Here is a 72,089-nt window from a genome sequence, read left to right on the forward strand (position 1 = left end):
TGTGTGGGTGATGTGATTACTGATTAGTGTTTGTCGTAATTATTGTTGTTATTGCCTTCGATTCAAGACCAAACCAACACAAATGGGAGCAAACCTTTTTGTGGTATTTCTGATTTGCCAAATGTAATTAATAACATCTTTTTCTTTTCTCTAACAGATGTAGTAATTTATTTGCATCATTATTGGCAAAGCTAACTAATTTTCATTAATTCAGTTATTCAGCAATCGCATAACCCAACTATGTTGCTTAGTTGGTTGAATTTATGTCATGGTAATTACTTGCTTATTAGAGTTTTTTTTCTTTTAAATAATAATAACATAGTACTAGTAACTTTTTCTAACAAGGAACTAAACAATTTAAGGTTTTGATTGAAAGTAGTATATGTTTTTAATAATTTTTCATGAAATCAAAAACTTCTCTAAGAAAATATTTTTACGATTGTAAACAAATATAAATTAATTTTTACTTTTTTTGAAATATTTACAAGATGATTACTATTTTTATTTTACATGTCGCTTTTTTTTAATATGGAATAACCTAACCCAAAAGAAATCTTGCTTGGCTAATTTTTATTATTTTTGTTTTAATATCGTCAAAGCTTGGTACGGGCATCCGAGAATAAAAGAATGGCATGGGTAAAATGATCATTTTAAAATAAATATTTAGACTCATCTAGCATCATCCTTGATTTTTTAAAAAGATAGAGTGCGAATCTAAATGTGTTTAATATTTGTATTTTAATTTATTTTAAGTGTGAAATCCATCTCAATTGATATAATAAAATTGTTTCCTTACATATCTTTTTAGATTCTACTTTTTACATTACAAAAGATTTTTTGTTTGCTTTAGTTTTTAGTTTATTCACGGGTATTGGAAAGTTAAATCTTGAAAACTTTTGAAAATATATGAATTGGAAACTAATAAAGCAAACGTAGAAAGATCCAATAACATGGTTTTAATTACAGTGTGTATGTTGTAATTTTTATTCATTATATCATGATTTACAAACTATAAATCATAAAGGATTTGTTATATATATAAATAAAAAAGCCGAAAAGTGTCTGAAGTAATCTTTCCTCTAGTTTACCTGATTACGAGATTTAGTTTTCCACACATTAAATTTAGAACTGGAGACTAAAATAGGTTCAAATGTCGTACATACTTTTCAGATTATTTATGCTCTGGCCAAAAAGTATTAGATTTGTATATATTAAACTTTAAGTCATGATATGGATGAAAGATAGAATGTTAAAATAGTGTTTATAGTCAATGCCTAAAATAGGAGTCTAAATTATAGTAACAAACATTATTTTATACAAAAACATAAACAAGCGTACATTTAAATTGGGTGTTCATAAGAATTATAAATAACAAACATTATTTTATACTATAACATAAGCATGCGTGCATTTAAATTGGATGATAATAAGAACAGGCACATTTAAGTGCCATATCTTATCTTAAAAAATTGTAGATATTCTCATTTGCATTCATAAAATCCCAGAACAAACATACACCTAAAATCTTGAAATTTATAACTTGAATTTATGCAAGTTGAATTTTAGAAGAGCTTGAACTACATTTTCATACATTTACACCATAACTTAAAAACGGTACGGAAGCACACTTATGGCTAGTTATTGGAAGCTAGGCTAAAATATTTGTTAAATCAAATTAAATATTTCTTCCCCCAGAAAACATATTTTTTATGACAAATTTATATTTAGACTTTAGACTTCAAATAATTGATTTGATATATTTCTTCTACTTGGAAAAGGACAGGGGAGTTAATTGAATCCGGTTAGGAACATCGACTGAAGGCATTGCATTTCATAATTTCCGTTGTGTACACAATTCAAATCTCTTGTCTTCAAGCATTGTGGGATAGTCCATAATGCTCTAACCAAATTCTAATTAGGAGAAATCCAATTTTCCACAGTGCTTCTATAGATACTGTTACTCTGGTACCCAACAAAATGATTAGAAATTTTGAATTGAGATAAATAAAGGATAACGAAGCAAAAGAAAGGGAAGACATGCTACAAAGTTATAGCTAAGGATTTTGATTCTTTCCAGCATTTTCCTCTCCAACCTCCCTCCATTTTTTTTTTCTATTTTTCTCTCCATCATTTCTTCATTATTTTTGTTCTTTGTGCTGCAAAGGCAGAACTCAGAATCCAACTTGGTTGGCTAATGCATTGAAAGATTTAGCTTCGGGAGTTATGGCATGTAAGTTTACCCTTGTATTTGTACCGCTACTGTTTTCATTGTTTGGTGCAATCCTTAACAACAATAAGGATTGAGCAAGGCTTCTAACAAGGATTCATTGCAATTTGCAAATCATGAGCTTAATACGAGCGACGAAAGATGAAGCCAATAATTGAGATTAATTTAGACATCTGAAGGCTCCAAATCAATTCCACTGAATTTTAGAACAAGTAGGCAAAACGACTTTTGTGTGTGTCCAAGAGGTGCAGCCATCAGGTTTTTATTCCCAAAGCAATTTGGTCCAATTTATCCAAGCAGCCACGATGCTAGATTGATGTAAGAAGCCTCTATATTCGATGGTGGTGTGACATGACATGATAACGTAGAAGCCAAGAACCTCATTGATATTCTGTTTGTGGGATATTCGGATAGGGAATACTTGCATAATTTTTATGTATCCAAGTTAGATCCATTTACCTTGTATATTATAACTATTAATATACATTTCATCAATGGTTAATTGATCAATAATTAACTATGATTGATAATGACCTAATTTATTGGCCTAACTCATCCAACTTGAATGTACCGTGTTTATGCAATATTTTTCCATTTGGAACTATAAGAATCATTTCAAAGGGAGAATATTGTATCCATTGCTAATTCGACTGAATGTATATGATAATGGTTGACTTTTTCCCCCCACCCCGTTTTGATTTATGGATGGTGATTTGGGAACATTCCTGTCTTTTGTACTTCTTTTTTTCCAACCATATGCCAAGTGAAATAAAAATTATCTATTTTAGTTATAGTATAAAAATAGATTTAGCAGTGAAGCAGTCAGAGATCTAATTTCACCCGATTGAACTTCATTTGGCTGAAACTTAGGCTTTTTTGGTTCAATGATTGTCATTTGTCTCAAGAAGCCCCTTTGTGAAATGTAGTGACCCTTCTGAAAACGAAGATAAAGTAATAGGAAAATATCTAAAATAGTATAGGGGTGAGATATCTCAGTTTAAAGTAGAAAATCAAATTAAAAACTGTAATGCTTGGTACATCAATTAGGCTTTTCATCGATCTATGATCTATCATAGCTAAAGTGGCTAATACAAGAATATTCTAAAACATATTATAATCGAGAGGGCATCTATATATTAATTTATAACAAAGGAGGTGTAGGGAATAGAATGGAATAACAAAAAAAGGACAAAGAAATCTGGTTGGTATTCAATTTATATGAACTAATCAACACATGTTTAAGCTTATGTTTCACAAGTTAATATGTTTCTTCACAGATATCTTACACAAGAATCAACCCTATTAAAAAAACGACTCGACACTAAATGTATATTCTCATTGTGCAAAACTTTGAACCGTAATCTATTATTTTGCAAGAATAAGTTCCTTATACTAATTTATTTCAACTTCAGATAGCTTTATATGCTAATACTTGCATCACATAAAATTAAAAAATTTGATCAAACCAAACACGACACTTGATCAGTCATCGTTTTAATCTGTTTTTCTTAGTAATAAAACGTGGTGAAACAAATCTGTTGAAAGGACATAAAATTTAGGTTCGGAAAGGTTTGCTGTTTACGGATAGAGGAATTTAAAACAAAGGTTTAGTAGATGAATTTAAACCATTTACCTCCCTTATCCTATTCTATTTTTCTTTTCTTTTAATTAGTAAGAATCAAAGACACAAAAAACAGAAATCATAAGAATTTACAACAATTCAGACATTATAGATTAATTTAGATTCTTTAGCCTATTCTTAGATTGCAGTATTTTTTTTTCAGTCCAAAGGGGTTTAACTTTGTACGAGTTTCAAGTTAAAGCCAAGACCCAGGATCAATTTTCAAGTAAAAATCTGAGACTAATTTAACATAACACAACAATGAATTTTAGATTCGCGTCCTTCGATTTTCTTCAATAACAGAAATGTATCCACGTCATGAGAAAAGGAGATACATTTTACAATGCAAAAACATACATATATCTTGAATTATATAAAAAATATCTTGTTTATTAAAAAAAAGATCATATCTTACTATTTAAGAAAAAGAGAATCTATTGGAAAACCACCACCAATACCACCCACCGCGTAATGCTCTTGGATTCCGTATTCCCTTATTTGTCTTCTTCCTTTCTATTTGATTTTCTTCCATTCCTTCAAATTGGCATTTCGAACCATGCCACAGAAGATTTAAATCCTCTCATGTTCTTTTCCTAAATTACGAGATAAAAAGACAACAAATAAGTTTAATAGACCCTACACACGTGATAAATAAGTCTTCCTATAGTTATTTGTCTTTCTAGTTTATACTCACACTAGGAACATGAAAAGACCTAAGTGGCCAAATCTGTAACAAAGCACCCGACATTAACTTGAATTTCCAAACTCCACATAGCCCCAAATTAAAGTATTTGAACCTCTAAATTATTTTTAAGCCCTTAAAAAATGGGGTTGGTGACAAGTTTGTCATACTTCCCTTTATTTTTCATTTAGCATTTTTAAGTGTACCAAACCAACCCCAAGAGAGAGAGAAAATGAAAAAATGTGGAGGGTCATAAACTTTCTACCTGCATTTTATTCAACACAAAAAATGCCTTCCATTCCCCACAAGCTAGTGGTTGTCACAAAAATCTCTGAACAAACTATCCAACTCCACAGAATTGCAGGTGAAAAGGGGGGGAATAGATGGTATGTATGATATACTTCTCCTGAAAATGTGGGGGAAAACAAAATATCCAAAAGAAAAAAGAATCAAACTTCAAGTAGTTTAGTTGTGTAAAGGCTCTGCGGAAGCCGGGAAGGAATTCAATGTAGTATCATCTTGTTTGGATGAATCTTCTGTAGCAGCTTTTGCATCAGAATGCTGAAGCTTCTTGTCACTTAATTTAGAAGGAGATGTCTCAGGTGGTTGTACATTTGATAACCCCCTGGTGAGAGGAGTATCAAGTACATTCATAGCAGGTGAGGTCAAGCCATAGTTCTGAGGGATAGTCAAAACTGGATGATCAAATTTGCATGTTGGGCCAAACTTACACATTCCGTAGATTCTGTAATAAGAGCATACAGCTTGCCCCTGCAGATAACCAAGATATGAATCAGGAATATAAACACTAAAAAAACCATACATGGTAGCCAAAATGAACTACAAAATTACCTTCTTAGGATATTAGGAATGACATAATACATGCTTTGATTTTTTACACCGTCATATAATTTCGAACTATCATGTAAATTCATTAACTTTATATTTAAAAGTCATACTAGGGATGATTTCTGATGGTTGACAGTGTAAAATCTTTTATACCAACCATACATGTCTATTAAACTCATTGTTTAAAGTAACTAGGCATCAAGTAGAAGCTGAACTTACAGGTCGCACAGGAAGGCCGAGTGGATTTATCAATGATTGAGACATTCTTTCCTTTGGGTGGTGGAACTTGCAATCAGATCCATATTTGCAGGTCCCAGTGCTCATAAAGTATCTGCATTCTGGTTGATCAGGCCTATTTGGGAGAGCAGAATTTATTGCCTGCCCACCAAAGAGTGACTCGCCCAGATTCATGTAGTCATAAACAAGATTAGATCCAAGAAAACCGTTCGGCATTGCAGGGTTCATATTTCCCTATTTTGAGAAACAAAGTCACAGTCAAAACAAGATTTTAATTCAATTTGCAGAAAGTACCATTAACTGTATGTACTATGTAGTAACCACAACCCAACATAATTAATTATCACTAAAATGCAAGATGCTCTGAAGATTTCCTTAAGAAAAAGGCACATTCTGTTTCAGATATTAATTGGTATATGACTCTATGTATGCCAAACCTGCTTGGCAATTAATGAAATAAAATAGATGGAAAGTGTAAGAGTAACAGTATTTCCATACACAGATCACTTCCTCTAAAGTTCCTTGCAATGTCATTTGTTAATAGAATATGGTAACAATATTTTATAATCTTCGTGCAATTATTTATCTAGATGTGTCAATCAGACATCAAAATTCAAGGCGCTTCCAAGTAAATAGCTATTGCCTAATGCTTCATGCAGTGATTCAAAACTAGTATGTATGGAGTAACATTTCAGTAAGATGGAAGAATACAATGTTGAATTCCATTTTTTCCCCAAACATTCATGCAGAGAAATAATACCACTCAGATAACTGAGAACAGAAAAAACAAAGACCAGGGCAACCAGCTAATGTATGGATAAACAGGACATTCAGCATCCTTAACTAACCATGTAGTTGTTCCAGCTCTGCACAGGTATAACACCTTGCGAAGAAGACAGAAAAGGAGGCACATAAGATTGAAGTCCTTGTCCAGATAAATACGACATTCTTGGTACTGCTGACCATGCAGGAAACCCTCCAGCATATGGTAAACCTGATGTAGGAATAATTGTTGAGGTAGGAGTAGGAGATCCAGCCAATGGGTATGCTCCAAGGGAAGCATGCTGTGGATGATGAAACTTGCATGCAACACCAAACTTACAAGACCCAGTTCTCATGTAATAGGGACATGATTTTTCTTCCTAAAAGAAAGTACCAAAGAATGTTAGAAAATTTGCAATGATTTCATTCATCAACACAGTGACAGTAATCAATTAAAAAAAATGCTACAAGTGCAAAAGGATGCAAAAACCTGACGCATGGGAAGGCCTAAAGTATTGAATGACACAGGAGCAGCACCTCGCCTGTCCTTTGGATGATGATATTTACATGTTGATCCATACTTGCATGTCCCTGTCTTAAGAAAATACTGCAATGCGTATTTCAAACAATACCACAAGTTACTCAAATTGAACAGCACTCGAATTGTATAATAAATCTCCCATGAAGATGGATTGTGTAGTATACAAAATTCTTCAGATTATACTACAGTTCCTGAACCCGATATTTTTACTATAATAGATGTTAAACTTAAGTTCATATATTTATTTCCTGTCCTGGTTTGAGTATTCCATAGCTGGCATCAAATAAATTTTTACATCATCATCACAATAAAATCTGGTAAATAAGTTCTAAAGGACAAAGACCACATAATACATGACCACTAAAAATAAAACAAATCATCAATAGAAAACAAATTGGTAGTAGTTATACACTGACAGCATAACTACTCTATTTTTGTCCAGTTCATTAGGTATCCTACTTCAATTTGACATTTTCTTTCCCTTCATTTATTGGTTTGATATCTGTGCACTAGTAATCACTAAGCTAAACAATTCAAATTGACCAGATTTATTACTTAAAGGGACCACAAAAAAAGACAAACATAAAAGCAAGTAAAGCTTCTGCCAGAGTGACATTGCAAAATATGAAAGGCATATCTTCTTATGGAGTCTTCTACAAACACAAGAAATGTTACCTTTTATTACAACCCCCCTCCCCCCCAAAGTTTATGTTAAAGGGAAACAAATATATTTTATTTCACTATAATGTTCTTGCATAAAACACATCCCCAATTCTGTTCTGACTCATGAACCAACAACTATCCCAAAGCTTAAGTTGTTAGGTAAAGACACGTGAATGGTTTTATATTACATCCCTAATAAAATTCAACACAAGAAAAATGTCACAAAACAAAATACATTTTCAGTCATCAAAATAAACATACCTCACAATCAGGTTGCCCGGCCCTCTGAGGGAGTTCTTCACCATAATGAGTACCCTGAAAATCTAATAAAGTATGAGAAACTTCTATTTGTTTGCATATGATAAAACTAACAAGTAGATTGAAGATTAAGATACAATAGAAACAAACTAAAAGATTGCAATTACACAAACTCTTACAATACAGAAGAATGAAAAGGAAAATAAAGAAAAAGCTCTTACAATTGAAATATGAGCAGGGTGATGGTATCGACAGTTAGTTCCATAACCACACATTCCAGTTCTCAAATAATATAAGCACTCAGGTTCACCGGGTCGATCGGGATATTGGGTAGATTGAGCTGCAGCATCTCTATCCCAATTATCATTGATTTTCAAATGTCGAATTGCTTCTACAACACAGATCAGAAACCAATCAGGAAAAGTCTGTCCAAAGTCTCGTTTGAACAAATTTATGCAACACAACTACCTAGATCAGAAACTTAAAATTTTCACCTCAAAAAGCACACTATTGTTGCCTAAAAGATTTTAAGATCAAAACATGCAGGCGATCCTTAGTTGCATCATTAAAAAAATGTGCATCAATTTATGTAAACCCATGTATGATCAAACACGTAACACCTTAGTTGAGGAAGGATAACACGAAATGAGAAACTATGCCATGTTTCCAAAAAAAAATCTTCATAGGTCTCTCACAATACATTGTGTGAATCATCAGAATTCTCCAAATCAAAATCATCGTACCATAAAGAGAAAACCATGAATGATATCATTAATGAAACAAAAATCGTTGAGTAAAGACAATCTAAAATTCCCTAGCAAAACAACACAAAGCCATCATCATTGAACGATGATCAGAACAATTTAAACCATGAATCATGACCAAAAAAACAAAAAAAAAAAAGGAAAACCAATCACCAGAAAAATCTGCACCACCTTCAATGTTGTCACCAGAATCAGCATTCCTCAGAACCTGCCTGTTTTCTGGCATCTGGTAGCGTTGAAATGATAACAAAAGACTCTTTTTTTTTTTTTTCTTGTTCGATCAAACCCAGAAGACCCTTTGAGCCTTTAAGAAGAAAAATCAGCGCACGACACTCTCAAATTAACTCACCCCACATGGTAAAATGATCATCAGGAGACAGTGAAAATTGACCCAAGACTAAAACAATAAACTAAAATAATTTTTTTTCCTGGAAAATTAAAATTAAAATATATTGAAAACAAAAGAAAACAAAACAAAGGTACAAAGCGAGAATCGCAGATAAAAATTGAGAAGAATCAAATGTGAAATCTTAAAAAGAGATTTAATAATATTCCAATTGGATGAAAGTTGGCGTCAAATTAGATTAGAGTTTTCCTGGCTGTGGTTCTGCAATCTTCGGAACATTTTGGATCTTAGAATGTGGAACCCGACAAGTTAATAATAATAATAATGTTAATACATACAGTGTAATACTAAAGTAAGGTTCTTTCGCCCGTGTACGAACAATAAATTCTCTGTACCATATTACCCTCCACGTGGCTGCTCCATAACATGTTTACGTGAACCAAGATTTATTACTGCCACTCCGGCGCGTGCACTGCAATCACTACTACAAATTTGGATTGTTAAGAAAAATTAATTAGCCTGAAAAAGTAGATGCCAATTATGGAATTGGTAAGTGGCATTAATTTTTTCTCACGTTTCCAGATTAACCACTTTAATTCCTTTCATAAATTGAGGTCTCCAGCTTTGGCTTCACATTCAAACGGTGATAATAATTTTCAACAGACATTTTATAAAATAAAATAAAAAATTGAACAGACAAGTAATAATAGGAGAATATTTTTTAGTGAGAACGTAAAAACATAAATAATAATCACATCTTTTGAGTGATAAAAATATCACAAATAATTCTTTATTATTATCATCATAATTATCATCACATCAATATTAGGGTCTTTGTAACAGTCACGGCATTCATTGCAATGATGTGAAGATGAAATAATAATGAATTAAAGATAAATTTAAAATGACATAAAAATTAATATACTTATTTTTTATTTTGTGGATTTTTTAAAAATTTGATTTTATTTTATTTTGTGGATTTTTTAAAAATTAATATATAAAATTCTTTTGTTGTTAATTTCATATCTTAATTTTCCTATTTTAAATTGAATGGGTAGAACAACATTATTCTCGTCCTGTTTGCACAACAATGCTGTCAAAACAAAATATTGTTTTTAAAAGTAAATGGTTTATAAAGTAATCGTATAAAGCTTTTTTATATTGTTGTCTAATTATGAATTAATAATATATAATAATTTCTTAACTTTTATTATAATTATAATTATTTTAAAAAATAGACCTGACATAAATTTTTATTTTTATATTAGTTCACAATATTACCATAAAACTTTTTATACTTTTACATTAATCTCTCTTTTTTTAATAAGAAGGAACCACAAAGTATGATCTTTGAGACATGGAGAACCAAAACATACAATATTTTATTCTGTAACGTACTAGCATTATCACCTGAATAATGCATAAGGTATTAACCCAAAAATTAGTCATTAATTTTTTTAAAACTTTTGATGGTTTAAACGTAATATATCATCTAATGTATGTAAACCAATATTAAATATATGCATAAAAAACAATATTAAATATAAAGTATTAATATTGTTATTTTAAATATATTTTTGGGATATGAAAAATATAATTTTTAATTAGTATTTTGAAACTTTCAATTTAATTTATATTTAATAAAATAGTACATTTTTATTTCCTCGTCAAATATTTTTAAAAATTAAATGATTTTGTATTTTATAAAATTATTATGATTATTTTTACTCTAATTATTTATTGACAATGCAATAAAACACTTGTTTAATTAATTATATTAAATTTATAAATTAAAAAATATTTAATATATAAATATTTTTAATATTACATAAATAATTATAGTAAAAATAATTTATATATCAAAATGAATATAAAAAATTATGAAAACATTTTACATATTAATTTATAAAATTTAATTATAAATTAGTAAAATAAAAATAAAATATGTAAACTATTCAAAATAAAAACATATAAAATAAAATTAAAAAAATGTATATTTTAAATATTTCTTAATTTAAAAATTTTGATAATTTGAAGAAAAAATTTAATGACTCTTGACTTATAATATTAATGAGTTAATTAAATAAAATAAATGTGTTAGTAATTTATTATCTGAATAAAGAATTATGAGTTTGATTTTTATTAAAATATTTTTTTATTTTTCATTTCATTTAATTTTAGAAAGATTAAATGATTTGATTTAGAAATAAAAAATTAAAATTATGAATTTAAAATTATTGGGATCAAAATTATAATTTCACTTTTAAAAGAACTGAAAGTAGATTTTTTTTAAAATCAATCTAAAAAAGTAAAAAGAAGAGTGCGTGAACTTATGCACAGTGCCACACTGAAAGAAAGTGAAACTTCATCTCTGTGATGTGCAGAATTTTTTTTTTTAATTCATATTTCAGTCTTTTTTTATTCATGTGTAGAGATTTGATTATCATGCGCTTTAAAAGTAATTATTTATTTTTAAGATTTTGAAATAAATGTTTTTAAAAAATCGCATTTAACGAAATAATCGAAACATGTTATATTTTTTAGAAACCCTCACAATTGTCTTAAATACACTTCATGAATTCATAATCGTAGTTCTAATGAAATTATAAAAAAAAAAAAAAAAAAAAGAATACTCCATAATAGTAAGTAAGAAGTTGCTGATGAAAATAATGGCGCGACACATTTTTAAAATTTAATTGTTTTGGAGATTTAACGTTATGAAAAAATATACATAAAAAAAACGTTATGAAAAACTATCGTTTTCTAGTAATGATCATTCAATTGTTTTTTAGTGATCTTTATGTAGCGTTAGATTTTTTTTTTACAGATGTAACTTTAAATTTCTAATTCCAAAAATATTTGCATTTATTTTATCTATGACCAATGATATTAAAATATAATCAATTCAAATTGAATTATTACGAGCAATAAAATTTCTCTCCTAAATTTTCAGTATAGGTGTTGATGGGTGTGGCCGTGTGGGTGTGGAAATAATAATAAATAAATAAAAATATTGCTTATTGAATGCTTTTGTGAACGTGTGCGCATGTGTGGACTGTGGAGATTAAAAAAATATTGATTATTGAATGTTTATACCATAAAGTGGGTAACATTAATAAAAATAATAGATTCAAATATTTTTGGTAATAACTTAGATACTCCTCAATTCTTCTATAGTGAGATAATCCTTGTTGAGAGTATTAAACAGACTAAGTTAAAACATTCTATAATATTATAATTTTTCATCCGGTTTAGTAGGAGTACTAGATAATAATTAAAAAAATATCTTAAAATGCATAATAATGATAATAATAATAATAATAATAATAATAATATTATTATTATTATTATTATTATTATTATTATTATACATATTTAGTTTTTACATTTACCAAAATTAGTCTCTTATTTCACATGGTTTTATTCCCTATTTGGTATGAGAGAGATGGATAAGGAGAGGATGGAAATAATTTTAGGTTGTTTGTTAAGAACAACTATAACGAGAGTTGTTCCTCTATGACACTTCAAAGAGAAATTCAAGCTCATTAGAAAATATTTGTGTGGATCCTATTTCAATTGAGAGTTGTTAGCTGCAGCCACTAATGCTCTTGATTTTGAGAGGGTCAGCATAGTACAAAGGAGTATAAAAAATGAGTTATAAGGAACATCATTTGACAAATTTTAGTGAGTTTTTTTTTATTTTTTGAAGTAACAAGTTGATTGGGTTATTTAAAATGATAAACATGATTTGGCATTATAGGGAAATATAAAATATGTAGTAAAGAGACTCATGCGAGTTTTTACACTAGAGATGTATCAATAATGAAAGAAAGCAGAAATATTTTTTAAATATAATGATATTCGTTGTACCATTTCTAACATATTTTCACTAATATTTCTATCTCTTTCCTCATACTTTATTTATTTTTTAAAACTAACTATCATTATTTTTTACTTTATTTCTCACCTATTTTCATTCATCCTTCTAATTTTTATTTATTTTATTTCTCTTATCTCCCAAAAAAAACATTAGTCTTAAGTACAAAATTAATAGTATGTTGTTTTATTAAATGTTAGCACTAAAAATAAACAACTTATTAGAGATTAAAATAAAAATATGATGTTTTAAGAATTAAAAGCATGTTTAATCTTTAATCAGATATGATTCTATCATTTAATAAAATTACTCTCGTTGGATTTTATTGAACTATAAAAAATGACATTTTTATTTTTAAAATTACTCTTGTTAGAAGATTTTGACCGTTCAAGTTACGATGGATTCGTGTAAAACGGTGAAACAATCGAAGGTCGTTACAAGGGTAGAAAAGTCATTTCAACAGTGCCATAGTAAGTAGTAACTTCTGGAAAAAATATCACAAATTCACAATGCAGCATTGAGTATCGGTGTTGCGAAAAATCGTCGCCGTTAAAGTGATATAGAAAGCTAAGCTTGGATACACGCCACGTGGAAATGAATCAGCCATTGCAAAAGTCAGTGGTAGGCCCATCGTTTCTTCATGTCGGCAATTGTCCATTTAAATTTAAACTTAGGTTTAATCTATTTAGTAGGTATAATTTTCAAACTTATTTATTTTAGTTTTTATAATTAATAAGTAAATCAAAATTTATATTTTAATTTTTATAAAAATTTAAAAATTAAAATTCTTTAACTAATTAAGGAAAGTTAAAAAAATTTAAGAACAGATATCTTTTGAAAATTAAAATATAAATTTTATAGAGTAAAAAATCTACTTATTAAATTTTAAAGACTACAAAATTTAATTATTAATTATAAAGAGTAAAAAAATAAATTTAAAAACTATAAAAATTAAATAAATGATACATGCGATTTTGCATCATCAATACACCTATGATGCGATAATAATTCATCATTAATATTTTGCATAGAATATTTTATTTCTTATAAATACACAAAAATTAAAAATATTCATTATATAATCTCAATTATATTTTCATTATTTATTTATCAATTAATACATAATTGTTCCAATTTAATTAATAATTTTGAATATACAATTAAGTTACTACATATTTAGAAGAAAAATTTATTATTTGTAATGATTCTATCCCGTTGAAATATGATTTTCTTGGTAAAGAATATCCGTATCTTTACTAAAACATTATAATTCGACAACAACGTAGGAAAATATTACTACGTTTAAATAATGGTATATAAATTAGTAAATGCATTTTAAAATAATAACAAATGCATTACTCATTCTTTCATGTTCTCCTTGGGCTAAAAAGGCTAGGTCGTGAATCTAAACAGCTTACATCAAAGTCAGCCAGAATTTCGTGAAGGAAACACTAGAATTAGTTGGGCTTGATAGAAACCTTAGAGATTTAATTAATCAATGCATTAAGTCTGTTATTATGGTTATGAATATGATTCTCTCTCTCTCAACAAAATTCGGCACTTCAAAAGGAATTAGATAAGGGGATCAATTGATCATACATCCCTCTATTTGCTTGGGCTAGCATGGAAAAATTAAGCTACTATATATTGAAGATGGGGTTGCCTCTAATGATTGGTGTCCTTTTAGAATGGGTAAAGGTGGTCCAAATTTATCCCAATTGTTTTTTTACCGATGACATTATCCTTGTGGGGTAGGCATAAACCAACAAGCACAAGTCATTAACATCATTCTTCACCTTTTTTGTTCATCCTCTAGTCATAGAGTTAGGTTGCCTAAATATAAAAGTTTTGCTCTCCAATAATGTGAGCTAGCACCAGCAGGAAGCAATTGTTATTAGTGAGTATATTGATCCACCAAAGATACAGGCAATGATTTGGGAGTTCCTATCCTTCATTTCTTTTCTAAAATTAAAGAAGTTTACTATTGGAAAGTCAAAGCCTTATCCTTTGTTGGCAAGATAATACAATTACTTAAGGTGAGTGGAGCTCTTGGATATAGAAACCTAAAACTAAAAACTCTTCCATACTATCTCGGAAACTTTCTTACAAATGATGAAGGTAGGCATAGAAGAATGTCTTATAGCTTTATCTTTTCCCCATATGCCGTAATGTCCTTAAAACTACTATACGCAGCTTTTGCGTGCGTGACTGTGAAGATGTTGTTGCATCCTTACGGACCAAGCCTTAATGCTTCTCAGCATTGGAGCTCATTCTTCACTTCGGTTTAGATGCTTGATTGTCCCAAATCTTGAAGAGAGTATCCTTAATTAGAGCTTGGTCTTTGGAATAGACACATGGTTTTGGTTGAAAGATAGAAACTCCATTTTTTCCTAATAAAATTCATCTGGATAGGAACCACTCATACTTACCATATGCCTCACTAATGTAGCTAGGTACCACTCATGCTCACCATTAATTTCACAAAGTCTTATAAGAGAAATATACTCCTTCCATTAGTATTTATATTCGCAATGGTATCAACAAGTCGTTGGATTGATTAATATTGAATTTGATTTTTTAAGTAATATTTTGAATTCGAATTTTATGAATGAAAAAAAATATTATTAAAAAGATTTTTTTTTATCAAAATAGGTTAATTAGATTCTCCAATAGAAATTGTCAACAATAAAGTAAGTAGATATTCTATATTGATAGTAAGATATAAAAAAAAATCATTAGTAGAATTAATAGGAAGTGACATTTGCAATGAATACCTGAGTACATTTTGACTATACTTCTTATATCGATGATAACTGTGAAATATAAGCTAATTTGATAGTCAATTTAGATTAATGAGTAGGTGTAATTTCTTTACTTTATTATTGTTTTTAATGAAATAATGAAGAAATTAAACATCTTTGCTATTTTTTATTAGCAAAATTCAAAAGAAGAATATTTCAAGTGCTTTAAAAGAAAAATTGATGCAAAAATCGGAAGAAGAAGCCTTGAAGAAAAATTGAAAGAATTGGAAAGTCAACTTAGGACGCAAGACAGACCCAGCGTGTAACACACGGTTAGTGCAAAAAAGGCCCACGAAGAAGCCCAAAGACGCACTTAGCACGAAAGCTCGAAGTCAGCGTAAAAATTAAGCTACCTAGTGCCTATATAAGAAGGAGGAAACAGAAGAAAAAAAAACACAGAGTCTCAGAGCTTTCAAAAGCCCAAGGTTTATCCCCTTGGGGAAACCCTCTTTCGTTAGCCATTTTCCTTTTCTTATTACAGTCATCTATCACCGTCTTCTATCTACATTACCCCCCTAAAGTGTAAAAGCTTCTCAAGACTATGAGAGGTTAAACCCCCTCAGTTGGAGCCTAACAGTCAAAACCCCTTGTAATATAACTGTTCTTTTTATCTATTAATGTAATTTCAATTTCTATTGTTCTTTCCTGCTTTTCATTGTTATTGTGTGGTTTGGCTATCCATGCATCTGTTTTTAAGGGTTTGACCATCCATACATCTTTAATGTTGTTTATTATTTCATCTTTGCAAAGAAATTTGGGAGAGAAAATACATAAATTAGGCTCTTCAACATGAGGGATTCGGGTTAAATATATTAGTAGATGTGGATGAAATTTGGGAAGACATTTAATAGAAAAAAACATTAATATTACATCAAGGATAATTAGGTATGTTAGACCCCAACATTATCATATTCTGAATTCATCTTCTGCATCTAAGCTATTGTTTAATTTTTTTATTATCTTTTTCCTTACCTTATTTCAAATTTCACATTTATAATTCTTTGTCTCTGTTTAATAATTGGATTTGCATCACTTATTAAGTATAATCAAAGTTCCTGTAGATTCAATAATTGGACTTCCATTTTAATCTTTACTACTTGTGATAAAATTGATATATTTGTCAATTGGTTAACAAATCGATTATAATATAAATTAATTTTTATGGATAAAAAAAAAATTGCTTCATTCAAAAGTAATTTTTTTTTAGATTATGATATTCTGATTAACAAACATTCAATTGATACAAATTTAAATAAAAAATACTCTTCATTTTTCAACTTCTCTTGTCATAAATTATCTTACTATCCTACTATGTATCAACTTAGTTCTATGGCTGATGTATCTTTTTAATGGAAGTATTAATTTATATTCTTAATTATATCTAAGAGTATTGTTGGAAAAAAATAGATTAATTTTTTCAAAAAAATATTATTTTGAAACAAAACAAAAAAACTAATAAGACTATTATTTTAAAATAAAAAAATAATACCCGCGTATTTAGAAAAGGCAATCCCATAGCTTATTACTAGGTCACCATGGGTCACTATGGAGATTTTCATGATCGTATTATTACTGAATTTCATGTTTTTCCCTTCCATTTTAGAAGAGGATCTTTTTTCTGTATTTGGACTTTTAGTCTCATATTATAAATCGATTATATATGTTAATAATTTTTTATATTTTCACTCAATTATAATTGAGTTTAATGTGATGTATTTTGTCATTCAATAAAATCAATGTTAATATGATAATTAATTTTGCAATGATTTTTTTTTACTAAAAATTATTTTTGGTTGTGAGTAGAATGTGATAAATAGTAAAAAAAGAAAGTGTAAATTTCATGTGTATTTAATATTTTTATATTTTATTTTAATTTAAATATTTTTATTCTTTTAAGAATGAGTTTGATTATGTGAAAAATAAAAATATTTAAATTAAAAAAAGTAACTATGTAAGACCTATACTATTTTTTAAAAATTTTATAGTTAATAGCAAATTTTTTCAATCAACCAAACACCTCTCAATTTTGGTGCTTAGTGAAAAAGTGAGCGTGCGAAGAAGGAGGCAACGCAGCTTTCAGTCTCACAGCAGACAACGTAAGGTTTAGTGGTTCTGCGCTACGTAGGAACAATTGAAGAAGACCAATAGAAAAGAGAAACGCGTCAACTTCTCCAAATGAAAAGTTGAATCTAGCAACACTAAAAAGATGAATGCAAGTCAAGAAACTACCATGTGTCGCAGTTCAACACTGCCACGATTCACTATGCCAGTTCAATTTTACTTGTTTCAAAAGGATAAAATAAAATAAAGAATAAGAGGGAAAAAAACTATATATTAATAGCATAAAATACTTTTTTTATGCGTAAAATAATTTAAATTATCATTTGATTATAACTTTATAATAAATTTATTTATTTTTAGAAATGAGTTTGGTTAATTAATGTTCTTAAAATATTAGTTAATAAATTAAAAATTAAAATATTTATTGTTAAACTTGTTGGAAAAAACAAAAAAATTATGGATAATATTATTTTACGTATTTTAATAAGAAAAATCTTCTTTTAATTTTTAAATTTTATTAGATAAATTTTAATTAGTGTCCTTAAAACATGGGTTAAAGAATTAATTTTTTTATTTTAGTTTTTTAATCAATATATTAAGAATACCTAAAAAGTTATATCAACTCCTAAAGAAAAAGTAATATTTTTATAGGTAAATATTAATTATTAATATTGTTTCTTTTTATTAATAGGAGATTCAAACTTGTAATTTCTTTTCTCTTCTTTTATCACCACCAATTTTATATGTAAAGAAAAAAATAATATATGATGAATGAAAAAACTAGATGAACGAAAATATATGAAAAATAAATTTGTTTAATTTAAGTAAAAATGAAATCAAAACATCAAATTGTGATAATGTTTCACTAATAAAATTAATGATTTTAATACTAATATAATATTTTTATTTTAGATAGAAATAAAATATTTATATTAACATAAAAAAAAACAAAATTAAGACTAGAATAAAAACAATAACTTAAAACAAAATAATCATGGTAATTTAATAATTTAATAAATTATGTGAGCTAAACATTAATATATTTTGTATTTAATAATTAATTTATATATAATAATACATTTAATTACATGATATGAATTGAATGAAGCTAAAAAAAACTGTTATCCAATCTATATATAATCATATATTAATTAGATTAAGTCAAATTTCACAACAAGTACTTTAAAAACTCAACTTATTATAATTGGATAGTATTTAATTACGTGTTTAGTCACAACGACTCCAACATTATTCTTCACCTTTAAGCTCATTTTGATTGAAAACTAATTTGTGTTTTGGTTGAAGAATACAAAAATGCATTTGAACTTACTTGTTTTTATTTTTGAAAACATTAAAATGTTTTTAGCCGTCTTGTTTTTTTAGATAAGGGGAACTTTCTTGATTGTATGACTATAAGAAATTTTTAGTTAACTTTACTTCATTTACTATTATTATATCTAAAATATCCTTCTTAATTAAGGTGTTAGTTTTAATATTTTTTTTAATTGGTACTAAGTTTCAATAAAGATAAATTGGAAGAAAATTTATTAATTTTTAATTCATATTTATACAATTAAATATGATTAAGGAACTTTCTTCATCAACATGAATATGTTTTTTTTTTCTTATAATTGAGATTGAAGGGAGTTTGTTGAGTTTTATCAAGAATTTATATCTATGATTTATTTATTTTTCTTTTTATCATTTATTATTAAGTCAACTTTATATCTTTTATAGGATATATTTGATTTAGACTTAGAGAATAAAAATAAAAAAGATAAAAATAAAACATAAATATTTGAATTAAAATAAAGAGTAAAGAATTCAAATTCCCACAAAAAAAATATATAAAATTTCTTTTCAATAATATTTGATTTCTTCCTACCAAACACATCATTAGATACTACTATCACACACACAAACACACGGTCCACGGAAGTCAAATAGAAATTACAAATTTTAGTTTCAAATATTTTGATTCTTAACATTTATAATTTCAATCCTTTATTAATTCGCTATTTAGTGGATGATTGCAACAGAGTCATACTAAAATTAAATAGAAACCGACAGTGAGACCCACGACAAGAGTTTAGTTCTTTTCTTTATTTGATTCAAAGAAGGCAGTTCACACTGGGTCAAGGAACCTGTTGATGCAAATTAATGAAACATTAAGGTCAAGTAAATTAGCAGCATTTTCAAGCAGGAAGTTAAATGTCACATTCACAGGTGTATATATTCTTCTATTATTTGCCATTAGTTTATATGTTACTAATAATTATTATTGATATAAATTTTAAAATAATTATTATAAAAATAAAAAACTTAATTATTATATATTGTATTTTATTATTAGATAATACGATAAAACAATTACACTATCACTATATAGTTTTTTTCCTCGTGCAGCGGTAAAGTTGTGTCTTGGTGATTTGTTGGTCATAGATTCGAATCCGGAAACAGCCTCTTTGCATATGCAAGGGTAAGGCTGCGTACAATATCCCTCCCCCATACCTTCGCATAACGAAGAGCCTCTGGACAATGAGTACGAAGTTTTTTTTATCTAAAAAGTATTAGTATTTTAAATTTCTAAACTTAAGCACAATCTTTTGCCAATCCTAGCTAGAGATGCCTCTCTAACTCCAAAAGCAAAGTGTACATTACATGTTTACACACAATCTGCTGACCCAAACCAAAGGGGGATCGAGCACCTTATCATTTTTAGTTCAACACTAAATGTTGTTGCTAAAGGAAATAAGGATTGGTTGACATCTACAAGGGTGTGTATACACGTGCTAGAGGTAAATATTAAAAGAATAAAAATAAATATTGTGATGAAAAATAAGAGACGGAAAGATATAAGGTATATGCATGTAAAGTTTAGGGGTATAACTGTATAAGAAAATAAATTTGTTGCCAAAAGAAGTTGATTTTCTACAAACTGCTTTATTTCCGCCTGTAAACACCTTTATCGCCACCATATTTTACAAACAATTCTTAGTTTCTCACCCTTCCAGTCAGAAAACCTGGTTACAATAATTTCTATTTTTTGTTACAAGGATTTTGAATGTTTTTTTTATAAACAGACTGATGCTCAAACCTCAAAGCAAAAAGAGTGTGTTTGCTTAGGTAAAAATTGAATGAGAGTAAAGGAAATGGAAATAAAAGAATATTTTTAACTTCTTGTATTGGGTCATTTGGAAGTGACCAGTTGTCGATTTTTTTTTTTTTATTGAAAAAATAATTGTCCCCTTACAATATTTCACATGATTGTTTGTATCACAAATTAGAGAATATTAGATTAATATATATATATATATATATATATATATATATATATATATATATATATATATATATATATATATATATTTTCTTTTCCTCCAATTCAATATTGGAACAAAGCACTTAATTCAAAACGAACCATAAATGAATTAACGATAATTTCTAACTTTTGGTAATACGTTCCCAAATAGAATACCCATAATGATTCTCTTCCTCATAATATCCGATATTGGAATCCAGAAAGAAATTATGTAAAGAGATTTATTTTCACTCCCATTAGACAACCATCTAATGAGGTCAAACAAGGAATAAAATTCGGAAGGAGCACTTAAGAATTTTCAATGTATCAAGCAAAGGTAGATATGGTCAAATAGTCAATGAAAAGCAGATATATATTCCACGCTTGAGGAAATTCCCTAGTCCATGCACTTGAGTTACTTGCATAGTTGGATATGTTCACTTCATAAGAAAATGTAGCAATAAACTAGACCCTACAATAATATTTTAAAGGTGTGTTTGAATAAATTTCTCTATGAGAATTTATAATGGAAAAAAAAACAATAATAAATTAAGGTTTTCTATAATTTAAAGTTAAATTATGTATAATTAAAAATTCAAACATGTCGTGAGTAATGTTTAATTTAATCAATCACTATAGTACTGCTTAAGAAAACACTTTTTTCCCTCAACAGGTATAGATACATTGCTTTTTAATTTTTCACACTAGAGTGATCAATTTAATCAACTGAAAAGAATTTGTTAACCTTTGACTAAAAAGGAGGAAACAATTAATATCAATACCATGAAAATTACACTTAGTGCCCGCCGGCATCAACTCGATCACCAATATGCTTGCCATTGCGAAGGATGGAGTAGCTTGCATGCAATAAACTTTGAATAACATTTCAACAACAACAAAAAAAAAAAGAACTTTGAATGACATACATATAATGTAAATTGTAAATTATAACCACACAAACTTGAACAATCGTATGTGCATGATGAATAGTAATAGTCATTGAATTTGAAGGTCACAACAGTTACCACAGTGGGGCTCATGGAATTATAAAAGCTCCTGGCGGCGTCCCCGATGGTCAAACTTTGGCCTAAAGCACCAAACATCAACATAACATATATACTGAAAGTTGACATCCAAAGCCTTAGCAAAATCAACAACAATTGGTCATGGCCAATCTGAGTGAAAGAGAAAGACATTCAATTTAATGTCCATGGAAAACTGGCACCACTCAGAATATTTGTTGATTACTCTCTCTCCGGACTAAAACTATTGATGTTTAAGCAGTGGTGGAGCTTCACAAAATTATTTGGAAGGACCAAAACAATTAAAATTACAATACCTAAATCAAATGTAATAATTTTAGTAAAATTAGTTTTTGTAGACATTTTTAAGTATTTAATGATATTAAAATATAGTTTACCCTACTTTATTAATAAAGTTTATTTTTGAGAAATTATAATTTTGGTTTAGTATGTCATTTTCTTATGTCTAGTATGGTAGAAGGAAAAGCAAAAAAGAAAGCTTTAGATGGTCAGATATGAAAAAAATAATAACAACTTAAAAGAAGCAAGAGAAAAACACGTAAGAGTAGAAACAAAATGAAACTTGCTAACACTAGAGTCCAACCACTCAAGGCTCTTGAAACTAGGCCCAACCAAAGGGTCCATATTAGGCTAAGTTCAATAATCAAAGGGGTGTTGCTAGGTGCACCCTGCATTATTGTTGATGCACTCAACACTTAAGATGAAATGACAAAAATATCCTTGATCCGTAAGCCTTTTAAATTGATCTATAAAAGATTTACGGATCAAGTTGATCCGTATGTTTAATATCAACATACGAATCAATTTAATCCGTATCAACCTTACGAATCAACTTGATCCGTACAATTTGCGGATCACCCTCACGCACACCCATCACAAATACAAAAAAAATACAGGAACAATTTTGGTATTTTCAAAAAATGCTGGGTGCACCAGCAATAATGCTGGTGTACCTAGCAACACCCTAATCAAAGGGGTAAGCTAAGCCCATAGATAATATAGAGTTTACAAATCAAGAGAAAATTTTCAAATTAATTCAATGAGTAAAGTAGTTGTCAAATTCTTAGTGAAGAGGAATTTAAAACTGAAGTATTTTCTATAATTACTTAAAAGACCATTAGCTTATAAAAGAAAACTAAAAATACTGTCAAATATAAAAAAATATGGTAACGGTTTTAAATTATACAGTACATTATTTAGTTAATATATGCAATTATATATAACCTCGTGATTTCTTGAATGAGTCGTGAAAATATTTACATTGCGATAAAAAAAAAGTTGTAAAAGAAGCATAAGCCAGCATTAAGATAGTATATAACTGAAGCGAAGCTATATAGATTTTGGGCATTCCCATAATTATCTAAGTTTTCAAATCACACTTGTTCTTTATCTACCTTTGTATTCATTTTCATGTCATAAAGTAATTTTTTTAACACGTACATTGCTTAATGGCATGTAAAGTAATCACTCTTACTATACTAAACTCCTTTAAAAAAAAGATTCCTTATTAAAAAAGGATTTACCACTTGGCAGAAAACAAACCAAAACATCACTGCAACTTGAAATATGAATAATAGATATTCGAATAAGATTTTAGGGCAAATTCTACTGCACTGGAGAACAAATAATGCGCATCCATGACCTTGTACTTCTGCTGAGAACATATTATTTGTTTGTATGGTTCTTCCACTCCACATTTCATTTCCAGAACAAAGTCTAAACTTTCTTCTACCTGGATGCACCATAGCCAAGTCTACTATGCTTGCAGATATTGTTGTTTTCTCGTTATTTAGATTGAAAAATGCAACATAGGTCTCCCCTGAAGGCAAGCACAAGCAACAACATGGAGAATTAAAGGATAGTGCACTATAAGAAATAATTAATGGTTAATTAACTATGGCATGTTATTTTAGTTCATCTCAATTTGGTAGTAAAGAAATACAGGATTAAATTAGAAAATAGAGAAATATCAAGAAGAAAGAGAAGTTTCACATGCCTCTTGATTGTTTGAGCTAAAAGAGTTTATCTCCTATAGGGTAGGATTTGTGATAAGATCATAGGTCCATGCATCAAAGATTGAATGAGCTAAGATTGAATCCTTTGTATATAAACCATTTCTTGTAGCACATTCACCAATTAATTCAATCTGTTTTCATTCTTCACTTTGATATCTGATACTAAAAGATCTCAAATTCAAACAGCTCATTGCAATTATGTATAAGTATGATGTATATGGGATGAAACTGAATACATATTTTTGTTTTTTCTAATGATTTATAGAGTAAAAGGCATATTCTTTTTTTGGTGAAAAAAATATGGAAAATGGTTGCTACTCCATTCGATGACTAAGGCAGCACAAGTCAAACATAAATGTAAACATTAGTAGCAATTAAAGTGTTCTGCACCTTCCCTATTGAACCAACCCAATTGGTACTCGGTAGTACAATAACATAATTTTGAAAATTATTATGCATTGGATGTAAATTGGAACTGTTTAGAATACCTTAACTAGATTGGTCCTAAATTCCTGATAAATTAAGTAAAAAATAGTAATGCTGGTGCATTTAGGCTAACCTGGATCAGTTAGCCATCCAAATGGTAGCATGTCCAAATCAGGCCAAGATTTACCCTTTAAACCTTTTCCTCCTATTAAATTAGATGTAGCAAAATCTCTGAAAGATAAATCAAAGATGTAGATAATTTGAAGGTAGAGTAGCAGAAGAAAGGTGGAAGGAAGGGCAATCCAAATATGTTGATATCAAACATAGGAAGGATTTAATTAATGACCTTGCTACATTAAAATGAGCTAAGATTGCTGACCATTCATCCCATGTGATTGATGTAAAGTATCCACCGACTTTATTCATGAATAATCTCTATTAGTAACCTACTGACCAACTTATGTGAAATCTCTTTTTAATCACATTTTTTTCATCAATAAGATTCGATCCTCAACCTTACTTGAAAGATCTAAGTCCAGTCCCACTCAGACCAATAATATGTTACTTGTAATACATTTTTTAACTATATAAATCTCACCTTTATTTTTATGAAACTATATTGAAGGAATTAGAAGATGTACCGTTTGTTATTGAATGCCTGTGTACTGATTCCAGCCATAAGATGAATCCCAAACTTCAAACCCGTACTATGTACTTTATTAGCTACATCAGTGAACCCTCTCCCTCTCTTGAAGAAGGCCATCTTTCAGGGTCAGGGAGCATTCTTCCCCATTTATCAATCATATCAAAACCAAGAGAATTTCTATCACTCTTTAGACTCCTATACCAGAGGTAATCCACAACAGCATACTGCATGGTTTCAAAGGAAATATTTTTTTTATATATCCATATTTTACAATTTCAGTGTATAACCTTTTTTTTTTATATTTAATTAATAACATATTCAATTGAATTATAATTCAATAGCAGTAGTCCAATATATACAATACCTCGTATTCATGAGCAAATAGCCGCTGAGAACTATATTAGCATTCTGTAAGTATTCTTCTTCAGAAACTATCCAGTTAAAGCCATCATACGAGTTCCAACCTCTTGGAGGGATGATAGCATTTTGTGATGACACACTGATATCAACAATCATGAAGTCAAATATCCATTGTTTGCTTGCGTATATACCAATAAATTTCGTAAAAAGGATCTTACGAAATAGATACAAAGACTCGGAAATAACATCATGGTTGGTCAGTGTTTATGTATTTGTGTAATTTCTCTCATGACTAATGTGTAATGATGATGAATGACTAAAACAACAGAACAAGGTTGCAACATAAAAAATGGTTGTATGAATATGTCATGTGTGTGTAATGATTAAATTAAAACTAAACATTTTAATTGTAATAAAAGTATAAACAGATTATAAACTTCTAAACGAAGAAAAAAGAAGAACGTGAGAAAAGGATCCGATTCCTTTAGTACGAGGAAATATATTTTATTTTCATTTCTATTTTATTAAGAAGTATAAGAAACATGTCATTTTATTTTTTATTTTAAAGTATTTATACAAAAAATAATCATAATTGTTTTCTGTCGTTTCTTTTACAAACTTAAATTAAAAAAAAAGTAATCTTTTCATAATTATCAATAGAAAAAAAATCTCAAATTGACCGGAGCCTAATTTTTCTCCCTTGTCATTACATAAGATAAAAGTAGTTTGAATAAACTGATTAAGTTCCTCTGTATAGAACAAAAACAACAATAAGTAATTTTTTTCTTTTCCGATAAACAAATAGTAAGAATAAACAGATTAAGTCCTCCTCACTCACTATAAAACAAAAACAAACTTGTTCAAAACTAAACATACCAATTTTTGCAATGTTTTTTCTATGTCTTCAAGAAAACATATATGCAGCTGAAAATTAATTATTGAAACCAAAAGCAAGAGAATATATGATGCTGAAATACCTTCGAATTGCACAAAGACAAAGAAAGAAGCAAACAGAGGTAACTGAAATGCACTTCATGGTTGTAGCTAACTCTATTCCAACCATCAATTATAATTCTTTACAGGGGATTCTAGTATATTTAAACATTGCCTTAGCCTTTATGCAAGCTAAATAAAAGTTCATGTTCCTTATTTTGATTCATAACGTGTTTGTACTAGTCGCGGGCCCCGACTCGCATACACTTCTCCATTTTGAGTAATGAAGGAAGCATCAAGTCTATCTTGATTCAGGCTAGAGGACATGCAATTTTTTTATAGACAGATCATAAAATTTTAGCTATTATATATATATATATATATATAATTTTATTATTATGAATATGCATGATGAGAGACTAAGGATTAAGGAAGTGAGTCAATGAGCTTTGTACTTTAATCTATTTTGGGCAAGAAAAAGTTGGCATGACCTTAATTTCTTTATCCCCGCCTTATTATATATGGAAATTTTATGCGACAAGAGAATTGCATTAATTATGCTTTGGATCACATAAGATAAAGAAATTAGAAAGTATTGGCAATTTTAAAAGAATAACGACTTTCCACCTTTGATTCATTAATTCGGATTACTCTCCACTGAAAATTAATTAGTATCAATTCTATTATTCCAAAATTACAAAAATGACGACATTTTATGTAATACTACCGTATATAGTCGTTTTTCCTACATTTTTTTTTCATGTTTTATACACACATCTCAAAATTAAAAAGACGTTCAAAATCAAAAGGGTTCTACTTTGTTGTAAAGTGCTGAAATGGGAATACCTTAACTAACAATGAGTATTTGTTGCCAATAAAATCATAACTTGGCATTACTTAGGTGGTTGAAGTTGGTGAAGATAGAATGACAGATAGATAATAACATCTCACGCTAAATATCACTATATATATATATATATATATATATTCCAATAAAATTACAAAGCATACATGGACAAATGTGAGATTAAGTTCTTTATATCCGTATCTCAAGTTCCCAAATCACACAAGCTCTTTAGCTACCTTTGTTTGTAAGCCCATTTTCACGACACAGTAATTTTTTTAAAGTACTTAATGGCCAACAACCATTCTTACTATCACCTTATTAAAAAAGGATTTACTAGTTGAAAATTAATCAAAATATCAATGCAACTTGAAATATGAAACTATAAATATGGATATTCAAACAAGTTTTTTTAGGCCAAATTCAAAGGCAGCTGAGGACAAATAACGCGCTTCCATGACCTGGTACTTGTGCCGAGAATGTAGTTTTTGTTCTTACGATACTTCTACTCCAAATTTCGGTTCCTGCGCAAATTTTCAACTTTCTTCTTGTACCCAAACGCGAAACTGCTGGCAAGTCTGCTATATTTGCAGATATTGTTGTTGTCTCTTTATTTAGATTGAAAAAAGCAACATAGATCTTCCCTGAACGCAAGCAAAAGCAACAACAACAGAGTAATTTCTTGTATCAAAAAGTGGTATTCTTCTTTCAAAATTAGAGTTTCACACTAACATTTATTACAAACTTTAACATGCAAAATATGAGATAAAAATCCAATTCCTAATAAGAGAATAATATACCAAAATGAACTTCATTTGCACATGCTACTCTGATGCTTCTCAATTTGGTATTTGAGAAATATTTTTTTTTAGAAATGTTAGTTTGTTAGAATGTTAATTTTGTTAACAGAAAGATTAAATCTGTGATCTTTTTCCTCTTTCTTCCTTTCTTAACCATTCAACTCACCTTATAATTTAGGTATTAGAGAAATATTAAATTAGAAAATTGTAATAGATGGAGTTAGGATGACTAGTGTCAAACCTCTTTCTGTATGCGTTGCAACCCAAGATCGAATCGGATTAAGATCGCCTACATCTGCATGATTGAAGAAAAAACAAAAATAAATAAGAGATAGTATGAATAGTTCTACACAGACATGAGTATTTCCTACTAATGTTTACCTAGGACACGTCCCACTGTTGCACACTTGCCAGAATAACCATTAACCAAAGTCCCATTTGATTTCAACTTCCATATTTGTTCAGATTGGATAGATGATTGCTTTCTGCATCAGCAACAAAGTAATATAAATTTAGTACAAATAACTAGAACATATTAGACAAATAAATCGAAGAAATTAAGTTAAAGTTGAGTACGGTGATGCTATTGGGAGTTCTCTTTTGTGCACGCAGAAAGGTTCCTCCTGATCTTGTGTTGAGCTCTTATAACAGATTCTTTCAAGATCTTGGTTATACTTTTCACTAGACCAACCACTTACTTTTGGATCAGTGCATTCTGTGATTGCTAGGGAGTAAGTAAATGGTACTTTTGTGACATTGTGTCCTTCAGTCTTGACATCATTTAATGTTGTGATATCAAGAAACTATATAACAAAAAAAAAAGAAGCAGAAACAATACTAGTATAAGATTTGAGAAACATATCATTACCAAAAGAAAAAGTAAGAAGAAAGAGAAATTTCACATGCCTCCTGATTATTTGAGCTGAAAGTGTTTATATCCAAAAGGGTAGGATTTGTGATAAGACCAAGGGTCCAAGCATCAATGTTCCGTAGATCCCCTCCATACATAATGGGAGACTTTGCCATACACCACAAAGTCATCTGTGAGATAAGAAAAAGCTCAGTTAGAATTTATTAATTTATATGCATATATCATATGTCTTCCCTCTCCAATATATATAGTAATACTATTCAGTTGTGTGCGTATGCATACCTGAGTTCTTTGCTCATCTTGAGTTAGCCTAGTAGCGCTGTGTGGACCTTCATGAGCAGCTATCGAGCAAAAAAAAAGGACTTAAAATGGAAGCTTTATTTTTATATTCTTAAACATCTCAAATTTAAACAACTCATTACAATTATATGTATCATAAAGAAAAACATAACCTTCTTTTGGTGAAAAAAAATAGGAAAAATGGAAGCTACTTTTCCATGAATAGGGCAATAGAAATCAAACATAAATCTAAACATTAAAAAAGCAAAGAGTTATGAATCTTACCAACTGAACCAACCTCATTGGAACTAATTTAAATTAAAGGAAAAGAAGTAATGCAGGGGCATTTAGGCTAACCTGGATCAGTTAGCCATCCAAATGGTAGCATGTCCAAATCAGGCCATGATTTTCCCTTTAAACCTTTTCCTCCTATCAAATTAGATGCAGCAAAGTCTCTGAAAGAGAAATCAAAAGAATCAAAGATGTTATAGTAGCAGAAGAAAGGTGAAAGAGCGATCCATGTATTTTGAATTCAAACATATATAGGAAGAATTTAGTTAATGACCTTGCTACATTAAAATGAGCTAAGATTGCTGACCATTCATCCCAGTCGTCTCCTGTTACACGGTATGTGTTAACTAGACTACTAACCGAGTTAGCCATTAGTGGTGTTGCACTGACTCCAGGAGACAGAGAAAAAACAATGGGGCGCTCAAGGCCATTGAAAAACTGCATAGATAGCAACTCAAATGATGAAAAAGTTTTCAATATCTTAGTTTTAAAATGAAAAGGACAAAAATGGACAAGAAACTTGCATTATATATACCTCTGATACAAATGTTATTTCATCCAAATCCAAGTCCTCACCAAACACACAGTCAAGTTTTACTGCAAGAAACCAAAGCAGAAAATCCATATCAATATATCAAAGCAGTAAAAAAATACACATCATATACAATTGCTTATTTAAAAACACTGATTGGTGTCTAATCTAGGAAATTAATGCAATGCATATTTTGTGATAGAACATGATAAACATAATATATTTTAGTGGATCTCTGTACCAAAATCAACTCCCCATGAAGCATACAGCTCATAAATTGATCTTAAAAAGGCTTTTCCAGCTCCTGTTTTTGCATTTATAGCCATGAAACCATTAGTCATCCATTTACAAGCCCTTGATGGGATTCCTATGTCTTTTGCGTTCCACACTCGACCAGATTCCATGTAAGGTTGTCCCTAGGAAGGTGCATGAAGAGAAAAATAAGTTCACCAAAAATTGACAAGCACATAGTACACCAATTTTTAAAGAGTAGTATCACTTTTGTAGCAATTTTTAAATAAACTTGTAGTCGGAAATTATTTTTTGTTGAAAAATTTCTCTTTTAATTAAATTATTTATAATTTTCTACTTCGATTAAAAAAATACTTGAGCAATGCACAAAAATAATTGTTAATCTAATTTTATATTTATAGAGGATTAAATTTAAAGATAAGTACGTTATTTAAGAATTCACTATCTTTTTAATCTCTAAGCTTTTTATGTTTAGTTCCTAATTTTAAATTTTGGTCAGTCAAAGTCACTGATTTTTTTTTCTCCATGACCACTTTTAATTCTTGCCGTCAAGTAACAATACTAATTGGAAGTCACAAATCCACATTACAGCCAGCGGATGCATTTGCACTCTTTCGTTTTTTAAAAATTGCATATAAATATAGTAAATATGTATATTTTGTCCCTCTAATTTTGTATATTTGGACCTCCTATTGCTAATTTTTCACTTTTTTATAATAATAATAATCATTAATTTTGATTTCTTAAGTTGATTGTCTTCCCTAACTTAAGGTTCTAAACTTATCATTGTTAGTTGATGACATAACAACTTCATCAGCAATACAATGACTTTCCACATCGTGTTTATTGAGTCTAACAGATAACTACGAGTCATTTGACAACTAAGACTAAACAGGAACATTGAACAATCAAAATTCTGAAAAAAATTAGGGTAATAATTTTGAACATGACAAGAGTTTACCAAAACAATGACAAGAGTTTACCCAAACAATGTTGTAGGAATAATTAAGAATATGTACCGTTGCCGTATCTAGTATTGGCGTGTTCTTATTGTATGCCTGTGTACTGATTCCAGCCATTAGATGAATCCCAAACTTTAAACCCATACTATGTACTTTATTGGCTACTTCAGTGAACCCTCCCCCTCCTCTTGAAGAAGGCCATCTTTCAGGGTCAGGGAGCATTCTTCCCCATTTATCAATCATATCAAAACCAAGAGAATTGCTATCACCCTTGAGACTCCTATACCAGAGGTAATCCACAATAGCATACTGCATGGTTTCAAGGGAAATATGTTATTTCTATTTATTTACTAACATATTCATATGAATTGTGATTCAAAAGTAGGAGTGCATGAAATATACAATACCTGATATCCATAAGGAAGTAACTTCTGAGAAATTATATTAGCATTTTGTAAGTATTCTTCTTCAGAAATTATCCAGCTAAAGCTATCATAGGAGTTCCATCCTCTAGGAGGCGTGATAGCATTTTGTGATGACACACTGACATTAAAATCATGAAGTCAAATATTCATTGTTTCACTATATATATATATATATATATATATATATATATATATATATATATATATATATATATATATATATACCTATAAGTTTTGTAAAAGGGTCTTACAAGATTAATACTAAGACTCAGAAAGAAAAAAACATCATGGTTGGTTAGTGTTTACTACGTATTTGTGTAATTTCTCTGGTGACTAATGAGTAATGAGCAATGATTAAAAAACAGAACAAGGTTGCAACATAAAGTGGCGTCTAACATTACCAAAAACAAATACTAAAAGTGGTGTCTAAAAGATCATGGTACTCTCTTTTAACTTTTGAGGTTGCATTTAACATGTTGGATTAGTAAGTTTTTTCAACTTTCGTTCCCAAACACGTCTTTCAGTAAAATACAGTGAGTTCACAAACTAATTAACACATAGAGTTTCCTATATCTAGTTAAAATTTAATTTTGTTCATGTATAATATTTATTTTTAATTTATTTGATCCCTATGCAAAAATAAATTATGGTCAATAATTCTTTTTTTTAAAGCAAGTATGGTCTATAATTCTATACGCATATAAATTATTTTCAATTCTGTCTCCCACCAGTTGTCATTATAACATTGTGATTTTTGAGATAGATATAGACATATCATGAAATTTGAGAAGCGAATTAAATAATTGTTACAGATAAAGGGAAAAAAATAAAATATTTTTATAATTGCTACAATAAATTGTCTGTATAATATATAATATATATTATAAATTTAAAACTACTTTTATATAATGATTAAATTGAAAATAAATGTTTTGATGGTAATAAACGTATATATACTACTAAATAGATAAAAAAAATTTGAGAGAACTACTAAATAGATAATAAACTTTTGTCCAGAGGAAGAAAAAAAAGAAAGTGAGAAAATAAAACGATTCCTTTGGTATAAGAAAATATATCTTATTTTTATTTTAAAAAATTTATAAAAAAAATTATTTTGATATATTTTTTTAAAAATTTCATAATTATTGATAAAAATTAAAAATATTTCCTCTGACTGATGTTGAAGCCTAAATTTTCTCCCATATCTTCATATAAGATAAAAAAAATAGTGAGAATAACATGATCAAATCCTCGTTAATGTTTTTAAGACTTGATCGATCATTGAATTAAAATTGGTTAAAAACATTAGTTTAAGGTTTAATAGTTTAATCATTGTTGAATCACATTAAATTTATATTAATAAAAAATAATAATAATAATTAAATAATACTTAAAATAATCTTAAAGAAACATAATATTATAACTTTGATATTAAAAACTAAAAATAAAACACAAGAGGTTCTTGAATTTGAAGATTATATTCCTCCATGTAAGACAAAAATAAAATTTCCAAAAATTCAAGTGAAATAAGCAAGATTTTTAGATTTAAACTTTGTGGATAGAAAAAAATGTTATTAAGAAAAAATATTTCATCAAAGATCAAATTTTTTAACAAAGATTATTCGTTGAAAAATATAATATGATTGTATAAAAAATGCTGAAAATTAAACAAACGCATCTCTAGAAGATAGAAAAAAACTAGAATGATTTATGCAATGCTTTTTTAACTATGCTTTCCAGAAAACATAGGTAGTTGAAATTCACCATCAATTGAATAATATTAAAACCAAAATAAGACTATGATGCTGAAATACCTTTGAATAGCACAAAAACAAAGAAGAGAGCAAACAAAGATCACGGAGATGCATTTCATGGTTGCAGGGAATCTGTTCTAATCAAAGGACTGAAGTACATGCGGAGGCAAGGCCCCCTGTTTATTTATTAAAGAAATCAATAATCAATTATTAATTATATCAATATCAACTTATATTAAAAGCAGTAAAAAAAATATGCTATACTAAAAGAAAGTTTTACCAAATGGGTAAACAAATCTGAAAATTGACCAAGGGAGTAAAATTGTCAAATGAGTAAACATAATAATAAAATTTATATATAATTATGGCAATTCTAGTGATAACTAAGGTAATTCAAAAATACATAGTTATTGACTAAATCAATCAATTAAACTATTAAGGGATTTAGCCGGTTGAACAAAGCAAGTAAGTATCATAAATTTTAATTCTATGAGTGTGTCTCAATTCATTTTTCACCAATAAAAACATGTTATCTAATTTAAAATATCCACCTAGATTTTCTTGTTTTTCCCACATTGCCCTTAGAATTTCTATGTAGCACAAAATTCTTATTATTTTTATTCCTAATTCAAACTTTTACAAATTTTTAACTATTCAATAAAATTAATATATCTTATAAAGTTATCCTCAATACATTTTGAATTTAGATTTTAATATAAAATTATATATTTAAAAAATTTATTGCATAAAAAAAATTGTTTAAATTTTTTTATTGTACCTAAGAACTCTTACCTTAAATTTTTGAAATGTTATTTCATAATAATTATTTAAATTACTATCATGTCTAACATATAATTATTTTTTCTCTCATTTATTATATTTTTTGAGTCATAATTTAACAAATATATATAGTTAACTATATTTATAACGGAAACAATAATTAATAATTAAAATATTATATTTTAATGGTTAATAATTTACAAAAAAAATATTTAACTCGCGCGAGACACTCTAGTAAAATATATAAAATCAAATGACAGAGCTACTGAACACGGTGATGTCTAATATGAAGTAGTGAGTTTATTTTCACATGGGTTGGAACAAAAAATCACCAATAGAAATATTTATAAAATATTCAAGGATTGAGATTTAAGGAAGGCAACTGGATTAACCGGTTTTCTTTTTTATATATTTGATTTTTTTATAACATTTTGTTAAAAATAATTCGTTAAGCCCTGCCACCACCACTCTTCTGTCGCACTCTCAAATCCATCACTTCCAAGATTTACAATCACGATAAATAAATAAAAAAAAGATTTTTCATTTCTATTAAAAAAAGGAGTTTCTCAACGAAGCAGCTAAGTGCCATGGCTTGCAATTGAAGATTAAATTCCAATTACTCTCCATAATTGAAGCATATGCTTTGAGAGATCGAATGCTTCTGTAAGATATGATTGGGCTCTAATACGAGTGTCCATTGAACCGTTCTAGAATGTGATATAGATTTAAGAAGTTTTGCTATTGATTTTTTTCAATTTCATTTCAAACTCCGAATCTCATCTCTAATTACCAATCCATTCCGAATTATAATATTGAATTCTTTTCGATTTTTAAATCGGCAAAACCCCAAATTTAAGAATTATGATTAATTTATACAATCAACAAATCTCTCACAAATAACCCATACATTTCAAATTTAAAACCCTCCAAATCAATTTATACAATCTAACAACCTCCTTTAAGCACTTCAGCCTCTACCCGCACAATGGTGGTGGAAGTTCTACGGGTAGAGAGAAAGTTCCCGAAAAATAAAAAATAAAGTTTTAATATTTTTGTATGATTTTTATTTTTTATTCTTCAGGTTAAAAACCTTTTAGTGCCGGTTATTTTCGTATCAATCTCATCCGTTTTCTTTTTGGGAGAAATATCCTACGGTCAAATTTACTTCTTCATCAGTATGGTAGTAAACTTAGTACTTCATATGAGATGCCACCACTGAACACCGTGAAAGAGCTATCGAACACCAACTTGTTTTAGTGCACCTGCACCATAGAGTCTCTACGGTGGGCATCAACTAGTTTATAAGCACCCTTTTCACCTTCTCTCCTAGTCCATCCAGTTATTCAAAGACCAGAATTGAACGAGTATGTATACAGGGTTAGAGGTTTAGTGTCATTTACCTCACAATTAAAAGGATCCAGTTTTTTGTTTTGAATTATAGTTTTATAATAATTTTATAAAAATTATTCTATATTATTTTTATAAATATATTAAATTTGTTATTTTGTTTTATGTCTCTTTTATATTCAAATTAAAATGTATAATATGTGATTAAAATATATAATTTTTTTAGTTAGTTTTCCTAATGTGTTATTGAATGAATTTTCGGTTCTCTAATATATCAACATATCGAACAAACACAAGCAAAAATTAAAATTAGTATATTAATAAATGATAAAATATATGAAAGTTTTAATATGAAATTATATTTTATTAATGATAAATAATAGTGATAGAGTTAGAGAAATTTTTTTATGGTGTCATTTTGTAGTGTATAGCAAAGATAACTCATGGATGATAAAAATGAGGAAAATTTGTGTAAATCCTTGCTGTTTACTAACTTAATTTTTGTGTGTTTTCTCACAAAAAGTATTATATTTTTTTAGAGATATGATATACAAACAATAATTTATGCAGCATAATTTTTGTTTATCTATCACTTTCTATTCATTTCTTATTACATTTTAAAATGCTCTCTTTTTTCTCTTTCTCTCTCATTTTTGTATGAGTTTGTTATATGTGATTTTTATTATTATTTTTTGGTTGATTTAATATTTATTTTATTTATTTAATAGGCATTGACATCTCTGAACATTTAGAAATAAATGATCTTATTTGTTTGTTTATTAATTTTGTTTGCTTTATATGTTTTTTATTCAATTTAATTTGACTTATGATTTACCTATTTTCCAAAGTTCTTGAAAAAACTGCTTCCATTTGCTCCTTCTTCTTCGGTGTGAAGTGTGAACTCCAACTTTTTTTACTCCTGCTGTTCCGAGCTTTATATTCATAACGTCCTCTGTTTTACTCGCGCAAGTAAGGAACCTTACTGAGCACACCCAACCATTCACTCACATCTCAAAGGGAGAACAAAACGTAAAAATATTTATATTGATGGTGTAAATTTTGTTCTTTGAATTTAATTACAATATATTAATAAAGTACATTTGTTATACTATTGTTTAATTTTATAATTAAAAAGTTATATATTTTTAAAATTATATCTAAGGCAAGTTTGAAGTTTTCATTATTTGATAATTTAAATATCTTTATATAATCAATGTATTAAAATTAAATTCATTTTATTTTATCACGTAAAATACACACAGCAATTTGTCTTTTTTCTACAAATCAAAGATGGTTTGCCTGTATATATATAAAAAAAATGTTTTGCCTGACTTTTGGATTAGCATTATTAATATCCCAAACCAACCCACAAAATATCATCATATCTAACCTACCCTGCCCAAAATTAATGAAAGATATATATATATATATTATAATAATGAAATATATTTTAGAAAAGGCGAGTTTGACATTTCCTTCTTCTTATGCCTTTATGCATTAATACTAGCCATATTCATAACGTCAACTTAGCAATTTGATTATATGCCATTGAAATATTCTTATGCCTTTATCTATTAAAATGTTTTATTGAAATATTTACTATATTTTAATGCAATAAATATTTTTAATAAAAAATTCAATGATAATATTTAAAAGGTAAAATACAGAATAATAAAAAATGAACTTTGTTGTTTCATGGGTTAAAAAATTGTTCTAAAAAATAAGAAATAGAAAATGTAGTACTTTTATGTTCGTTTGGAGTTAAAAAAAGCTTTTCGGATATTTTTTATTCCTAAGAGTAGTTACAACACGATTTGCCTATTTTTATTCTTATGAATAAGTTTTGTTGAAAATTGTTATCATATTATAAATATAAAATATTTATTAATTTTATCAATAATTAATTTTAATAAAAAAATTTAACTTGCCACTTTTAATACTTATGTTTTCTTAACAACTTTTATTTTATTTGAAAAACTCAAATCCATAAATTTATTTAGGAAATATAAGTAAGCATGATAATGAGGTTCGAACACACGAAATTCGTCCCCTATCCGCTTTCGAACTCGTTGGCTATATATAATACAATAAAATTTAAAATTATTGGATTAAATTTTATGTTATCATATATAATTTAAAAATATGTTATGATTGTTATTTAAAATTGTTTTTTTTATTTTATAAAAAATTATATTTTTATAAGATTTTATAAATATGTCGGAAAAAAAACCCAACTCATTTAGAGCTGAGATGAGAGATAAATTTACACACCCCATCGAATTTCAGGAACAAAAGCAAAGGAAAAATGAAAAATTGAAAATATGAATGGGATAAATCTCTTAGTGCAAGTCGGCTATGTTATCCAAGATGTGAATTAATTAATGTGAGTTGATGTTATACTACCTCTTTTTCAGACGTACAACTTGGACGCTTTTAGCAAATTTTCCTATTTAAATGAGATTGTCTTGCTAAAATTATACGTGTGGTTTGTACCAAAAATAAATAAATAAAATGTTAATATTGATTGACACTAGAGGTTGGTGTTGTGTGACGTGGCTTATAGCATGATGCTGCAAGCGTATCCCTCACGTGGAGTTCTCTCACCCTCACATCACTTCAGTCATGGGCCCCACTCTTTTTCTCCCTCCCTGAAATCTAAAAGAGGATGAGCCACTATACCCACACGCTCTCTCCCTTCTCTCTTTCTCTCTCCAAAACCCCAATTCCGAAGCAAAAACTACCTTCACATCCACAAACCACACCTCCGCCATAAATAAAAGTAACCTCCCTCATGGAAGAGCTCTCAGCGGGGCCTCTCGTCCCCGCCGTCGTCAAACCTGAACCGTCCAAAGGCGCCTCCGCCGCTGCCTCCGGCGGCACGTTCCCGGCCTCCACGTCGGAGCCGGACAAGGACTTCCTCTGTCCGATTTGCATGCAGATCATCAAGGACCCGTTCCTCACCGCGTGCGGCCACAGCTTCTGCTACATGTGCATCATCACGCACCTCCGCAACAAGAGCGATTGCCCTTGCTGCGGCGACTACCTCACCAACACCAACCTCTTCCCTAACTTGTTGCTCGACAAGGTTCGTTCCTTCTCTCTCATCATCATCTCCGTCTATTTTATGATTCCGCAATGCTTGTTCTACAGTAAAACTTGAATTCAGTTTTCACTTGCGAATTTTCTTAAACTCTGCGTTCAAGAGAAGAATCGTTTAGTTGCGAGTCTCTAGACCTTCATTTTCGCACTGTAATTAGTAATTGCTTCTTCTTGCAATGTTGCTGACTTCAACGTGGTAGTTTTTAGCCTGTGGTTCGCTCTCATCATCTCCATTTATTTTACGATTCCGCAATGCTCCTTTTGTAGTAAAACTTGGATTCAGTTCTTGCTTCTGAATTTTTCGTAAACGCTACGTTTAAGTGAACAATCGTTTAGTTTTTGTGGAATGTTTGTAGCGAATGAATGCTGTTTCAAGTCTCTAGATCTTTATTTTCGCACTGTAATTAGTAATTGCTCCTTGCAATTTTGCTCTGATTTAAATTTCATAGTTTTTAGTGTGTGTGTGTGTGTGTGGTTTGCTCTAATAGTTCCGTTGCGATTCCGCAATGCTCGTTTTGCAGTAAAACCATGAATTCAGTTTTCATTTGCGAGTCTTTTGTTTAGTTTTTTAGGAGAATTGTTTAGTTTTTTGTGGAGTGTGTGTGGCGAATGAATGTTGTTTCGAGTCTCTAGATCTTTCTTTTGGCACTCGTAATTACTAATTGCTCCTTGCAATGCTGCTGACTTAAATGTCGTAGTTTTTAGTGTGAGATTCAAGCATGGTTTTATCTTTCGAAATGCAGCTTATTGTTATACGGTTTCTGTACCACATTTGTAGCTACTGAAGAAGACTTCTGCGCGTCAAATATCAAAAACCGCTTCACCTGTCGAACATTTTCGGCAGGTATTGCAAAAGGTTGGTTATGCTCTCGCTTTCTCTTGATTAAAATTTGTCTATTGGTAACTATGTTAATTGTGCAATAGTAAGAAGTCTTTGTTGTATTATAAATTGTTCATCTTACTTTTTATGTTCTGTTAAATTATAAATACAAGTCTAGAGGAAAGTTTATAATATGCTTATAAATTTCTTTTTTGGACTATCTAATAACATAGTAGCAGATGGCTGAGGATTAGAGGATAACTGGAGCTGGTTTTAACATTCATTATTATATAATTCTTGCATATTTATTGTATATGCCAATAGATCAAGGACCAAAGTATTGGTTTTAACTCTTGTCATTTTATTGCCTAATAGTATATTTTATGTAAGGGTTTTAATCAAGTTGTGGACTCAGTTGTGTATTGGTTTTAGTGGAATTCATACTACTTGGTATACTGAAGATCACTCTATTGTTTCACGTGAAACTGTGGATCTGTGTCGATGCTTTATTTAGTCTTCCTTTTTCTGTTTTTGATGTTTTGAATTTTGGTACAGGGTTCTGATGTGTCAATTAAGGAGCTAGACACCCTTTTGTCACTTCTTGCCGAGAAGAAAAGAAAAATGGAACAAGAAGAAGCTGAGAGAAATATGCAAATATTGTTAGACTTCTTGCATTGCTTACGCAAGCAAAAAGTTGATGAGTTGAAGGAGGTGTGCTTGCTGCAATCTCTCTCTCCCTCTACTCTAAATTATTGCTAAGTAGCTAATGTTTTCCATTTTTTTTTCTTTCCTCTGTTTGCAGTAGTTGGTCATTATCTTACCACTGATTTCTATGTTACATCTGTTTTTACTTATTGCAACAAATGGTGTTTCATACTTTCATTTGTAGGTACAAACTGATCTCCACTTTATAAAAGAGGACATAAATGCTGTGGAGAAACATAGAATGGAATTGTATCGTGCACGGGACAGGTACTCTGTAAAATTGCAGATGCTTGACGGTTCTGGGGGAAGAAAATCATGGCATTCATCAATGGACAAGAACAGCAGTGGCCTTTTATCTAGTCCTCTAAATCTTCGAGGAGGGTTGTCATCAGGGAGCCATACTAAGAAAAATGATGGAAAGTCTCATATTAGCTCTCATGGGCATGGAATTCAGAGAAGGAATGTCATCACTGGATCCGATTCACAATATATAAATCAATCGGGTCTTGCTCTAGTTAGAAAGAAGAGGGTGCATACACAGGTTTTCTTGGTTTAAATTTCCATGTTTGAACTTTTATATTTCTATTTTATTTCTATATGAATTGGTTTTGGAAATTTTAATGTCTTTTTGGAAAAGCTTTTTGCCCTAAAAGATAGTTTTGTTTCATGACGGGAAAAACAATTGTAATTTTGAAATAAGCTTAAAAATTTTTACTTTGGAATTTTTATAAAAATTGAAATTAATTTATATTTTTGTAGGCAATCCTTCTTTATAACCACAGTAGTTATGCACTTTTTCATACACTAATCCCTTTCAAATGTGCATTTAACACTATTGGAGTATTACTGGTTAATCAACACATTTTGAGCTAAGGCTCTTCCTTTTAATTTATTTATTTATTTTGTGGTCATTTTATGTTGCCACAAGCTTCAGGATTAATGTGGCTATAGCACATCTTAGGAGAGACTTAGACTTAACTCTCAAGCTAAAATTAGTTAGTGGACATGGGAAAAGGTTGAAAATCTTGGCTTTTTAATTTTTAAAGGCTGTATGTTAGGTAGTGACTAGGGATGGCTGTGGACAGCAACTTTATCGTTTAAACGAAGGCAAGGAAAAATATGAAAATGAATGATTTAAAAAAACATGTATCTGACATTATACACAAAAGTAGTTGGCACTGTATTAACAAAAGATATCTAATCCTAACCTAGGGTTCCAGTGCCTCCTACAACTTTTGAATGCTTTCATCTTGTCTTGAAATCCTTTTGTCCCTCCTTTGAATCTTGCGGTTCTTTTTTTCAATCTTGTCCTTGAGCTCTTGGATTATCCAATCCTTTACCTGGAGTTCAATATCTTTCTTGGCGAGTTCTTGGTCTTTCTCTGTGAGTTGATCATGAACTGTCCCAATGCTACCAAACACTGGCTCAACCCTCCTCAGTTAGATCTCGTCAAACAGCGAGGCGTGAATTCGCTCCTTGACTTACTTGCCTTGCTATTTAAGGAGATCCAATTGAGGAGGGTTGAGCCAGTTTTTGGTAGCATTGGTGTCATTGGGACACCAATTCTAACTACTTTTCTTAATAATGCCAGATATTAGTGATTACATACATACTGTGTCGATATAGTGGTAACTACTTTTGTGTATGTCAGATACTTGTTTCTTTAGAAACACTTCTAAGAGAAGAAAAAAATGAAATGAGCTTCTCTATAAGCTAACCGTTAGCTAATTTGTAGAAGCTCTCTCATATAGCTTCTCTAAAAGATGAGAGGACATCTATAAATTAGCTAATAGTTAACTAATGGAGAGCTAATTTTAGCTTATGAAGAAACTCATTTTATTTTCTCTTCTTATTTTTTTTCTGCTAAAAGTGCTTCTAGAGAAGCTTATCCAAATAGGCCTATTGAGACAAGCTAAATGTGTTATGAAATTTGCATTGACCTAAAGTCAACCATAACACTTATATAAGTAGTGTATTTAATACATTAAGGATATTGTCTCTTCAAAACCCTTACAGGCTTAGTTTCTGCCCCTAGAATTAAAATTAACTGATTAAGACACAAATATCAATATATCATAATAAAATTTCTTTTGGCCCAAAGTTACAATTGAATCCCTGTTAGAATGAATATCTTATCAATTGTAAAAACTACTAATTAACCATGAAACAAAAGATGCCTTAAAAAACTTAGCTTAGCTGAGCAGCAGACACCATATTGCTTATGAAAAACAAGACTTGTATCAAAACTAGATTCTGTTTTTTTATTTTTCTTTGTTTTTAAGTTTTATTTATTATTGTCTTGTAACTTAAGTCTGAGTTTTGTAATAAAATTTTGGCATATGCCATATGCTTCCTTTTACTTTTTCTGTCACCGAGTTTGCATCTATTTACTTGGTTAAAGTTTTCCTCTCTGAATCCTGTTTGATTCCCTTTCTTTGCTCCAGTTCAATGATCTACAAGAATGTTACCTACAAAAGCGACGGCATGCAGCTGATAGGTCCCATAGCCAACAAGAAAGAGATATAAGTCTCATAAGTCGAGAAGGTTATACTGCTGGTCTTGAAGATTTTCAGTCAGTCTTGACAACTTTCACACGCTACAGGTATAGGTGTCAGGTCTGTCATTTCAAATATCCATTCAAATATTTTTAGGACATGGGGGTATTTTCCTGGAAGAATGAACGGGAGTCAAATTAGTTAGGAACCGTTAGACTGTAAGAGGAGGTTCAATTAGATGAATAGGGGAAAACAAGGTCGAAAGGAGGCATTTAGGAAATTGAATTTTATATTAACTGAGCATGCTCTCCTTGCTCTGATCAATTATAGTCCATAAATAATCATTCTTTTCTTTTATCCCTTTTCATTGGGGTTCTCAACAGAGTTGCAGGTATTAACGCAGTTATTATTTTTTTGAGTTAGGAATATACAGTTATCTGTAACATTTTTGCTTCATTTGAAACAGCCGATTGAGAGTCATTGCGGAACTAAGACATGGGGATATATTTCATTCAGCAAATATAGTGTCAAGGTGAGTTGTTTGTTGAAATTGCTTTAGAACACTTATTACTCATCTCTTGCATTTTGATGTTTTTTTTATCATGGCTTCTTAAAAAATAAACCAATCAATGTTTTTGTTCCTACCTATTGTCAGTTACATTATGGTTGGTATAACTCATAGAGCCATGCTATGGGTCAATGATGGTATTTTTTTTAATTTAGTATTTTATTTGGTAATCTGTGACTTCACAATATTATAATAATGATTGTTGCTTTGATTCTAAAGTTGGGATGAAAGGTTTTTATTTTATTTTATTGAATATTGATACGGTTTGGATGTAAATGGATTTTAACATATATTTATACACAGGGTTGTGATTAACTTGAATAGTTTATGTTCTTCATCATCACTGTCACTGTTCCCCCAATCACTGATTTAACTTGAAAAGTCAATGTTCTTCATTATCCCTTGTCTCTTATTTAGTAAACCCTTTTTTGGTCATTATTGAGTTCGTACACTATCATATATTTGTGGAAGGATAATAACAATTTTACATCATTATGTAATAGGTTTATTGAATATGTAAGAAGTACTGTAGGAGGCTACTTGGAGTCTGTGCTTCCAGTTCCTTTTCTTTCTGATTTCTCTTTTTGCCTATTAATTTGACACTGGCCTATGTTTTTTGTAGGCACCTCTTTGTAATTAGGATACTTTCTTGCTCTTAACTTCCTGATCTAAACAACAAAAGAAGTAAGCCATGCCAACTAAGTTTTTGACTAAAGCCTTTTAAAACCTTCCTGACTTCACGAATCCCCTTGTCATGTCTATGTTGGTCAAACGATACTAGTTTTCTCCCTTTCCAACATAGATATCTAACATCTGCCTCAATTTATTTCCCTCCCATTTCAACTGATTTAGCTCAAAGTTCAATTTGAATGGGGATACAATTATAATACAACCTTTTCCTGCCATTGGTAGTTCTACATTTTTTTTTGCGCAGGCATTGGGATTGGATTGTTTTGTTGCCTGTGCTGAGTCCGGGTTGCTGCTCTTGTACCTATTCTTATTCACATTTGTCAAGCTCGAAACAGATGTTCAGTTGGAAGCAACTAATTTTTTGCTTCTCACAAAACGGTGCTTTTGAATGTCTGCATGGCTGTTCAATTGTATAAAAAGAAGATATACCTCTAGTTTTTTCTGACCTGAAAATAATCTAGTGTGTTAAGATGCTTAATTAGCTGAATAGTTTCTCGATACATAAGTCAAGACTCTGTGCAAAATCCCTTGAAGATCAGCACACCAACATCCCTACTATGAGTTGTCTGCCTGTCTAGATACGAGTGTTAATGGAACAGTTAAAACAATGGATTTGCTATTTCCTGAATGAAATTATAATTATGTTATATTTATTATTCTTATGTATAATGGTCTTGGTACCATCTTGATAATGATCAAATTTTAGGTCTTGATCTGTTGGTACTATGTCATAACAGTTACATATGGATCATGTTGGTACTAAATTCCTGTTCATATATGTTCACATTTTATTCTAGAGAATAGAGATAGATTAGTGGAAATAATAATACTAGGTACTATGACATGACAGACAAGTTTTTATTTAGAAGTTGCTATCCTTTTTCTTGATATTATTGTTGTTTTAATATGTAGAAGTTAGACAGAATAAATTTTCTGAATTCATGGATTTAACATGTATATTGCACTTTGCAGCATAGAGTTTGACCGCGATGATGATTTGTTTGCTACTGCTGGAGTTTCGCGGCGCATCAAAGTTTTTGACTTTTCTGCTGTAAGATGGATGACCTTTAACTTCTACTTTTACTTTTAATATCATTTTTATTTCTCCTCTTTTGATTGTTAACATTTTTGTAAACTGTGTTTTTATAGATTCTTTCAATGAATGTTTCATCTATTCCTTAGGTGGCAGTGGTGGACCACTCATAACTTAGAAAAAATATATTACTCCTATGAATTATGAACTATGAATACGAGAGTTGCACTGGTGCTATTATGATAGCCCAATGGGCTATACTGTTAGCCAATAGGCCCAAACGCAATGTCCAAAGGCCTCTTAAGTTTAAAGATTTTGTCTAGTTATGTGGTTATAGCCGTTGTGGGCTCTTTGGTCTTTTTCTTTATTCCAAGAAGTTTCCTAGCAGCTGCTTCCAGCTGTCTCTATCAGAGAATTAGGGTTTATCCTTGTATTGGGAAACAAGAAGAATATTATTCTCTATTGGGAAACAAGAAGAATATTATTCAGACATTTTCGATTTTGTCTTTTCTTTATCTTTATTAATGGAGTTTTGATTTTCGTCCCAAAATTTCCTGAGTGGTAGCCTGAGAGCTAACATATTACTTTCATACCAACTCAACCAATTTATCTTCTTCTTTAATTCAACTACAAAAACTGGTTCGCGGGGAAAACTTGATTCTCGTTATTTGACATAACATATTAGTAATCCTTCAGGGGACATATGAATTATATGATAAAATACAAGCATGTAATATGAGAAATAGAAGCATGTAATATTTGATTTACTTCAATCTCCTTAGAAACTTTGAAATTATTCAATTTACGGCATTTCTGGTTAAATTTGTTTAGTATTATAAGTGCACCTGTACAACTTAAGTGTGAAATTTGCTGCACTATATATAATATGATGCTTGAAGGGTGGTGTATTTAAAGCTAGTCATAACATAAGGCACATATGCTGGAGGATTTGCTATTAAAATTAGTGTAAGGGTTCACCCTTTAAATGTTGCTTAAACTAATAGTAATAGGTTATGAATACAAAGTAACCATTCCCTATGTTAATACTTTCCAGGTTGTGAATGAACCTACAGATGCTCATTGTCCTGTTGTGGAGATGTCTACACGTTCAAAACTTAGTTGCTTGAGTTGGAATAAATTTGCTAAGAATCAAATAGCTAGTAGTGATTATGAAGGAATTGTGACTGTTTGGGATGTAACCACTCGGAAGGTAAATGTTGAATTCAAATGGTCAGTTTGTTCTTGTATCAGATCTTTGGGTATCTTCATTCATTAATATTGTTTTGATTGTCATGTGCTTGCTTAAGTTTTCTACAGATTATTTACGCATGGCTATCATTTTAACTTTGGCAGAGTTTAATGGAATATGAAGAGCATGAAAAGCGTGCATGGAGTGTAGACTTTTCAAGAACAGATCCCTCTATGCTTGTATCTGGTAGCGATGACTGTAAGGTACTCTGAAATTTGGAAGTTTTTGTGCCAGTTTCCCTAAAATGCTTCTGTAATTTCCAATATTTTTTAAATGAAAATGATGCTTAACATATGTTTATTATTATGTATCAGATAAACTTAACCTTTTGTTTGTATAGTCCTTCGTAGTTATAGATTTTAAGAGTTTGCCACCTTTTGCATTTTGCTTAGTCAAATTTAAATTTTCTTGGCGTGGTATCTGTTGTATGATTGAAAGTTACTGAGCTAAATGTAATGTGTCTTTTCTTTGAGCAGGTCAAAATTTGGTGCACTAATCAGGAAGCTAGTGTTCTAAATATAGACATGAAAGCAAACATATGTTGTGTCAAATATAATCCTGGATCTGGCAATTATATTGCAGTAAGTACCTTTCATTCAGTTAAAACTTAGAAGAGAATATCTGGATTTAGTTCACTCTAGATATGATCCTATCCATGTTTTATCTTGTGTCTATCATTCAGCTTAGCTGCCAACTTGTGACACTGGTTGGCATTTCAAAGCAATATACTTTAATATTTTATATTTACTCTATTATAATATTTCCTCGGGAAACAGTTCTTTTGTAATAGTTTGTGCTAATTATACTTGGTAGTTAATATGAATGGTGATATTCACATGATTGGGTTTCCTGTCACCCCATATATGTATTCTGGATGGTTCATTTCAGGATTTTGCTTTTAGAAAACATTAGATTAGTATCTGCTTGTATATAATTTTATCAACAATAATAAACTTAATCTTGCTCCTTTTCTGTAATATCAACTACTCATCTTCCTTATCTGTTTTAATTTTGATATATCTAATATGTACATTCTTTACATATTTTTGCAGGTTGGGTCAGCAGACCATCATATCCATTATTATGATTTGAGAAATATTAGCCGTCCAGTCCATGTTTTCAGTGGGCACAGGAAGGCTGTTTCATACGTGAAATTTCTGTCTAATGATGAACTTGCTTCTGCATCAACAGATAGTACACTGCGATTATGGGATGTGAAGGAAAACTTACCAGTAAGTAATATGAGCAAAATGATTTCTTGCTATTGATTGATTCTTATCACATTTATCCTTCATTTTCCATTTAATTTGTGGACCCATGTTGGCTTTTGTTAATTTAACTATTACCAATCTACCTGCCTTCTAGAAGTTCTGTGCTTACCAATAATTTTATACTGAAAATCTAAATATTGACAATTCTCTAATTTCTCATCGCACCAATATTATATTTATTTATGGCATGCTCCTCAGTACCACGTCCTTTTGAATTCAATTAGTTTGCAAAACATTCAAAATGCACTAAAATTGATTTTGAAGGGTGTAAAGCGGACCAAAGCTGTCTAAAACCTTTTAAAATATTTAAATTGGATCATATTATTTTGTACTTTCTAAAATAAAATATTATTTAATATAAATATATTTTTTCTCATTTTCATTCAAATGTGTACAGGTTCGTACTTTCAAAGGCCATGCAAATGAGAAAAACTTTGTTGGTCTTACAGTAAGCAGTGAATATATTGCGTGTGGCAGTGAAACAAATGAAGTCTTTGTTTACCACAAGGTTTGTGGTTTTCAATTATGTGTCGTTTTCTTGTGCATTTACCTTTTATTTATGGTACTGAGGATTCAAGTGCCCTTCCTTTTCAGGAAATCTCGAGACCTTTGACTTCGCACAGATTTGGGTCCCCTGATATGGATGACGCTGAAGATGAGGCTGGATCATATTTCATCAGCGCTGTTTGCTGGAAGAGTGATCGCCCCACTATTCTAACAGCAAATAGTCAAGGCACCATCAAAGTGCTGGTGCTTGCAGCTTGAACACGAGAAAAAAAATGAAATAGAATGTGGAATTGGTATTATCTTTTCCCATATGCTATGATTGATTGTATCATTTATTAAATTGTACATAGTATTCGAGTGTATATGGCAGGCGTTAGGGATCTTAATGAAATATTAGTCGAGTGCTTAAACCTTTATCAATAAACCAATTAAGGGACTCAACTTCAATTTTTGTCAATTGAGGACCTCAAATTTATTAAATTTTGTATTAATAAATGCTCAGGAGACAAAAATAAAATCGAATTTGGCATGTGATAAATAATAATAATAATAATATTATCAGCAAAGCACCTAGTGTATATGATTTTACATTTCAAATACATAATTATAACTGTTACTGTTGTGCTAAAATTGAGGTCGTCCATTGATATTGAAGTACATTAAGGTTCTTAATATAAAGAGTTAACTATCTTTTTGCCTCTGAACTTTTTTGGGTTTTCACTTTTTAGTTCTTGAATAAAATTTTGACGAATCTAAATCCCCTAAATTTTTATTTCGTTAATATTTATAGTCTTTATTCCGGTAATATTTAGTTTTTGTTGTCAAATAGAACCATTAAATAATGTGGTCGTAATTGATTTGCCTAAATGAATAACAATATTTTTTTTTTATCGTACTTTTGGGTTGCTTTCAAGTCGTCATCCATAGCAAAATTAACACTTCAACCCTCTCTCTTCACCATCCAATTCCATGGAACAACACTCTCCCTCCCATTGATATCCCCCATTGCACTTCTTGGACCCTCACTCCTCTGCCCCCTTTTGCATCTTCAACTTTGACTTCGACAACTAGATCGTTGTCAAAAGCCCCTCCTGGCACAACTATGTCGATTTCCTCTTGCCTCCGTTCTCAACCGTAAAAATGAATCCATCATAAAAATTATTGTTATATCATCATTTAACGGTTCTATTTGATGACAATAACTAAAACTAATAATCGAATAAAATTTTATGAATTAAAAATGAAAATCTTAAAAAATTCAAAGACCAAAAATATAATTAACCCTAATATAAATTTTAAAGTTAAAGTCGTCCTTAATTGATTATCACATTACAAAACACAATAAAGATATTACAAAACACAATAGAGATAGAACATTGACAATTATAAAATCATCTGAGGATCTTTCTTTTATTTGTTAAAAAAAATGAATATTATTCATCTATATGCTAGACACCTGATATCTGCAAGGACTCAATCTCTCTGATTTAGTGAAAACACGCTATTTCTTAATCATATTAAACATTTTTATTTGAAACTTGCATTAACAGTTGATATTTGTTGTTTAGTGCAACTAAGTGCGAGATAACTCTGCATAAAGTTAAAATTTTGGTCATATTCTTCTCGAATACGTTTCTTATAAAATGAGTTTCTTTCTGGAGTAAAAATATATTTATAACTAATTTAAAATAGATAATAATTGTGATTTATTAAAACTTAAAATAAATGTCATTAATTATTTATGTTAAAGTTTAAATATGAACCCAATATACGAAGATTTTCCAATATTCCTCTCTCGTCAAAGATACTTTACCTACTCAAAACAGTTATAACGTTCATATAATTTTCTTCAATATTATTTTTTTCCTCTACATTTTTGTATCAAATTGCTTAATTTACATTTCTCTCTCTTTCCATCTCTCACGATTGTAATTTTTATCTTATTTTATTATATAAATATGATTTCTTCCAAAGAAAATGGTGGAGCATATGTTCGGAAAAGTTCAAACACGTTTGATCACTAATTTTTTATACAGAGATTACTTACGCATTTAATTAGTTTAACATATATTTAATATTTTTATACGGAAATTTGTTTAACATATATTTAAAGTTAATAATCGGTACCATGCCAAAATCTTAAAATTGGGCCAGCGTCAATTGGACTGTAAGTTGGTTGGCCATTAATTTCTCATTTAGCTACTACTCTTTTTACGATAAGAAAAAAAGCTAATACTTCAAAAAATTCTTTACTTTTTTCCAACACACTTTTATTTATTTCTTTTTGCGCTGGAAACACTTTTTCCATTTTATTTTCTTTATCCCCCTGACCTTGGTATTAACAATAATCGTATTTCTCGAAGTTCCAAGATAAAGGTTGGTAATACATCCCTTCTAGGCTCTAGCGTACATTACATTCCACGTTAGTGTTGAGGAAAAACTACCGGGATCTTAGTCAAAGCTACTAAAAGAGACAAATATACGATGACATAAACCATTCCTTATCTTCACTAACTCCAGTTTCAAAGAGATGAATACATTCATTGTAAAAACAGCATTACATATACATAAAAGATAAATAAACTATATATAAAGCTCATAAGGAAAGAATAGCATAAAATATCTAAATTCTTAAAAATTATAATTACCTTTATTAGATGTTATATTTTTATAAACAACTTACAAGAAATCTTAGACCTTCATATTAAATTCTTGGACTTGCAAGGTCAAGAAAACTTGAACATTGTTCATGAAATTTTAAAAAATAAAATAAAAATATAAGAAGAATAAGCTCAGGAGAGATACCGCCTTAACATCTACCACACTTTCGTTTCAGTTTGAATTTTGTGACCTTCTCCCTGAGGGGTCATGCTCATGACAAAGAGCACCAAGGTCATTTCCTGCAACACACAGGACATGATGAAAACCCTAAGAATTCTTGAGCAAGTTGAGCTGAGGAAACGGTTTTCAGATTTCAGCTCAACTTGAACAGTACGTGGCAATGAGATGTGGGAGTGAGAGGAGGTATATATAATGGAAAACTTACCAGAGTCAGCATGGTCCATATAAATAAATGAAATAATAAAAAATGGGGAGGGAAGAGGGAAAAAAAAAATGCAATAAAAGACATGAAACAGAGGCAGTGAATATAAATGATGATTACCTGCACGTAAAATTAGGGTTGATGTGTCCCTTTCTAGCAAGGGTGAGACAGGAAGGATAATGAGAGTTTGTTTTCTTGGGATTCAAAAAATGAACCCTCTATTCCTGCTTGCTCTTAAATTGTGATGTCAGGTTCTGCTGACATTCTCTTCCTACCGTGCAAAATTTTTTTGGTTTCATTTTGAACCGTGAATTGTTTCTTTGGGTCTTTAATTTTGTACTATCAGGTCCACTTCCTTGCATGTACCATATTCCATTTGCTTCTTAGCTAGCTACCTACAACTTAATTTCCCCATATAAACATGCAAGTTAGTAAATAAACTTGATACACACAACGAGTTTTAATTCTTTAAAATAACTGACATTTAATATTTTAAATGTTAAATTGATTGGTACTAAACTAATTTACTACATTGATTAATCAAAACTAAACCTAGTGAAATTTAGTGAGTTTACTAATGACTGCAAAGTTTATATAAAACTAAACCTAGTGAAATTTAGTGAGTTTATTGGATCTTTTCAACAGGTACGTGTAGTTAAAATGAAAATAAACAAATAAATAAACCTATATCAACTTATAAACAGGGCGGATATGAGCTGCAAGCCTGCAATTACCTATTAAATGATATGACTAAATTATCCTACCTATATAAATGTAGTTGTCCTGTTTGTTTCATCCTCATTATTTTTCATTCCTTGTTCATAATCACTTTACATGTATGTGAAATTTGTTGCGTTGATATATATATTTTTCTTCCAATTAAGTATATACTAAACTTAGAAAAATGTATTTTATATATATATATGCCAAATCTAATGGATACCGGCATGACAGATACCCTATAGATATATAGTGAATTTTTATTCACAAGAACAAATAGAATGTAACTACTACTCTTACTATCTCACTAGCTCTAGTGACATTTTTACACTCATATTTATCTCTCACATATATATAAAGAAAAAAATAGCAATTGAAACATTTTTTTGTTACATAAAAATTTAGGAAAAGGGAATGAATTGAATAGTGTTTTTAGACTCAAAGAATATTTATATAAATATTTATACTTGTCTCATCATAAGAAGATGAGTGAAAACTTGAATACACAATCTGTCATATAAACATTTCTTATGACAGAAAATTGTAATTTATTTTATATTATATTTAGGTTCTATATGATAATATCATGTTGCATTAGTTGCTAACACGATGCATCAAATTATTGATATTACTTTACCATAAAAACAAAAAGATTTTTGGGTGAACATATTCCTGATGTGAAACATCTGTTGTCTTCGTCGATCTTTATTTTTTAGTATATAATAACAACATTAAGAATCAAATATAAGTTCTTATGCATCTATTCATACCACTAAGTCGATCCTAATAGTTCTATCATCTTAATTTGCAATGATTACTTTCATTAAAAACAATTTAACTAATTACTTTTAGTTGAATTTTTTTTAATCATATTTTCTTTACTTACACCTGAAATTGAGATGTTGTGAAGAATAACAAGTAATGTCTTTCCCTGGAAAAAAACAAATAGTGTGTAAAGATATTAATTAAGAAATTAATAAATATATATTCTTATATAATATTATATGAATATGAATAACATAACAGCCAAAATATAATCTGCTTCTTCTTAAGTCAAAAATTAGGATTCAACCAACACCATTGGAAAACTGTTAGCTGGTGAAGCAGAGACCATAATTATTTAAGTTATTGAAACGTTGAACCGAAAGTCTTACTTTTGACCATTAAATTTAAATCACTCCTCTGCAAGGCTCTTTTAACCATTCCTTATTCGTCAAACCTCTGCATATCAATCCAAGAAACATTCACTTTTATGAGATATTCTAGCATGCAGATATTTTACCCTGCTGGGAAATCGCAGGCCTTTTATTTTCACCCATTTGAACTTTTCCTCATTCTTTTTATTTTCGGCACAAGAACTAGTCCTTTTTAATTGAAGAAACAAATTCTAGTACCTTGTAATTCTATCAGATGGATAATAGAGAATCAAGACTCACTTATTGCATGTTTATTAGATTAGAGGAGCACTAATTTACATGACACACAAATTTATAAGTAGAAACGTGACATTTTTTTACTTGCAGTTAAAAGTAAATATATTATATTTTTCTTTCTTTTTTTTAAGTCTTTCTTTATATTATATAACTTTATCATAAATTATTTTATAATTAAAAATTATATTCCTTTTCTTGTTTGTATCTTTTAGGCACTGATTTGGATGCTTCAACTTTCTGAGTATGAGTGTATCCAAACACGTCGTTTTGTAAATCTTTGAAGTAGCAAACAAATATTGGGTTTCACCGTAGATATATCAAGATTTACTTTTAGTGTGAGACTATTGCCATTGCACGACATTTTTCTTCTGGTTTTAGGCTTTTAGCAATTTGGAAGTAAATTATTTTTATGGTTCTGGTGGGCTACTGTAATCTGACAGGTAACATAATTTATTCTAATTTAATAATTTTTTATGATATAATTAATAGGATGGTTTTAAAAAATGATTAGAATTGATGTAAACACCAAATTTTATTATAAATAAATGAAAGTTGTCTGTGACATGTAAAATTGGTGATCAATATTATTTATAATCTTAGATCTTAAAAAAATCATTTAGTTTATCTTAAAATTCTAATGATTGACATTTTTCTTCCTGAGTCATAGATGGTCAGTGTTCTCTAATTTATTGGATCATATGCAAATTTTGTTTTTGATGTAAGATTGTTGTTAGTATAAATTTTTTTTGCTCATAGTAAAAATTAAATACAAGTTTTTCTATTAAATAACTTGATAAATTACTATAATATATAATCACCATTTTGGATATTTTTTATGAAATTTGATGGATATATATTCATACATTTAAATAAAGTTTATTGATGAAATATCAAATACAATAATTCTAAAATTATATTAAATTTTGTATACTTAGTACAAAATTTTGTTTCCCAAGAAATTGGTAGTTACAATAGTTTTCAAAATAAATCACTTTATTTTAAACTTAATTTAACTAAGATTTTGATATGTTTTTTATATACTTTTTATCAGTAATTTTAATTAAGATTAATTATATAAAACTAAAATCATTTAAAACAAAGTGCACAAAAGCATTAACTATCTCCATCCTTTGAAAATGGATGGGGCCACACGGTGCATTTGATGTTCAATGCCATCAAGTGGCTACGTAATTGGGCATTGGTGCAAATGAAAAAGAATGGCAGATACATAGCAGATTGCAGCTAGCAGCAGTGGAGAATGCATAACTTGTTGGGGTTTTGGTTCCATATACCATTCTGATTGATAGAGAAAGAACATAAACAAAACCCTATGAACTTAGCTACAAAGGGATCTTCCCCACCAGTCCTACTTTACTGAATGTTGCCTTTGTCCCTATGCCTGCAACTTCCAAATTCACATAAAAGCAAACCCCGAAGCCCTAATTCTCACGTCTTATGTAATAACTCTACATTGCAGTCTCATTATTGACCCCTGTACTGCAGTGTAAGGTCAATGTCAGATGGGGTTTTCTCATTAAATGCCTCCCTTCACATTGCAACTAATAAAGTGCTCACATTTCTGAACACAACTAATAATAAAGACATGACCAAAATGGAACTAAATGCAAGTCATGGTAAAAGCAAGTTAAGACTTTTAAGTGTCCAAGTGAACCTAGCTATTTAATTATAATATATAGGTAGTAGTAGAGTACATTATATTATATTTATTTTTAATAAAAAAATGGTAAACAAGTATTAATTTAAAAAGTATATATTGAAATTGGTGAATTCATTTGAATGAATAATATTAAAAGCAGTGTATTGTGTTGTTGGTGCTTGGGGACCAGTAAAATGTTTACCGTGGCTGTAGTACTGAGACACTGAGCAATTTTGGATTTCTGGAGTGGTGTGGTGTCTGAAACAGTGTGGGGTATTTTAATTCCCAAACTGAGTGCTCTAACTGACCACCTTTTACTGCCTGATTCCACAACCTCGTGAAGTCATCATGAAATTTTAACGCCTTGCTAGGTCAACCCTGAATTAGTTTTTTCCGTATCAACCTACTCATTCTGTTAAAAATTCAATGACCTTTTCCCTCCACTGAGCTGTTTAATTAGATCAACTTTTTTAAAAATAAATTTACTCTAATACTTTTGCAAAAAAATAATGTTATGTGGATATATCATACATATATATATATGTATAGTATCTTGAGAAAAAGAAACATATAAAAGAAATACTGTTATAGGTGATATAACTAATATGGTAAGAAAAGATAAAATAAAGAGAATTGAGAGGAGTCAAATGAGTGTATAATCTACTATTGGAATGTCTATTTATTATTGTTGTTCGCTAAACAACTTCAGTCCATACATGATTGATTGATTTATTTTTTTCAAATTATTTTGGAACGTACTACTCTCGAAAGATGAATGATTTGAGTCATTCTTCAACATCACTATTTTGAAAAACGAGATGAAGGAATTTGATGAAATATTAATATTTTTCCATTCCTGAAAAGGATTCCGTTCGCACACTGCTAAGGATGATTGTGATAGATTGTGTTTCTCAAAGATAATACACTAATGTACAAGAAAATTAAGAATGCTGCATATTAAGATTAAAAAGAAAACAATTAATTATTAGCCGAACTATAAGACGTTAATGTACATGGAGAATATTATTGGTGTAACTGTAGAAAAGGGGTGTCAATTAAGATTATAAGAGCTGCTGGTAGCTGATGTGCAGAATACAAAGCTGCGGTAATTATTGGTCTTTCAAGTGAATGAATTTTATTTTTTGCGTGAAGGAATTGGGTCACTTTAGAAGCAGGTTCTGGAAATTAAGTTGTGGGTTTAAGAGGCTCAAACTAATGTGTATGTGGAACTACCTTGTATTCAATGTATTGTATTATAAAGTGGTTTTCAAATATATTATATGTCTTTTTTTTTATGATAGAAATCAAATAAAATATCAAAACATTTACAATAACTTACATAACTTATTCAATCAATTCAACTAGATTTTCTTATGCCAATTTTTCACAGCCTACACACGTAGCATACCGCTAATTAGGATGGTTGCAGATCCTCATGCAAAAGCTACTGTGATATTAGATGCTTTTTCGGTGATTAAATGATTTGGTCAAATGTCATGCAAAGGATCTATATGACTTTTTCTTTGGGATTAAATTAAAGGCTTTAGACAAATGAGGATATGGCAGTTGCGAATGCGAGGTGCAGACCATGTGGGATGTGAATGTGATGTTAATCGTTTTGCGCATTGAATTGAAGGATTTTTAATTTAATGAGTTCAACATTGAGCCAGTATACATGTTCTTTTAATATGGAATGTGTACACTGTTTTGATGGAACTAAAGGCTGCAAGGGCCAAGGGGAAGGGATATTGTTTCTTGATATATTTTTTTGTAAGCTTTTTTTTATGGGGTGATATTTGTACTGGATACTTGAGTTGGGCATAACTTATGCACAATTTAATTAGTTTTATATGATTAATAAAGTATTTTGTTTAAAAAAAAACTAAAGATCTGATGTAACAGAAATATATATATAGTGGGAGAATTAAGATTACTAGGATTCATTAATTAGTTACTTTATAAGTCGTTTAAAGCTCAAAAGCTCTTAATTAATAGACTAACAGTAAAACCTGACTTAGATGTTTTGAACGAAAGATAAGGGATCTCTTATCTTACTAGCTGCAGGTTCCATTGCCTGCAATCAGATAATCACGTCCTTAACAATTTTTCAATTGACCTGAAAATTTCTTGAAATGACTTATACAATGAGACTTTCCGAAATGAACTAAGGAAATTTTCACGTAAACTACTGCATACTTTGTGTATAAATGCTAAAACTGGAAGTGGTCAAAAGCTATTGAACATTGAAGCGTGAGCTACCCAGCTTAAAGTTTTTATTCTTAAAGTAATATTTTAGCTTATAAAAAAAAGAATAACATGAAGAAAATCTATAGATATAACAGGTCTTCTATATGTACTTGTTGCCTCAAAGTTGACTGAACATATGATTTGGCTAGGATAGCACCCATATAGGGTTGGGTACATAGGAGTTAATTAGGATACTACTCCCTCATCCCTCCCTCGTCTCATTTCATATATCACTCAAATATTATTTTTTTCTAACCAAAGGTAGCTATGAAAATTCTTGGTAGCACATGGAGTGGGAGGTAGTAAGAAGAATAAGAATATGAAAATGGCATAATATGAAAGGAATTTGAACCCAATGAGATGAGCGTGAGATTCCCAAAAAAGTCCTATAATCACTGTTATCTACAAGTCAAGGATACGTTATCTACGGAGGAAAAAAACCAACAATGCATAATGCATGCGAGTCTGTTGTCAATAAAGTCAAAGTATGGGGCGTTTTACTTTTACAGCATAACTGCGTCCCCTACTAAGTCAGAAGCGTATAAGAATAGCCAAGGCACCACCCTCATTCAGTTTTCTCATTCATTGAAACATTTGGATAAGCTAATTAGGCAATGACAAATGTTTCTTCATTATTTATATATTGATTATTGTTAGTATTACTATTCCTTGTGTGCACTTTTCGTGGTCAAATTCATCTTATGCATTTTTACACGCAAAAACAATCATTTGGGTATATATATATATATATATAATTTAATTTATATCATTCTAAAATATTTTAAATTTATTACCAGCATAATCACTACAATACTATTATAACAATTTTCATATTATGACAGTCATTATTATTATTATCATTATCTTTATCAGTATGATTATTGATTATAGTTATTATCATTATTATTGTTATTAAGATGATCTCTTATGATATTTAAAAATATATTATTTATAATATAATATTATTAAGTAAGAATTGCTTATATAAATAACAATATTTATATAAACAATTTCACGTTGTATATTTCTTGTAGCAAATTTTAATAACACTTATGTAAGCATCTGCGTTGAGGATGCTCAAGGTTGGGATAGTTTGGAATGTGCGAAGTTGTTGTTCTTCAAAATATTGTTCAACCACTGTTGAATCCACTAATGACACGCATTTTGTATTCGCAAATTTACCTTTATAACAACAAGCATAGTAAAAAAAAATTATAATAATAAACTAGCAGTATAAAAGTTTTTTTATATTGTTTCTTAATTATCGACTGTCATATATAATAAGATATTTAACTTTTATGATAATCATTTAAAAATATATCTCAAATAATTTTTATTTGATAAATAATATAAAAATATTTATACTAATAACGTGTGAAAATTAGACTAATAATAAAACTAAAGTAAATTTGGAGTCGAAAATGGGACATATCCGCCGTTCCAAAAACAAATGGGCCATGCCCATGCACATCATGTATGGGCTGCTAAACTAATTTATTTAAAGCCTGCTAACTTATATTACCCGTCTCCTTCAGTGTGTTAAAACTAATAACTATTTATTTATTCATAAATATCTTATTATTTTTTTAACAACTTAAACATTAGTAACAGAATGAGTCCAATGAAACAATTGATTAGTACTTGGAACAAATTAATTTAAAAAATATACATCAAATATTAGGCCAAAATAGATGTATCTTTATAAGTTTCATTTTCTAACTTCGACCACCAAGTCGATCAAGAGGTATAAACTGATGAAATTAAGATCTCGTATACCAAACAGGCACGTCTTTTTGCTTGGGATAGGGAGAGTGGAACATGCAGTGTTAAATAAAACAAGTGTAGCTTGAAAGTCATAACCTTTAAATTTCAACAACTGTATTTGGTGACTTGGGACTTTGACATGGAAGACATTCCAACTCATAAAAGAGCATATATTGTTCAAGAAATTATCTATCCACAATCTCAAAAACTCAAATAATTAATTTGCACTGCCTTGGATGATACGTTAAACGTTGAAGAAACCAAAGGCATGCTTGACGTCAAACTAGCTAGCCTCTGATATTTTTGCAAAGCATTACTCACTCACATTAATTTGAGAGAGATTTAGAAAAATAATTTTGCATCTCTCGTTCTCATGACATGCAGCACACGTAACAATAATTTAATAGTGCAACCTTTTTCTCTATTATTGAGCCATTTGGATAAGGAAAAGCACTTTTGCGCTTTACTCGGCCGTAGTCAATTTCTACCATGTTCACACTTCATAGTTCATAGTACCTTGGTTTCCACACATGATGCAGCTCATAACTTCAACAAAATTTTGTTTCATTCACTTTGTACTCTATGATTTAATATTGGAAAGTAGTATTAAGAAATCAAACAAATATTTTTTTATAGAAAAAATCGATATTTAATATTACCAATACGTTTTTACCATGATTTTTTTTAAAAAAAAAAATCTGTATGCTATTTCCTCGTCTAAAATCGTTACACATACTCCGTAGTATATATTAAGAAATGCAGTGTATAATCTTTTTAATTTTTTTTTTTGGTGGATGTATAATCTTTTAATTGAGTCAAAGGAAGTGGTAAATATTGACGATGACTCTATTTTCAAAAATATTTTAGAAACTCCGTTCATCAAGCCACCATAATCTACTAATCTCGGATAATTAATGTGATGGTTAAGCATGCTTGAGATTAACTAATGTGATTTGGGCCAATCTACTTTTAACAAGATAGCGACTGGTTAGTTTAAGAGACTAGTAGTTGCGTCGTGTTTTGAAGCACAATATATATTATCCACGAACTCTAGCTAGATAATTTTTTTGTTTGGGATTTGAGCGTTGGGTCTGCTAGCTTGTGTTTGCACTGAACATTGTTTTCTAGCGTCTACCACGAGTATAAGTGTGATTAATTATACAAGTTTTACACTAATAATATATGACGATTAGTGCAACTAGTTTGTTCTCTTGGGATACTGAACGAGAAGAGATTTAATTCCTTAGCTTTATGTATGGAAAAAATTATCGGGATAAATAATATTCACTTTCATGAAGAAATTGATCTTGGACTGTGGTTATGAAATATCTTTAGTGGAAAAAGAATATACAACTTTTACTGTTGAATTGAAATCGCACAAGTATTATTAGTTTGTTTACATAATAGGTGCACAAAGGAGAGTAGCAATTGGATGCAACAAGTATATATCATAAATTGCTAAAATGCTTTTAAAATCAAAATCATTTTATCAAAAATAAAAAAACATACATAGCCTACTTCAAATAAGTGTTAAAATTCTTTTTTTATTTATAACTATCCCTTTTAAGAAGGATAAACAAATATTTGTGTTAAAATACGATATTATCGAAGACCCATGAATTCACTGGTTGTCAAATGAAACCTTATCCCTTTTTGTTACCCAAGTCGTTTTGACATCAATATATTATAGAGGATGTTAGTATAATTTGAGCCAATTGAAGACCCTAAACTTACTTCTTTTTTTGCTGAAGTGAAGACCCTAAACTAACCGCAGCTTACTTTGAATGTGGATATTATTAATTTATTTGGATAATTCTTGGAAATAACCATCAAGAGTTTAAAGTAATGTCCTCCTAATAAGCAATGATTATGACTCTTACATTGACATAAGCCATTAGAGGGGACCATATTATATCTACAATTCACATTCCATAAAGTTCATTTTAAACCGTTGCTTGAGCAAATTGGTTTATAGCTTGATAATAATATATATGCAATAGGATTCCGTACAAAATTTAATTTGTTGTATAATGGCTCCATATTATATACTGAATGAGATGGAAACCGTCCTTCGTCTATGAGCCAGGCATTTTGCCCACCATAAAAGGTGGGACCAGCATAACCCAAATCATATTAAACCAAAAGAAAATGAAGAAAATAACTTATCAAACATGAAAAACAAAAACCATATAGATCTTTTATAAGCCGTAGGAATAAAGGACATAATATTAGACCAGTTAATTTTGTTTTTTTGGAAACAAAATAAAAATTATTTGTTTTTTCTTTCCTGCTCCTACTTTCCCCCAGAGCAAATATTATTCTTTCATAGAGATCGAAAAGTTAGACCTGGTAATACATATTACTATATACGTAATCCTGTACTCTACCTCTCTTCAATTTATTACCTTAACTAAGCTAACGTGTCCTGAAAAAAATAATAACAAGGCAACATTAGTTTAACGATAAACGACGTTTGAAATTTATTTAAAAGTATACTAGCTGGTATCTAAAAGTCATGTGTGTTAAATTATGACTACTTAAATTCAGTTAAATAGACTCATTTTAAAAGACAATACTCTCCTAGTATTTTTTATCATTTATTATAAAATTCGAAAATAATATTCTTACTTTGAAAAAACAAAACTGCATTGGACAAACAATTGGTTGAATCTATACTCTTGGACTAAAGATTTTATACACATCGCTACAATGTAATTTTTAATAATATTTTTTTTTCTAACACTTATTAAAAGTTTTTAGAAACATTTTCATTAAATACTGAAAAAATATTATTAAAGGTCACATGTGCAGCAGTACATGAATATTTTTTTTATGCTATCATGACATTAAAATATCTATCAATTTAATAATAATTAATTTCTATAAAAAAATCTTATTAATAATATTTTTAAAAGTTTCTCCTCTCAATAATATTTTTTTATTCATAAACCTTGAATTCAAAATCTTATTTAAATTAAGATGAAGGATTGGTGCATGAATGCTTGTATGACTACGGGAATCGAATTATCGAGAAGGGCTGACAAATTTGCTTCTAGATGTTGTTTGCACGCATAGAAAACCATTCGCAAGATTCTATATCTGGGATATAATATTTGGACACGTCAAAATAATCTTTATCCACAGGTTTTTTTTTTCACTTAACTTCCAAATAGGGTAAGGTTGCTGCCATTGGAAGATTTACTATCCATCAATCTAATGCTCAATGTCATACCTCCTCGTCTTCTTTTTTGCACCACTGACTCAATTCAATATACTTTATTTTCACCTTTACGTTTATGTTTTTCTAATAAAATCTTATGTCATTTAACCAATCAATTTACAATTATGTTATATATATTTTTAAAAACTGAAAAGTAAATAAATCAAATAGAAATATTAGTGTATTAGTAACAATTAACTTTGTCATTAATAGATAAATCTTAAAACTGTTGGGTTTACAAGTGGGAAGTGAAGTCCCACATCGGCTAGAAGTGAAAAGGTTGAACACCATATAAATGAGGAGAAGACTCATCTGGCCACCAGGTCCACAAGTGTACCCCCCGAATCACCCCAACAACACACACAACATTGTTGATTTGAGCAAAAAAAAAAACACAATGGTAATGGATTAGAAGTCTTAAAATAAAAACAGCTGAATGAAAAAAAAAAACAAGAGAGAAACTTTATACATAGTACTTTTCTTCTTTTAAGTAATTTTGGAAAAAGACAAGAGGAAAAGAAAACGATAATTATTCGTCAAACACTAAAACCTGCATTTCTTTCTTATTTTTTAAAAGGGAACAAACTTTATTAATCGTTTTTGTGAACTTTATTCCATGTGTATAAAGAGCCAGTAAGCAGTGGTGCACCATGTGAGCTTTGGATGCTAGTGATAATGGTCTTAACACAAAAGGCCCAAAGAAAACAAATAAACTCTATCATGATGTATGCTAAATTGCTAATAGAATGATTTTTTTTTTTCTGGTAAAAATATAAAAGGGACCGATAGTAGATTGATTTGATATCTTCTGTTCAGAGAATTTCTAATAGTGCCGTCTTTCTTTAGGTTTTAACTATTTTTTTAGGTTATATTATGTTGCATCACATTTAAGAATTTTAATTACCATTTTTTCCCTCTCATAATGAAATTAGTTAATAATTTGAAATGAGTTTCACATGTCGTTTTGAAAAGTGTCATTAATACATTTTTTAACTTATTTTTATGCTAACACACTATTCTTTATTTTTAAAAATGATTAAAAATACAAAATTATGAGAAAAGTTCGTTAAATAAATGTGAGACCTAATTAAGAATAACTTATAAGTTTCGATAGCTTTTAATTAATGAGAGAATATTAAAAAAGAATGTGTGTGGATAAATATATTCTTAGCATTCCTTTATTGCTCCACATCCTTATACTTTGTGTTTTTTTCTTAAAAAAAATATTAAGAACAAGTTCTTACAAAATAACTATTCTTACACAGTGACTTGTAACTCAATCTTGTTTAATCATGAAGTTTTATAAGAAGCTATTTTTATACTTAAAATCCCCATGAAACTATGAAAATAATATTGAGGAGTAAAAAAGGATATAGGATATAAGCGTTTTAAGATGATAGTTTGAATAAGCTATTTATCAAAGGCTTTGATACCTGGGTTTACGTTTGGCAACAAATTGGGTAATTTAGGGTTATGTTTAATTAATATGCTTGGTGTGGACGGACTTGTCGGTTATAAAGATATAAAATAAAACTAGCAAAAGCAGGTTCGTATGTGGCGCAGAGCCCTCGCACCACTGACCATCATTATTATTATTATTGCTATTTGATTTATTTATTTCCTTTTCCAATCGCCAAAGTACAAAAGGGATTCTCAGTACCAGCATATTCCTTCGAATGTTCTATTTTCATCTTTAATCTTTCTATAACATTATTCATTAACCTATTCAATATTAAACAAGATCGTATATCTAAAAAAGTATTTTAGTGTTGTTTAAAAAAATACCCACAAAGTTATTTGTTGAGTGATACAAGATTTAATCACTTAGACAAGATGTTAAATTCTGGTGGATAAGAAAAAATATAACTGAAATGAAATATTTTCAGTAAATGTAATATATAACATAAATTAATCATTAGTGAGATAATAATAGATATTTCACATTAGATAAAAATATATATTTTAGTATTAAACTAACACAGAGTCAAAGAGAGTAATGTAATATTTTTCATTAATCTTAAAAAGTTAAATGTTTAATATTTGAAAAATATAAAAATTTATTTAATATTTTAAACTGAATTATAAAAATATTTAGAATTATTCAAAGTCAAAGTTTAGTTTAGATCTCAATTCTTTTAATTCATTAACATTAGTAAGACATCTAGAATTTTTGTGGTAGGCTGTAGCTGGTTTGTATTATCAAAAATGGCAATTATATTTTTTTCTTTCATGAATAACCAAGTTATTAATTAATATAAAGTATTTAATGGATTTATTAACCACTAATTTCTATCCAAAAACTCAATTGACTATTCTTAGTAATTTTTTTTCTCCTAATCATATTTTTTCACTCACAATTCTCAAACCCATAATATTACTTAAAAAATTCAAGTTGACTTTCATTTGCATCAATTGCATGTTAGTTATATTTTATTTTTTAGCACGTTGTTTATATTTTATTATTATTCATTATTCTCAAAAAAAAAATTGAGTAATTAAACTATTATACTTTGTTTTATTTTAACGTCACTGAATTTTTTACTAATATTTTTCAATATCATTAACAACTAATTTTGAACATTTATCAATAATTTACATTTTTTTAAATTAAAATGATATTTCCAAGTAAAATTTCAACACTAATATTAATGTATACAAAAAAATAATAATAGAGAGTTATTTATTTTATTTATAAATCCTACAGTTTATAATAGAGTTAAAAATTAATTAGCAATGACATTTAATTAAAGAGAAAAATAAAATCTAATATGTTAGTTGTAAATGTTTAACGTTTTTCACAATATAATAAATTAAAGCATCAAACGTTTTATCTTGCGTAAAAGTAATTTTGAAATAAAAAATAAATTAAATTTGGCCATCCCTGTAAAAAATATTTATTATGTCCATCATAACGATGAAAAAAGATTGAAAATAACTTCTTTTGTGAAGTATTTACAAAACTTAGCTTTTAATTTCACTGTTTTTAAAAGGAAACTTCTTCAGCATCACTGTATGCTTTTTATTGAAGGATAAAACTCTTTTTTTCAGGGTAGGATAAAACTTAATTACTGAGTATTTGTGATACTATTCATCAATCAAAAGTGTCACGAATAACACTTCAATTATGTGATTGAACACCAAGTTCAGGAATCTCCAACATCTCACAAGTGTTATTCCTATAATATTATTCCCAACCATGTTGCTTACTGTATTTCAGATCCAATTCCTATTCCAATTTATCAATAATTGTCATCATAAATATAAGATCAGTTTTAAATGGCCAATTTATGGAGGCATTGAAAATAGAGGCAGACAATCTATTTAAAAGAGATGAACTATAATTAATTAGATATAATAGTTTAGATCACATCAGGTTAGGACTTAGCTAGGACTGGGATTCCTGATATTTTTTTAAAAAGTACATGTATGAAAAAGGGAAAACATGAGAAAGAGAAGCATGTAGCTGAGAAAACTTGTTGGCAAAATGATGAACTTTGCATTTTTATGTCTCAAATCAATGGATACATCACTTGAATTAAAAAGGGTTTGCAAGAGAAAGAACATGAGGGAATGTTGAGTTTTTTCCACTCCCTAGACCGCAAGAGGGACATCGTTATCATTTTATAGTGTTATAATACTGAGTGAGTTTGGCGTTTATGACATTAGAAATACTTACAAATTCACAAGTAACTTTCATAAAATTCATGATTATACAAAATGAATCTCAAACACCAATCAGGAAGAATTAATACAATATGTTTTATGTAAATAATTATAATTCAATACGATCATAGGATTTAAATCATCTATCTCCAAGTTGTGTTCTTGTCTCGGTCTCACCGAGGTAAAATTGACTTCTTATTTAAAATATTCACTTGGTATTATTTTGTTTTATTTTTCTACATTATCTTTAATCAAAATTATATTTTAAATCAAATCTCGATATTTCATTGATGTAACACGGACGGGACACAATTTGGAGACACTAGGATAATTCTATCGCTTCAACTAATTATTCTTAGTTCTTATTAAGAGAAAAAAGGTTTGCATTAATTTAGTTATGATAATTAAATGAAAATATGATCTGGACGACATACTAATCGATCTCGGGTCAGGACGCTCCTAAAAAAACTAGAGGATTTTCTTTTTTGTGTGTGTGAATATTACCTTGCTACTCTTTCATGATATTATAATGCATATTTTGTTTTTAAATTTAGTTATATGAAAAAGTCATACAATTAAAAAAAAAATATCATAATTAGATAGACAGTTACATCTGTCATAATAAAAATCAGATAAACTGAGTTTTGTTTATGGTTATCTTAAAGATATTAATCATGAAATATTTAATACATTTATTAAAAAAATCATGTATCGAAGGGATAAATGTAATTGTTAGTATTTTCATTTCAAAACTATACATTAAGATATATTAAAATTTTTTAGCAAAAAAAAAAAAAAATACCGAAATGAATCGTTTTAAGCATAAAGTATCTTACTCACAAGTCACAACAACTAATTGAAGAGATTGTGATTTAACGTTTTGGGGCCGTAAGCAATTATTGCATTTTTTTACATTGTCGTGTGACATACTCTATTATGATTAGTTGTACGGATCCATTCCAATATGTAAAATTTAATTTTAATTTCTATATAAAAGTAATTTTTTTTATCAATTTATATTTTTTATTAATAATTTCTCGAAAACCATATTTTTAAGATAACGTGTATATTTTTTAAGATTTATAATATTAATTATTTACCTTTTTAATGATATAATAATTGAAAACATACCAAATATTGTAGCTTATTGAAGTATATTTATCAAACATTTAAATATGAATTAATTTTAATGTAGTTTGCATATTTTTTATTTTGTACAATAATAAGTATATGGCAACATTTGTTGTGATGTAAACATAGATAAAATAATATATAACAAAATAGAATTAAAATGAGTGTTAACAACGTATTTTATAACATCATTTTTCTAATATACTAGTATTATCTAAGAAGAATGCTAACACTACATTTTATAACATAATCCTTCTAATATATTATCTGTTATTCATTATGTTTGATTGAAATTTATAAAATCTTTAAGTGAAACTTATTAAATATGAAATAAGGCCTGCATATTTTTGTGATTTATATTAAATTTTGGTGAATGATTTTTTTTTATAGGAAACATGCTAAAAACATGTTAATATTTCTTTTGAGATAATGTTATCAACTATTTTTAGAAATTATATATATATATATATATATATTAGTGCCCATAAAATAAAGTTACCAACGAGAAGCACCACTCTCTCGGGTAGGATGAAAAAGTTAATAGACAATATGGAAAAATTATTAGGTGGTATGAGATTAGCATGCTATTAATGGTCCCTTTCAATGATTACGTAATATATAAACAATAAAAAATATATTCATTAAATTAAAAATATATTTAATAAGTATTTAATAAGAATTAATTATATTATTCCTAAATTTAAGAATTCTTAATTAATTTAAAATATTAAATTATCTTTGTATTACGTTTTCTTGGGATCATGAATGGTATTTGGTAATGATGTCATTCTCATTCACCAATTAAATATTGGAAAATTCTATTTTCACGTATTGTTTATTTGACATGAGTGATGTGGCACACATAAATCAACTTAAACATTCAATGAGATAGACTAAAAATAGGGGAGAGAAATAAAATTAAGAGAAGACAAAAGTGAAAGCTAGGTAAATGCATCGACATTGCGAGATACTTCTCGATATATTATTCTCTTAATTATTTGGTTAAGTTTGAAAATGCGTGGAGCCTTATCGTGTGTTTGGCAGCGATGATAGAAGGTTAAAATTAATGCGGAAAAAATGTGTGAAAATATGTAAATTTCATCGGTTTGGCACCGAAGAAATGGCGAGAAATTTTTAAAAATTATTATGTGTCCCATGCAAAAATAATTCTTCAGTTATATGCGAAGATTTGTGAAGAAATGACCTTGCGTTGCGACATGTAGCGTTGGCTGCAGACAAAACAGAAGAGAAGAGAGAGATTAGTTTCTGCAGACAAAACTGATCCTGATCTCAAAGTTCCGGTCACCACTGCTGCCACACTAACAATTTAGTTTCATTACTTTTTTTCAGAGAAACGTTTTTATTTATTTAGGAAAACGTTAATAACATGTTATCTCTCACATTCTTTTAAACAGAATCTTCATTATGGACATAAATAAATAACAAATTTGTGTAACCCTACCTGTTATTTGATGAGAATCTATTTTGTTTTATAAATTTTAATTAAAATTCTAAATATCATGCAAATACATACGTTGAATATTTGAAAAAAAAACATTATTCTTTGTAATATTCTTATCTAGTTGTTAATTGTATTTTTTAAAAAAGTAAATTACACTAACATATTTCGAAGTTTTCTGAAAATAAACTACCAATATCAACATAAATGGTAATGATATAAGGTCTCATAATTTATATAATTTACTTTGTTATAATTTTTTTGAAAGATTCATGTTCAAAGTACAACCAAACATTAAAAATGAACATTAACCTTGATTGGGCATGTGGTGTATCTGGGATGTATATAAATATGGGATATATGAAGCTCTTCCCTTTCACTTCAGCCCTTTAAGTGCCATCCATCCATTCTCTCTCAAAAGCCGTTCCAGCTTGAGGGCACCTCCAAAGGCCAAAATACAAAACAACCACCCCACCGAATATCCTCTTTGATCCCTTTCTTCATTTCCTTTTCTATTTATTTATTATATAAACTACAAACTCTCACACACACCCCCTCTAAATACTTCCCTTACCCCCCCCTCTCTCTCTCTCTTAAAACAAACGAACAAACAAATATGCAAGTGGCGGCAGAACTCCAACGCGCCCATCACCACCACCAAAGGCACAAACAAGACACTCCCATGTGCCGCCAAATCCAGCTCACTATCTCCGATCACACCACCGCCGGAGACGACGACGGCGAGGATCTCTTCATTCCGCCCCTCAACTTCGCCATGGTTGATAATGGCATTTTCCGCTCCGGCTTCCCCGAACCCGCCAACTTCTCCTTCCTCCAAACCCTCGGCCTCCGTTCCATCATGTCTGTCCTCACATCTCAATCACCCTTTTCTTATCTTCTTCTTCGTTTTGTTAACTTGATGATGCTTTTGAGTACCCAATTGATGAATTGTGAGTAAAGTCTCAATCTTTTCCTTGTTGCACGCTGTTGCTGATTGTTTTTTTGTTTGATTGGGTGTTTTTATAGATATCTGTGTCCTGAGCCGTATCCGGAGGCCAATATGGAGTTCCTCAAGTCAAATGGGATCAAGCTTTTTCAGTTTGGGATTGAGGGTCATAAGGTCTCTTTCTATCTATTATGTCTTCAACTTTCTTCTTCTTGTTTTTATTTTTATTTTTTGCTCTTGGGATTTCTCACCTTCATTTCGGTGATTCGGTCTGATTGTTTTATGTTGATGAATCTTCACTATAAGAAATTATAATTATAAAAGAAGATAAAGAGATAAAATGATTTGAGCTTTTCTTGTAAGACTAAGTTAAAATCAACTTAGTGAACTTATACACTTCAGCTTTTCCTGCAAGTCATGTTTCTAGACAAGTTTTTAACTTTTCTAAAAGTGGAGGCGCATAAGCTGATTTTAACTTACTGTAGAGAAATCTAATTCATTTTACTCTCTTATTTTCGTATTGAATAAGTGGTTATACCAGAAATTTATCTAAGGTCTGAATTTGATTGTTGTTCTTCTATGTCTCGGTAATTTTCACGAAGTTCACAACAAAAAGGAAAATGAATAGCTTGCACGGAGATCAATCGATATCTAATCCGATTGACCTGTCTTCCTCATCCTCTTCTATATTCTTAATATAATTTTTTCTCTCTCTTAAGAGACGGGTGTGGATAATTTGTGACCCTTATGGATGCTTTGGATTCAAGTACTGTTTAATCAAAAGGGTTTTCATTACAGAGCTTGGGAGATAAAAAGGGGACGTAAAGCTGGTTGTTGTCATTATTCTTTCTTCAACTTGTTTACTTGCTCTTCTTCTTCTTCCTCCTCCTCCTTCTATTCTTGCTTGATTCTTATGGTGTAACTTTTTGAAATGCCCCGAACTTTATAAAGTGCTTTAGGAAAAACTTTGTTTGGAAACTTTTGCTTGCTAAATTTTACTATGGCAGCTTTTTAGGTACCATTATATATTGTCATGTCAGTTTTGGTCTCGTTATTGTTCCGGATTAGATCCATTGTTTTATTTCTTGAGCATATTTCTGTGCGAGAGAGTCCTCTTCAATCCTCACTCGTATGTGCACAGTGAAAGTATGTCATACCAACTTTAGGATATGGAAATCAGGGTTGATGGAATCCAAGCTGGCATGTCAAGTCTTTTCCTTGGTTATCCAAAATGATCACAATCATTTGTTTTTTGGGAATAATTAACAGTTGGAGATCATATATTATACGTGCTATCTGTCTAATGGGATCATTATGGATACGTCAAAAACCAATTCTGTTCAAGAACATAGATTTGATTTTTGATTATAGTGCAAGTACAAGGTAAAGAAGGGGGAAAGGGATTAATAATTGTACAGAAGTAGCACCAAAGTCATGATCAACCTAGGAAAGACAAGAAGGTAATCAAGGAAGGGCATTGTAAAAGTATAGAGAACATTTCATTATTACATTTGGAGATGGAATTTCTATGTTATTGGTGGATTAGGGCATATTGTATGTTAAATTTGGATTTGACTTCTCTAAAGTTCTTTAAAGAATAGTGCACTCACAACCCTTGATTAGAAAATCAAAGATTGTGATTCTAACATGGTGGATAGTGCACTCACATGTATTTGGTTTTATCAAAATTTTCAATCAACAGTTGTTAGTGTGCACTTGATTCTCTAAAGTGTACATATCCCCGCACTTGAAGAGCCAAATAATCGAATTCATTGAATTAATATAGAGAATACTTTTCCCTTATATTGTTGAATTCCCGACTCTCGTTTGTTTGAATATTAAATTATGGACCAATCTATATGTCAAGGAAAAAAAGGGGAAGCAATACTTTTATTAAAGCCATCATTGATTATAATATCTAACTTGTGTCTCTTTCCTTAATTTTGGAATTGTTTTCATGCCTTTTTTGCCCATTTTTTCCCTTGGGTTGAACTTCTTATTTGACTTGAAGATACTTTTGATGTCTTCTAATTTTCATGTTTATTCATATCTGACTCCATCTATGGAAAAGATGATGGTCAGATGAATGAGAATTGAGTGATGATTTATTTCTACTTGTGTTTATTGTGTAAGATTTAGGTCTGTATAGATAGATTAATGATATAATAATAGCTTTTTTTGGATCCCATTAATCGTTCAGTCGATCGATTTTAGTATTGTTAAATTTGCCAAACATTATCCTCAAATTGTATTAGCTACACCCTCTCCCTTCTTCCTTTTTTACCAACAAGTTTAGTTGACAAAGTGTGATGATGGAACTTGATTTTAATTTTATGTTAAGAAAGAAAGTGTTAGATAACCTGAAATCTTCTTTAACCTTGTGACACTTGTGCATCCAGGAGCCTTTTGTGAACATCCCAGAGGACACAATCCGTGAAGCACTAAAAGTTGTTCTTGGTATGGTGTAGTTCTTTATTTTTAATCATAACTGCAGTTTCAACAACTCATTCAATTTTGCTAGCAATAACTTTTGGTGATCAATAATGCAGATGTCAGGAACCACCCAGTTATAATTCACTGTAAGCGTGGAAAGGTGAGATTTTTGCTGGATTTTTTTTAAAAACATTTTTGTCATAAGTATTAGTATATGCACTAACTATATTCTTATTAAAAGTATGCAATTTCTTCCTTCTTTCTGTGTGCAGCACCGAACGGGTTGCTTAGTAGGATGCTATAGAAAATTGCAAAAATGGTGCTTGTCATCTGTCTTTGATGAATACCAACGCTTTGCAGCTGCCAAAGCAAGAGTTTCAGATCAG

The 72,089-nt window shown here is 29.6% G+C and overlaps 4 protein-coding genes and 1 non-coding gene across 15 annotated transcripts in view; 3 read left to right on the forward strand and 2 right to left on the reverse strand.

Moving 5' to 3' along the window:
- Positions 1-4,114: 4,114 nt before the first annotated feature.
- LOC100812856 (zinc finger CCCH domain-containing protein 3) lies at positions 4,115-9,270 on the reverse strand. 4 transcript variants are annotated; one of them, XR_005888347.1, is made up of 8 exons: positions 8,758-9,270; positions 8,062-8,231; positions 7,844-7,897; positions 6,869-6,985; positions 6,465-6,758; positions 5,599-5,850; positions 4,796-5,301; positions 4,115-4,441 (listed from the first exon to the last, which is right to left on the reverse strand). XR_005888347.1 is itself a non-coding variant. In XM_014770103.2 (7 exons), the coding sequence occupies exons 1-7, from the start codon at positions 8,828-8,830 to the stop codon at positions 4,996-4,998; spliced, it is 1,266 nt and encodes a 421-aa protein (XP_014625589.1). In that variant the 5' UTR covers positions 8,831-9,270; the 3' UTR covers positions 4,779-4,995. The 4 variants fall into 4 exon arrangements, 2 of the variants coding, with proteins under 2 accessions (XP_014625589.1, XP_040865030.1); XR_005888349.1 differs by having other exon boundaries at positions 8,776-9,269; XM_014770103.2 differs by lacking the exon at positions 4,115-4,441 and having other exon boundaries at positions 4,779-5,301.
- Positions 9,271-23,331: 14,061 nt separating this feature from the next.
- LOC100798270 (uncharacterized) lies at positions 23,332-30,500 on the reverse strand. 6 transcript variants are annotated; one of them, XM_041009118.1, is made up of 14 exons: positions 30,272-30,500; positions 30,034-30,095; positions 29,773-29,936; positions 29,565-29,662; positions 29,211-29,269; positions 28,964-29,098; positions 28,634-28,860; positions 28,439-28,542; positions 28,299-28,352; positions 26,458-27,901; positions 25,485-25,619; positions 25,116-25,344; positions 24,608-24,679; positions 23,332-23,852 (listed from the first exon to the last, which is right to left on the reverse strand). In XM_041009118.1, the coding sequence occupies exons 1-10, from the start codon at positions 30,432-30,434 to the stop codon at positions 27,681-27,683; spliced, it is 1,287 nt and encodes a 428-aa protein (XP_040865052.1). In that variant the 5' UTR covers positions 30,435-30,500; the 3' UTR covers positions 23,332-23,852; positions 24,608-24,679; positions 25,116-25,344; positions 25,485-25,619; positions 26,458-27,680. The 6 variants fall into 6 exon arrangements, with proteins under 6 accessions (XP_040865052.1, XP_040865041.1, XP_040865047.1 ...); XM_041009107.1 differs by having other exon boundaries at positions 24,608-24,705; XM_041009113.1 differs by lacking the exon at positions 24,608-24,679.
- A 7,716-nt stretch (positions 30,501-38,216) lies between these two features.
- On the forward strand, positions 38,217-48,397 carry LOC100813745 (E3 ubiquitin-protein ligase COP1). Its single transcript, XM_003519398.5, has 13 exons — positions 38,217-38,635; positions 39,428-39,505; positions 40,025-40,180; positions 40,359-40,715; positions 42,619-42,776; positions 43,136-43,201; positions 44,900-44,978; positions 46,015-46,170; positions 46,314-46,412; positions 46,686-46,790; positions 47,262-47,441; positions 47,878-47,988; positions 48,075-48,397. Exons 1-13 carry the CDS (start codon positions 38,342-38,344, stop codon positions 48,243-48,245), a joined length of 2,010 nt encoding a protein of 669 aa, XP_003519446.1. The 5' UTR covers positions 38,217-38,341; the 3' UTR covers positions 48,246-48,397.
- Positions 41,579-41,720, forward strand: MIR9757 (microRNA MIR9757). The gene has a single exon (NR_126807.1). It is a non-coding gene; the product is annotated as a microRNA MIR9757 (primary transcript).
- Positions 48,398-68,660: 20,263 nt separating the features above from the next.
- The window catches only part of LOC100814279 (probable tyrosine-protein phosphatase DSP4), a 7,285-nt gene continuing 3,856 nt past the window's right edge, over positions 68,661-72,089 (forward strand). For 2 of the 3 annotated variants that reach the window (XM_026126560.2, XM_026126561.2), the window contains exons 1-5: positions 68,708-69,185; positions 69,351-69,444; positions 71,670-71,727; positions 71,820-71,863; positions 71,976-72,089. The exon at positions 71,976-72,089 is cut by the window's right edge and continues 2 nt beyond it. In XM_026126560.2, coding sequence (XP_025982345.1) covers positions 68,941-69,185; positions 69,351-69,444; positions 71,670-71,727; positions 71,820-71,863; positions 71,976-72,089 — 555 coding nt within the window. In that variant the 5' untranslated portion in view covers positions 68,708-68,940. Of the gene's footprint in view, positions 69,186-69,350; positions 69,445-71,669; positions 71,728-71,819; positions 71,864-71,975 lie in introns of all 3 variants that reach the window. The other variant, XM_006575513.4, reaches the window with a different exon arrangement.

The sequence above is a fragment of the Glycine max genome, chromosome 2, assembly GCF_000004515.6.
Source record: "Glycine max cultivar Williams 82 chromosome 2, Glycine_max_v4.0, whole genome shotgun sequence".
NCBI lineage: Eukaryota > Viridiplantae > Streptophyta > Magnoliopsida > Fabales > Fabaceae > Glycine > Glycine max.

Coding starts and splice junctions, on each gene's coding strand:
- LOC100812856 (XM_014770103.2), bottom strand. CDS start 8,830: ATGCCAGAAAACAGGCAGGTTCTGAGGAATGCTGATTCTGGTGACAAC. Junction 6,986..7,843: donor CCGGGCAACCTGATTGTGAG/GTATGTTTATTT, acceptor TACGCATTGCAG/TATTTTCTTAAGACAGGGAC. Junction 5,302..5,598: donor TCGGCCTTCCTGTGCGACCT/GTAAGTTCAGCT, acceptor GGTTATCTGCAG/GGGCAAGCTGTATGCTCTTA.
- LOC100798270 (XM_041009113.1), bottom strand. CDS start 30,434: ATGGAATCTGGTCGAGTGTGGAACGCAAAAGACATAGGAATCCCATCA. Junction 28,861..28,963: donor TCAGCTCAAATAATCAGGAG/GCATGTGAAATT, acceptor TTTGTTATATAG/TTTCTTGATATCACAACATT. Junction 27,902..28,298: donor TGCAACGCATACAGAAAGAG/GTTTGACACTAG, acceptor GCTTGCGTTCAG/GGAAGATCTATGTTGCTTTT.
- LOC100813745 (XM_003519398.5), top strand. CDS start 38,342: ATGGAAGAGCTCTCAGCGGGGCCTCTCGTCCCCGCCGTCGTCAAACCT. Junction 40,716..42,618: donor AGAAGAGGGTGCATACACAG/GTTTTCTTGGTT, acceptor TCTTTGCTCCAG/TTCAATGATCTACAAGAATG. Junction 47,442..47,877: donor ATGTGAAGGAAAACTTACCA/GTAAGTAATATG, acceptor AAATGTGTACAG/GTTCGTACTTTCAAAGGCCA.